Raw genomic sequence first — 72,089 nt, forward strand, 5'->3', positions numbered from 1 at the left:
CTGTTACAACGCATAGCGTTAAAAGGTGCAGGATAGTGAATAGTTTAATTTACTATTCCAACTCCAGTCCCCGTGGATAGTAGGGAAGGTGTTGGATAGTAAATTTAAACTATTCCCTATCCTAGAGCGCCCCCAGCGCAATGCGTTGTAATGGCATGCGTTGTAATAGTTGCATCGTAAAGGCACTGCGTGGTAAAAGTTGCGTTGAAAAGGATGTTTCCCAGAAACACTGATACATTACAAAACATATTAAGAAGAGGGAAAAAAGCAAGGGAAAGAAAAAAACACATTTTATTTGCTATTCCAGTCTGTTTCAAGGATGCCTGTGTTCAACATCTAGAGAGGTGTTATGGACACAAGGCATAGTGATATATATGTTTGTTGTGTCTGTCATCAGGCTTGTCTTAGCTTCTGGCTATGATTCTCCCTAGTAGGTATTAACCAGTCATGAGACAATCAAAATGCAGCATTTTGGTATTGCACAGCTGTTTCAGTTACAACTAAAATTACAGCTTCTTGCCCAATAGTAAAGAATAAACTTTGTCTAGGCCTAGAAAAATTGTTACTTGGCTTCAGAATACTGAAGGATGTGCTGGAGCCCATGGGCGAAGCTATCGAAGCTGCAGCACCTGCAGTGGTACCGGGGTCCTGAGGATACACCGTGATTATTGATGTATTTTAATTCCAAAGGGCCTTTTTTGCTTAGTTGCACTGTAGCACATGGTACCCTTCCTACGCCACTGCTGAAGCTGGCAAAACCTTGTCCTCCTCCCCATAACCGACACAGAACATCAACTACACTAACCAGTTAATATGGCCACCCTGGCCACTTTGAAATTTGAGCTGATCTACTTGGAGGATATTTTTTAATTTTACCAGAAAATGTATGATTACCCAATAGGCATGTCCAATTCAAAGTCCCGACACGTGACCGACTCCGCCCAGTACCACTGGCCCAAAGTCACAAGGTCAAGTGTCTAAGTAGCTGAATATGGGACTAGGGAACCTAGGATATAACTAGCTATTCCCAAAAATGTAAAGCATGGGTGTCTAATTTAGGTGCAGGCAGTGGCGTCAGAGTGTTTCATCCTTTGCAACAGAAGGAGCCCAGCACTGTAGGGGACCACTTCCTCATGATGGAGAGAAGTTGGGGCATGCAGCTTTAACTAAAGTTATAATTACAAAAATGGGGTGGTGATGGACAGAGTATCTGAGTTAATCAGAACACTCCTACCCAGTCAAAAGATCAGGGCTTGATCCATCACCGTTTTTTAGCTCACTGCACCATCCCAGTTCAGAACCTGGCTATATGCAAATTAGTCTGTCCCTGGCCCAGTGCATCATGGGAACAGGGCAGACCAAACTACCAAGCCAATTCTTCACTGGAAAGGAAACAAGCTTACGGGGACCGGTTTCTGGCATTACAGCCGTCTTCGGCCCGGCTGCTTGAATCCTGATGGTGCAATGAGCAAGGGACTCATGTCTGAGCATACCCTTCCACACTCATGGTGGCCAAAATAATTACAAAAATGGGGTGGTGATGGACAGAGTATCTGAGTTAATCAGAACACTCCTACCCAGTCAAAAGATCAGGGCTTGATCCATCACCGTTTTTTAGCTCACTGCACCATCCCAGTTCAGAACCTGGCTATATGCAAATTAGTCTGTCCCTGGCCCAGTGCATCATGGGAACAGGGCAGACCAAACTACCAAGCCAATTCTTCACTGGAAAGGAAACAAGCTTACGGGGACCGGTTTCTGGCATTACAGCCGTCTTCGGCCCGGCTTGCTTGAATCCTGATGGTGCAATGAGCAAGGGACTCATGTCTGAGCATACCCTTCCACACTCATGGTGGCCAAAATAATTACAAAAATGGGGTGGTGATGGACAGAGTATCTGAGTTAATCAGAACACTCCTACCCAGTCAAAAGATCAGGGCTTGATCCATCACCGTTTTTTAGCTCACTGCACCATCCCAGTTCAGAACCTGGCTATATGCAAATTAGTCTGTCCCTGGCCCAGTGCATCATGGGAACAGGGCAGACCAAACTACCAAGCCAATTCTTCACTGGAAAGGAAGCAAGCTTACGGGGACCGGTTTCTGGCATTACAGCCGTCTTCGGCCCGGCTTGCTTGAATCCTGATGGTGCAATGAGCAAGGGACTCATGTCTGAGCATACCCTTCCACATTCATGGTGGCCAAAATAATTACAAAAATGGGGTGGTGATGGACAGAGTATCTGAGTTAATCAGAACACTCCTACCCAGTCAAAAGATCAGGGCTTGATCCATCACCGTTTTTTAGCTCACTGCACCATCCCAGTTCAGAACCTGGCTATATGCAAATTAGTCTGTCCCTGGCCCAGTGCATCATGGGAACAGGGCAGACCAAACTACCAAGCCAATTCTTCACTGGAAAGGAAACAAAACGGTGATGGATCAAGCCCTGATCTTTGGACTGGGTAAGAGTGGTCTGCTTAATTCAGGCACTCTGTTCATCACCACCCCCTTTTCTGAATCATTTTGTCCACCATAAGCGTGGAAGGGTATACTCAGATGTGAGTCCCTTGCTCATTGCACCATCAGGATTCAAGCAAGCCGGGCCGACGACGCCTGAAATGGCAGAAACCGGTCCCCGGAAGCTTGTTTCCTTCCCAGTACAAGAATTGGCTTGGTAGTTTGGTTTGCCCTGTTCCCATCATGCACTGGGACAGGAACAGACTAATTTGCATATAGACAAGTTCTGAGCTGGGATGGTGCAGTGAGCTAAAAAACGGTGATGGATCAAGCCCTGATCTTTGGACTGGGTAAGAGTGGTCTGCTTAATTCAGGCACTCTGTTCATCACCACCCCCTTTTCTGAATCATTTTGTCCACCATAAGTGTGGAAGGGTATACTCAGATGTGAGTCCCTTGCTCATTGCACCATCAGGATTCAAGCAAGCCGGGCCGACGACGCCTGAAATGGCAGAAACCGGTCCCCGGAAGCTTGTTTCCTTCCCAGTACAAGAATTGGCTTGGTAGTTTGGTTTGCCCTGTTCCCATCATGCACTGGGACAGGAACAGACTAATTTGCATATAGCCAAGTTCTGAGCTGGGATGGTGCAGTGAGCTAAAAAACGGTGATGGATCAAGCCCTGATCTTTGGACTGGGTAAGAGTGGTCTGCTTAATTCAGGCACTCTGTTCATCACCACCCCCTTTTCTGAATCATTTTGTCCACCATAAGCGTGGAAGGGTATACTCAGATGTGAGTCCCTTGCTCATTGCACCATCAGGATTCAAGCAAGCCGGGCCGACGACGCCTGAAATGGCAGAAACCGGTCCCCGGAAGCTTGTTTCCTTCCCAGTACAAGAATTGGCTTGGTAGTTTGGTTTGCCCTGTTCCCATCATGCACTGGGACAGGAACAGACTAATTTGCATATAGCCAAGTTCTGAGCTGGGATGGTGCAGTGAGCTAAAAAACGGTGATGGATCAAGCCCTGATCTTTGGACTGGGTAAGAGTGGTCTGCTTAATTCAGGCACTCTGTTCATCACCACCCCCTTTTCTGAATCATTTTGTCCACCATAAGCGTGGAAGGGTATACTCAGATGTGAGTCCCTTGCTCATTGCACCATCAGGATTCAAGCAAGCCGGGCCGACGACGCCTGAAATGGCAGAAACCGGTCCCCGGAAGCTTGTTTCCTTCCCAGTACAAGAATTGGCTTGGTAGTTTGGTTTGCCCTGTTCCCATCATGCACTGGGACAGGAACAGACTAATTTGCATATAGCCAAGTTCTGAGCTGGGATGGTGCAGTGAGCTAAAAAACGGTGATGGATCAAGCCCTGATCTTTGGACTGGGTAAGAGTGGTCTGCTTAATTCAGGCACTCTGTTCATCACCACCCCCTTTTCTTAACTAAAGTTATAGTCATCTGTAGTTATTGTAAGTAACCATACCTCGTGCTCTAAGGTAACTATAACTCTTGTCCCAGCCATGCACGGCTTTGTCATCAATAATTTCATTGTCAATGTTGCAGTGATATTATTAATGATGTTATAGAAGATGGCATGAGAGATGTAATTTGTGGCATATTTTGCAGTGCATGGTGGGCCACGCATTATAGTTGCCTTTGAGTGCGAGTTATAGTTGCTTGAGATAACTATAACTGGTGAATTTCAGTGTTTTCGTTTTGTTTAAAACATTACTTTGTCACTTAAATTTGTATCTAACTGTAATGTCACTATAACTTTTTTTTGTGAATTGCTGGTACTTTTTTAACGTAAAGTAATTTTTTTATTATCGTACGTAAAACCTATTACCCACTGAGCATGGTCTTTGGCTGTGCGAGGTTGGACATCGGGCCATGTGCCCATTCCCTGTGTCCAATCCCCCACAGGCAGCCATTCCTGGCAGACAGCCAACTCTCTGCGCATGGCCTTTGGCTGTGTGTGGCAGGGGTTTGGCTGCAAGTAGCCAACCCGCTGTGCATGCTGTGGGGTTGGCCACAGGACCTGTCCTCTGAGCAGCCAACCCATCGCCTCGCACATCCTTCTGCCACTCTAAAATATAAAAAGTAAGCCTAATTGGGTTTTTCAAGGGGTGCGCATGTCAATATATATAAAGAAGATCTATCATCTTTCTCTAAATACCACCATTATTTTTAATCAAATATACATTTCAGTATTTCACACAATGCAATGTTTATTAATATTGATTACTATGATATGTATTAATAAGGGGAAACAGCCATTACAACGCAACTTTCACAACGCATTACCATTACAACAAAACTTTTACAACGCAGGATCCATTACAACGCATGCCATTACAACGCAGATGCTATTACAACGCAAGCCATTACAACGTAAGTATGGATAAGTATTTAATTTCATTTTAACCCCTACACCATCCAACACTTACCCTACTATTACACCCCCCTGGAGTTAGAATAGTAATTTTAACCCCTACACTATCCAACACTTACCCTACTATTACACCCCCCTGGAGTTAGAATAATAATTTTAACCCCTACACTATCCAACATTTACACTACTATTACATTCCCATTAATAACAAATTTAAAAAACTTACCCATACTTACATTGTAATGGTATGTGTTGTAATAGCATCTGCGTTGTAATGGCATGCGTTGTAATGGCATGCGTTATAATGGATCCTGCATTGTAAAAGTTTCGTTGTAATGGTATGCGTTGTGAATGTATGCGTTGTAACATCATACATTCATTAATAAGCAAACATATCAGTGACTCTTTTTACATTGTTTTTATTATTACAATTTGTGGGTGAAAAATGTGAAAATAAATAGTCAGAGCCATATTGTTTAAAAAAAATTCTCTGGGTCTTTCTTTTAACATTTTTTAGCCTAAAAATGCAATCATAAAAACAACCACAAAAGGGAAAAGAGCCTTGCACTCCAGCTGAGGAACATAGCGCTCCAGCTAGGAGTCCTGTAAAAAACATGGTAAGTTCTTCTGGGGTCATGGATTCAATGATCCAGGAGACATAGTGGCCCTAATGAGGCCCTAGAACTGCTTTTATTAATAATTGTAGGCAATCATTGGAATTGAAGGCTGACTCGTCCGACTGTATGGTCCTTGGGGATTTTAATTTCCATCTAAAAAAAAAACAAGACAGTGGGAGAGGTGTGGCGCCGCGGCCAGGGCGACTGACGCTGGAATCTGGGGATCACGGTTCAATCCCCAGCGCCGGCGGCAGGTTAGCCCAGCACCATGTGACTCTGGGCAATAGCTTGCTTAATCTTCCCGACGGCCCCCAGTGCCTAGAGACCCTAACGGGTGATTGTGCGCTTTACAAATGTGGATTATTATTATTAACTGGTGTGGGATGTATGATTCCACCCTTCAGAAGCGAGCTTCATGGGTGACTGGTCTACCCGGTACCAGCTTTCTCGACCCGGGCAGCACAAAATGGATGGTGCCAGCCACAGACACATTTCTGCCCTCCTGCAGCTGAGCCAAGCTCGAGCAGAGGAAGACATGACAATAGGCATCCTGCCCCTCCCAGACAGGGTTTAGTGTATTGGGGCTGGGTGGGTGCACGCTGAGAGTGCCAGAAGTTCTGCCCTAGGGGCACATTTAGCGTCCCTGTGCATTGTCCAGCTCAAACCAGTTCTGGGAGCCATTGGCTCCTCCTCTGGTGCGAAATTGGACAAAGGACATGGGTGTAGCCACTCCTCTGTCCTGCCTCTCCCCTAGGAGGGTTCACAGAATCCGTCCAACCCTTTCCAGTGGGTATAAAGTGGGTTACCTTGCTACAGGACTTTAGATTTTACCTGGACAAGATTCTGCTAAGAAGAAACCAGGTACTTCAACTGTCTGCACAATGCTGGACGACCGAAGAATGACCCTTGTAGTATAGGAGTTACTCCCCTGCACTAGCAGGCACTTAAGTGCATCTGACCCCTGAACCTTGTTGGTCCACACCGTAACCTATTTGTCCTTCCTGCATGGGTTGCATTTGCCATGGCTTGTTGGTGTTCCAGCTGGACATCGAATCCTCAGCACTCTACATCCTTTGTGGGGCAGCTCACCTTTGGATCTTGGTCATCCTCGACATCTCCTGGTCCCCGTGGCTGCAGAGTCAAGCATCCCTTCTTCACACCTGAAGCACCCGACATCGGTGGGTATTCGACTACCGAGCCCCTGGTCACCTAAAGTGACCCAGACTCTGTCCCCTCTGCTTTCAGATTCCTCTCACCTAGAATCCAGGCTTGGATTCCACTGGATGCTCGTTGCCTTCCTGGCAGCAGTACTTCTTTGCAGCTCTCCATTGAAAATAATGAAGGTTTCTGACACCTCTTGACCCCATGCACCCCGCTCCTCTGGGGTAGGTAACACGGGTACCTCGGTACTCACTAGTGGGTTTGCCTTAGAACCTCCTATTTTCCAATGGGTTTGCTCGAAGTCATCGTAGAAGTGTCCTTAAACTGTAACTTTACAATCGTGACTCTCCCTTAGAGTTGTACGGAGCATGCAGTCTTGTTTCCTCACTGCACACATCCTCCATGAGCTCTCTGTGTCACTGCCTTGGGTGGTTCCTTGGGGTCCTAACGATTCTATGTGCTCTAGGCACTTTGTCTAGTCAAGTCGTGACTGTTATAACATTTTTTTAGTATTAGTTCGGTCTCCCCCTGGAGACTGCTGTGTATTGTGCTACTTACACCTGTTCAATTGATCCAGTATTGTGTGCTTTATGTTCTATCCTAAGTAGAGAGTGTTATATTAATAAATACATCTTTTTATATAACTACTTTGTGGTTCTCCTTTCATTTAGTCATTCAGGAGTTGATATTCTGGTAAAACAAGCTATTTTACATTCCTTCAAAATTAAGCCTGAAGGCTGCTCTCCATAGCTACCACTAGGATAGCTTTAAATAAGGTTATCTTTGACCTCATACATCATAAGGGTCGTGTGGACTGGTACAAGATGCCCAATTTAATTAGTGGATAGCATATACCAGGCCACCTTCTCACAGATGGGCAGTGGAAATTTCAGGAACTTGCTCCGAGTGGAGGGCAGTTGGTATCATGATTCATCGGTCTGCAAAAGGCAAATCACACTCGCTCGACTATTGAATAATAAAATATTACATTCTTGAACGGGCAACCAACCGTCACTGCATCTAAAATATTTTGTAATTAAATTACAGCAATCAAACACTTGTGAGCTGCTCTTTGTAGATCCCTGTGCTGTTAACCCCTCCCATGCTAATGACGAGCTCAGCTCGTCATGAGCCACGGTGCTCGTGTGCTCATGACGAGCTGAGCTCGTCATGGCCGTTAGGACGCTCGCACGCGGGGCTAATTCCCCTGCTGTGCTGAGCGTTCTAAGGAAACAGGTGTGGCTGTGATGAGCTCAGCTCGTCATGAGCACACGAGCACCGTGGTTCATGATGAGCTGAGCTCGTCATGAGCACTGGGGCGCTGTGCGCGCCCTGTGCCTCCCCAGCACAGCGGGGGAATAACCCCCACAGCCAAAGGGTTAAAGTAACAGAGCTCAGGCACAGGGTCTATAGAATATCACATCTTCCTTATAACGAACCTTCTAATAAACACAATTTACGGATGGTTGTGATGATGTATGCTGTCGAGTGAACAGAAGTGGGGCATTTAATGCCACTTATGTGGTATTCCTCTCTGTGGACTATGACATGGAACGGCCAGCTGTACTTATCTGACCACATCACGAGATGACGACACTTAACCTGCCAATACCTAGGTCTTTTTTCGGGCCCCTAGAGGCTGACCCAATCTGCGGTTCTTTGCACGCCATATAGTGCGGAGTTTGCCTGCTTAGGAGATCCGATGTACGCTTGTGCATTTCACATGTGATAATTCTTGGGGAAGTGTCATTTATGTTAAGATTTGGCGGGGAAGTGTCTGGGGACTGCCCTATATATTTGGTGACCTGGGAGTGGTTTAAATGAACAGGGCTGCCTTGCAGATAGTATGTCCACAAAACAGTAATGAGATAGCAGAGTGTGTTGAGCACTCGCTGTAAAGCTTGGCAACCACGAAGCTGACTACACCATTTTAAAAAGATCTTTTTGTCCTGGAAGCATCAAGAGTGATGGCTCTTGCATCAAGAGTGATGACTCTTGTGCTAGTCACATGATCATAACAATTGATTTAGTTTTCTGTAATAACCTTTTAATATTAAAAGCTGCTAGCTTGGGGCCGAGGTGCCACAGGACTATAGAAGGTCGGGCTGCTGATTATATAGACTGCTGGTCTTCATTCCACCCTCGTAATCCATCACCACACACTGCCTGTCCCTTTATCTCACTCACCCTTGTTGGGTTTAGTTTCCTCCACTTGGCACATTTTTGTCATCTTTCTCCTATTCCTTCTTTTCCCGTTTGTGTGTTTTTCGCTCTTGTTCTGTACACCCACTACACACTAAAAAAAACACATACATAAAAAAACATTATCATCAACAACTCCAATAGCTTTAACTCTCACAAATGCGAGACCTATTGCATTGCAAATGCTTGTTGAGAACTAAGACTTGTTTTTTTCATCAGTCAATGACCCACAGGGAGATCTAGAGAGAGAGAGAGAGAGAAAGAGAAAGGGAGAGAAAGAGAGAGAGAAGTGGGAGGCGAGGAGGAAGAGAAAGATGTGAAATCAGCGACGAAGTGAGAAAGCAGGGGTGAAGAAGAACAGGCACGAGTGAGATAAAGAGAGGGAAGTTTAGGGTGTTGGACGAAAGAGGCACGAGGTGGAAGGGGGGACCCGGGGAGAGCCGTGCGCGAGCCGGTCTCTCCCCGGGTATGTTCGCGCGGGTCAGTGGCCAAGGCAGGTGGGGTGCTGATTGGTGAGGGCCAGGTGGGGGAATTAGGACCAGCGAAGGGCAAGGGAGCATTGCGCACTAGGGAGGCAGGCGGCGAGGTTCGTTTTTGTCCCACCCACCCTCCCCCTTTTTTCTTTAGGCCTTTTTGTTTTTCCAGTGCTTACGTGCTGGTTTAGTTGGGTTTTTTATTTTGCCACTTTAAGACAGGTTGTTTTTCTTTTTAGGCGGATTTTAGTGGGGGGTGGGCAGCCTGGAGCGGGTTGGCTCATCCTCAATAGGCAGTTGTAGGAAAGGAAGGGGTATACATAAGAGTTAGGGGCTTCTGGTTTGGTTAGGGTTAACTTGGTGGGGGGTTTATTAGTGGGTAGGAATGATCTGTTAGGCTGAGAGCAGTTTGAATTAGTAATTAAATAAATAAATAAAGAAGTGGTTTGATGTGTTGTTTATAACCTGTCTTAATAAAGTGGCCTTTCTTGCTGACAAAGAAGTTGTGGACAGTGACTTTATTGCACGATCAAAACTGCGTTGTATTTGACAGCCCCAACATTCGACAGCGCAGGCAATGGTCTCCTTAGAAAAACCTGGGCCCTGCACTTCTTGTATTTAAACTAAGCGCTGGGCAGGAGTGCCCTTTACAGGCCGAGAAGCGTCTCCTTCCGCGCCAGGCCTGGCACCGTCCCCTCCGCCGGGACGGAGAGGCACAGATGGAGCCGGACACGCGCCCGTGGAAGTGTGCGCATCATTCCCGCACGGGTGGGGAGGGGGCCCCAGACTTGGGGTCCTCTTTGATGAGCACGAAATTCAATTAAAAGAAATGAAAGAAAGAAATCCGTTTTATGTGGGCATGAAAGAGCTTCCCCCGGACAGATACAAGTGCCACCCTTTTCTCTCAGCAGCGCCGGCTAATTATGGTGGGAGTGAACGGATATATCATTTGACCCCGAGGTAAAGCTGCGTAATTGGGCCACGCATCACTTATTCGGCGCTCTCAAAGGAAACCCAGGAAGGGCAGGAAATAGGACGTCAGGTGGTCTCTTTGTTTCTCCTCTCTTCGGTGTAATTCATTATTCCGCGCCTAATAGCAATTTTTTTTTAATTCACATGTGGGCCTGGAGACGGACGTTTCTCGCCTCTGGAAGTGGCAGTCGGTGCCACGCTTGCTGGCCAAGGCCACCGGGGATGGATGGCGCGCGGCTGCGTCATGCGCAGCCGACGGGTGGGAGCGGCGTGCGCACAGCAGCTGCCTGGCCTAGGGAGGAATGCATTATGGGGACCTTATATTATAACACCTTGGTACCAGGACTGCTTGGTACGAGAGGAAGGCAACGCCACTCGGTCTGCAGTAGCTGAGCCACCGAGGTACAAATGCATCCTTATAGACCAAGCCAGTGCTGAGCTGTGCTATGCTGTGCTGAGCTGTGCTATGCTGTGCTACGTGGTGATATATTTAAACAGAGCCACTGGAATCATGCGGTGGGGGAGGGCCAAATTATGCGGCTGGGGAGCATCAAATTATACGGCAAGAAAAGGTCAATTACAAGGCACAACACGGCACGCTTTTTGATAGCTGTACTACAAAATGTTATCATTTTGACCAATGTTAATACTGTTTTAGCAAACATTTCGCTTCACTAGTACCAGTTAGACAACCAAATATAGAATTAAGCAACTGGTGACCAGTTAATATTTGTGAAGGGCCTTTCACTGCAAGCAAACACATTACACATATTTAATTACCTTTTGATCTAGCTGAGGTAGAATTTTTTTTTGTAAAAATCTTCAGATTATGCAGCAGATGAAGAACTGTCTGGCACAAGCAGTAAATCCATTATTAAGCACACAAAAAAGCTGCAGAATCACATATTTGCAATGACACTGACTATAAGATATGTATTGTGTTGTGTGTGTGGGGGGGTTGTACAGGCTACAATGGTTGCCTTCCATACATTACAATCCAGGGGGCCTATTCACAAAGGCATTTTGATTAGTGATGTGGCACCCTAGGATTGGCCTAGGGTGCCTGGCTTCTAGAACTTTCCACCCTCATTTAAAAACTCTTATTTAAGGGGGAGACAAGGAATTGTTGTGTGGCTTGGACACTGGAACTGGACGGCAGCAGCAGCCATGGACAACTGGAAGAACAAGCCCCCTGAAGGACTAAGGACTTTGCCCACAGTTGACCCCAGGACCAGTGCGTCTCTCCGAGGGCCAGTGGGGCTGACCCCATTGCACCCGCTGAGGACCATTTGAGGTAAGATCTGGACTTCTACAACCCGGAAGGAGTAGAGGAGCCCCGCTGACCAAGAAAATGAGAAAAGCTGGTGTAGGGAGCCAGTGGAACCACCTTTTTGCATATTACGATGCGCTTTGGTCCAGGACGCCTGCTGGTACCGCTCCTGGTGGCTAGAGCTCACCGCCAGAAGTAAAATCAGCCCAGGATCGTTCAGATCGGCTCAATTGGGCCAGAGTTACGGCCTTTTTAGTGTTTGTGACCTTTTTGGGGAACAGAGCGCAAGGAGCTCTGCTGCCAGACCTAAAATTACCTATGGGGTGAGCCAGTGCCGGGGGGGTCGACGTGCGCCCCATTAATTATTTATGAGCTCAGGAGGGGCCTGCGTGGAAACACCTCCCCAGAGTTTTTGAGGTCCAGAGCTCCCAACCCACTAGCCAGTTTATGCCAATGGGGGCCCGAGACCCCATTTCCAGGAACCCGTGAAGAAAATGGATAGGGGAGCTCTGTCGCACCCCGACAAAGAGGAAAGGATACCGGGAGCTGCAGGACTCAAACAAGCAAGAGGGCAGGGAAAGCACCATTGTGCTCCTCCAACTGTGTTGGACTTGCCCTTGCTCCCTGTACCCGTGCTTGGGTGGCGGCTATCACAAATAAAGCACCCTGCCCGCATGGTGCAGGCATGGGAGAACTCAACTGCCGGCTCCCACGCCAGCAATGAAGAGAGAGTTGGTGGGCAGCGGAGGAGTGTGCTACCCATGCTGCCCTAACCAAAGAAAATATTGGGGTGCTGAAGTGGGACCGGACACTGCCAACACAAGGAAAACCGCATTGCGAGGACACTTGCCTGCAGTGCAGCTCTCCCAAAAGCAGCGGAAGAGCCGATAATTAAGTATTAACTGCTCCTTTATTTATTTATTTATTTATTTGTGAGATTTTATATAGCGCAAACTTTACCCGAAGGTGTCAGAGCGCTTTACATAAGAACCAGTTGAAAACATAAGGATTTAGGATTACATGCGTTACATAAAGGATACAAACAGAAAAAATTGCAAATGTACAAGAGGTAAAGTCACACAAGGAGGAGATACAAATGGATATACTCTAAGAGTCACATAGGAATGGTAGATAGTACAAAGGTCTGCTGCATATACTAGTGATTAGAGTTATCTCTATCTACATAGGGAAGGGATACACATGGATATACTCTAAGAGTCACATAGGAATGGTAGAGAGCACAGCGGACTACTGCATATACTAGTGATTAGAGTTATCTCTATATACATAGGGAAGGGATAAGACTGGATATACTCTAAGAGTCACATAGGAATGGAAGAGAGCACAGCGGACTACTGCATATACTAGTGATTAGAGTTATCTCTATATACATAGGGAAGGGATAAGACGGGATATGCTCTAAGAGTCACATAGGAATGGTAGATAGTACAAAGGTCTACTACATATACTAGTTATTAGAGTTATCTCTATATACAGAGGGAAGGGATACACATCGATATACTCTAAGAGTCACATAGGAGACTAGTCGTTAGAGTTATCTCTATATACATAGGGAAGGGATACACATGGATATACTCTAAAAGTCACATAGGAGACTAGTCGTTAGAGTTATCTCTATATACATGGATACACATGGATATACTCTAACAGTCACATAGGAGACTAGTCGATAGAGTAATCTCTATATACATAGGGAAGGGATATGACTGGAAATACTCTGAGGGTCACATAGGAATGGTAGAGAGTACAAAGGTCTACTGCATATACTAGTGATTAGAGTTATCTCTAGAAACATAGGGAAGGGATATGACTGGATATACTCTAAGAGTCACATAGGAATGGTAGATGGTACAAAGGTCTACTGCGTATACTAGTGATTAGAGTTATTTCTATATACAAAAAAGCTGAGTTCCATAAGTGTGGATGCAGTCACAGCACAAAGGGAGGGTGGGAGGGATGCAAGGGTATGGAGAGAAGGCAAAGCAGAAAAGGGAAGAAACAATTGAGGATCATCAACGGGGAAAAGGGTTAAAGGACGAGGGAATGGATGGAGGGTCAGAGTCCAGAGAAAACTGTCCGGAATCAGCAGCAAAATGGCGGCCAGGACAGAACAAAAAGTAAAGAAGTCCAGGAGAGAAGGTGGGAGCCCAGGTGGGAGATGAAGCTGGAGGCCAGCCGCAGGCGCGTCTCGATCTTGGAGAGCTTGCGGTAAGCCGGCTCGGTGGGGGTGAGGGTGCGCAAGGTGGTGAAGGCCGTGTTGACGCTGTTGGTGCGGTCACGCGTTGGCCGTGTGGCGCTGGCACGGCAGCCGGTGGGTTGTGTGTGGATTCAACCACCCTGGAAGATGTGTGGGAATCGGCGGCGGGCCGGCAGGGGGGCAAGCAGTGTGGACTCCGGGAGCAATGCAGCCTTGCACGGCACATTCACAACACTGGTGCCATGCGGGGGGGAGAGGGGAGTGATCCGGAGATCCGGCCTGTGCTGCAGGACCGCAGGGCATTCCGGTAATGGCAGTGGCCCCAAACCGGCAGCAGGTCAGGAGGCAGGGCAGAAAATCCGAGAGAGGGCCGCAGGATTAACAGGCGGCAGGAGAGAGGTTAGGGCGAGCCAGTGGAAGCGGCAATCGCCATCTGAAGGTCGCCGCCGGCCGCCATCTTGGAGTCAGGCAGGCGCTGGGAGGATTCCCTTGGTGGGGGTCGCCGCCAAAGTGAAGCTGGATAATATTATGTCCCGTCAGCTGCTGCGAGAATCAGCGAAAGTCTCGGCAGGCCGGGGGAGCGCAGGTCGCAATCCTACCTCCCAGCGGCGGCCGCAGTCGGTGGAGTCCACGGCGAGGTGCCGCCCTCTCTTCGCCTTAGGGAGATCGAACTTGTCAGCCAACTCAGGAGCGATCACTGTTGCTCCGCAAATGCCCCACTCGCTCCGCTTCAGGTGGGGAAAATGAGCGATCAAAAAGAAGGGCTGTAGCAGACTAGAGCCGGGTTAGAGCAGCTCGTGGACCAGGAGCCGAGACGATCCACGTCCGCTCGGCTCCCGGCTCCTCCTCCTCCTCCTCGAAGAAGCGCCCTATAAAGCCCTGCGGGGCTTCCTACTTTGCATATATTTTCCTGCTTGTGGTGGCTGCAGGATGGTCAGTGTCGTGACCTGACAGTGTGGGCGACGGTCAGTAGGGCGTTAGGACCCTGAGGGCAGAGTGACCAGGTCACCGGACACCGGATCCGGTGACGTCAGAGGAAGGAGTGGGGACAATGACTAGGACATGGACGGGGACGGACGTGTGGACCAGCAGCTGCCCGAGAGGCTAACTAGCAGTAATGTGAGATGCTAATAAAGAAACGTGCAACTAACCTGTGTCCCGTGTATGGTGTACCTCCCGGCGCACATAGAGAACACGGCAACTGGCGACGAAGGAAAGTGACGAACGACGCGTGGGAAGGCTGGAGACACACAAGGAGCCCACCCAGGAAGGGTAGGAGACACCAGAAAGTCTGCCGTTGAGCAGCGAGGCGGGAGCGCACCCCGACTGCTACCGGTGAAGATGATGCGGTAAGCGCTGAGGAGAAAAGGAATAAACTGGAAAGGCTGGCGTGAGCCATCGCGAGAAGATGGAGAGTCTCGGCGGCCATATTGGAAGGAGGCGAGCTGAACCAATGGGCAGTGAGAACATAAACTGGAAAGGCTGGCGCGAGCCATCGCGACAAGATGGAGAGTCTCGGCGGCCATATTGGAAGGAGGCGAGCTGAACCAATGGGCAGTGATAACAGCGGTGGCGGCCATCTACAGGCAATGCGATTAGGACGGCGAAATTGCAAAAAAAAAACGGCGGCCATCTTACAAAAGGAAAGAAAGATAGACAATAATGGAGCGGCCACTTTAAGGCCAAATAACGAGGAAAAGAAGGAAATGAGAAAGGAAAGACGACGAGAAGGAAAAATAAATAAAACAAAGGCAGAAATAAGGAGAATAAAGGGGCATATTAAGGACAAGAAAGGACAAAGACGACCAAAAGTGACATTTTGAAGGGGACATTCAAGGAAAGGTCATAGGAAAAAGGAGAGCAGCCATTTCAAAGCCAGGCAAAGGGCAAAGAAGAAGAAGAACATAAGACAAGGTGAATTAAGGAGAACGCGAGCAAGAAGAAAAGACAGGAAGAAAAAGAAGATAAAGAAGAAAAGGAAGATAAGCACGGAAAAGGTCTGAAAAGGGAGACAAAGGAAATGAATGTCTTGATTGAAGAATAAAGGATAAATAAAAGGCAAAAGAGCAATAAGGCAAAGGAAGATGATGGTGCAATAAGAAAATAGATTACCAGAGAATAACAAAAGGACAAACAGAGAAAGAGAAAGAAGGAAAGAATATATACACATATAAGAAAGAAGAACAAGAGAGTGGAAGAAGACAGAGAAGGCTAAATAAAAGACAGAAAAGAGACACAACAAAGAAAAAAAAAAAAAAGGAAAGAAAGCAGAACAACAAAGAGAAATAAAAGGACAAAGATTGCACAAGGACAAAGAAAGAGCAAAGGAGAAGTTACAAGGCAATAAAGAAAAGAAGAAAGAAGAAAGAGGAGTAAAATAACGAGGAAAGAAGGGACCAAAGAAACAGGAAAGAGAAAAGGAGAACATAAAAGAAAAAGAGAGAAAAAGCAGACACAAAGACAACAGAAAAAAAAGGAGAGCCTAGAAAAGGCTAAAAGGACAAAGGAGAGCCAAGAAAAGGCCAAAAGAAAAGGAGAATAACAGAAGAAGAAGAAGGAAAAAAGGACACAAAAGGGACACAAGAGAAAAGGACAAGGAGAGCCTAGAAAAGGCTAAAAGGACAAGGAGAGCCGAGAAAAGGCTAAAAGGAAAGGAGGATAACAGAAGACAAAGAAGGAAAAAAGATACAAAAGAGACACAAGAGAAAAGGACAAGGAGAGCCTAGAAAAGGCTAAAAGAAAAGGAGAATAACAGAAGAAGAAGAAGAACATAAGGACACAAAAGGGACACAAGAGAAAAGGACAAGGAGAGCCTAGAAAAGGCTAAAAGGACAAAGAAGAGCCTAGAAAAGGCTAAAAGGACAAAGGAGAGCCTAGAAAAGGCTAAAAGAAAAGGAGAATAACAGAAGAAGAAGAAGAAAAAAGGACACAAAAGGGACACAAGAGAAAAGGACAAGGAGAGCCTAGAAAAGGCTAAAAGGACAAAGGAGAGCCTAGAAAAGGCTAAACGAAAAGGAGAATAACAGAAGAAGAAGAAAAAAAGGACACAAAAGGGACACAAGAGAAAAGGACAAGGAGAGCCTAGAAAAGGCTAAAAGGACAAGGAGAGCCGAGAAAAGGCTAAAAGAACAAGGAGAGCCAAAAAAAAAAAAAAAAAGGGGTAAAAAGGAGCAAAACGAAAAGACATACCGCAGGAGAAAGAGCAGCAAAAAAGAAAGGACAAAGACATGCAATGAGCAGAGCGGACAAGCGCCACGAAGGAATTAAAGGCAAGAGGCACCTCAGGGCCAGGACCAAAGGTGTTGAGACAGAAATAATATAGATGATAAGACAACAAGTTCTCCAAAGAGTCACTGGCGGTGACGAAAGTGAAAGGATGGATGATAACGGCTGTCTACGACAAACAACGAATAACAAGAAAGAGATAGCATTTCAAGGACAAAGAAGGCGGAGAAAGAAGAAATGGCAGCGACAACTGCAGCCACATGGAAGGTAGAAGATAGAGGACAAGGAAGCGATGGAGACACTAGATTCACGAAGGGCATGCAGTAAACAACAGAGACTCATGGAAGAAATGTAGAATGACAAGTACTCTCTCTCTCTCTCTCTCTCTCTCTCTCTCTCTATCTCTCTCTCTCTTTCTCTCGTTCATTCACCTCCATCAATATAACTGTGAATGAGGACTATAGTAAATGTGTCACAAAGATTTGTTTGCAACAATGGGGGAGGTGTCGTGACCTGACAGTGTGGGCGACGGACAGTAGGGCGTTAGGACCCTGTGGGCAGAGTGACCAGGTCACCGGACACCGGATCCGGTGACGTCAGAGGAAGGAGTGGGGACAATGACTAGGACATGGACGGGGACGGACGTGCGGACCAGCAGCTGCCCGAGAGGCTAACTAGCAGTAATGTGAGATGCTAATAAAGAAACGTGCAACTAACCTGTGTCCCTTGTATGGTGTACCTCCCGGCGCACATAGAGAACACGACAGTCAGGGCACCACCAATGAATTCTGGAAGTGTTGTGGGCGGTTGTAGGCGTTACCGCAGTCTCCTAGAAGTCACTCTTAACAAGCATTTGCAATGCAATAGGTCTCGCATTTACAAGAGTTTGAGCTATTGGCATTTTAAATGACAATGGCTTTTATTTATGTGTTATTTTTAAAACAGATATTTGAAAGGCATTGTCATTTACAATGCCTTTCATAGTTTAAATTCTTGCAAATGTGAGACCTATTGCATTACAAATGCGTTTCGCGCCCATGCTATAAGTTTTTTTTTAAAAAGCATTAGGAGAGAGCGGGTCCTGCCTGCAACAGCAGACAGGCCAAAGCTATTTGATAAAATAGTGCCCGGAGGCTGTAATTAAAGCCTACCGAGTAACAAAACACGTAACCAGGGGTGTCGCCATGTGAGGTTCCAAAATGAGACACGGTGGCACTAAGGAGGGACTACTAAGCCTATTGACCGATGAAAAGCCACAGTTTACAGTGGACAATGACACAAGCCAATAAAAACTATTAGCGGAGAGTGGGCAGACCTTCAAGTCCCTACCTGAATACAGCATACCACGCAGAGCAGCACATGCAGGCTTGACCTAAAAAGGAGTGCTAGTACCAGACCTGCAACATCCAAACAAAACTCATTGTGTGAGAGGAGTTAATGTGGAGAAGACGGGGCCTTTAGCCCATTACCTCCATAGCAGTGAAAGTGCTTCTGAGTGGCGGGGCCAGTAAGAACGCTTTGTTCGCCATAAGTTGGCAAGGTATGCTCAGACGTGAGTCCCTTGCTCACTTTGCCACTGGATTCAAGCAAGCCTAGCTGAAGACGGCTGGAATGCCAGAAACCGGTCCTAGGATGCTTGAATCCGGTCCAGGGAAGGCATGGATTGGCAGTTCGGGCTGGACTGTTCCCATGAGGCACAGGGTCAGACTGATTTGCATATGGCCATGCCTGAACTGGGGTGGCAGAGTGGGCTAAAGAACGGTGATGGATTAAACCCAGATCTGTTGACTGGGTGTGAGTGTTTGATTGGTTCAGATGCTCCGTCCATGACCACCCCCTTTTGTCCAATAAAAAACAAGCACTGCACAGTAATTAGGCTTGGAGCTAGCAAGGCAGACTTTTGGCTTGGTCAATGCATTTTGTTTTTCATGATTTTTGAAAAACTTTATTGTTGGAAAAGCTGCCAGACCGTTGTCAATCTAAAAAAAAAACAAGTCTATCTAAAGGCAAATATTTTTGGGGTCTCAAACAGTACACATTGCAGATGCAGCATTGGCATTTAAAGAACATTTTGTGTGTGGGTGTCCTTTCTCCCTGTGAATTAGCCAAATGTCATGACTCAAAGTAAAGTTAGCCAAAGGATGAAAGGGGCTGACCTAGTTTCCCATGTTCTGTGCTGTGGGGCTGGAAAAGAAATTGACTGACGCTATCAAAGAAGAAGAACAGCCAAAAAGAGTCAATAAGTATATTATACATATATTTTTATTAAAATCCAAAAGGTCCGGTATTAGCCTGTCTAGTTGACATTGGAAACAAAATTAAAAGTCTACTGTACCAAACTGAAGCCAGCAGAGACTTCTCTACCTGTATCAAAATAAGAAAAACGAACAATATGCACACACAAGTTGAACCCCACAAAACAGATCTTTGCAAGTGGGTCCTCTCTATGCAGCTAATACTGAAACAGCAGCAATACATTGAATAATATCAGACTTTACTGAAAACCCCTCTAACTCCACAGCAGCGACTATTTACTTCAAAGTCTAGACTGCACATACTTGACTTAAATGCATCCTTGGACCCTGAACAATGGACCTTCTGAACCCATAGGTTGGTGAAGAAGCTTTGCTCAGCACAACTGGAGTCTAAGCCCCTTTCAGATACTGGAGCTGTAAGTCTAGGCAAACAGAGCCTCAATTAAAAAAAGCATTAGAAATGCAATAGGTCTCGCATTTGCTTGAGTTAGGGCTATTGGTGTTGTAAATGAGAATCATTTGCCCTGTGTTATGAAGTGTATGTTTGTGGTGTCTAGTGGAATTATGTGGAGCGGAATTGTGTAGTGTCTAGTGTATTTGTGTAGTGGAATTATGTGGTATGGTATGCAGTGCAATTATGTGCATAGTAATTATGTGGTATTGATTGTATTGGAATTATATGGAATGGTATTGTGTGTTATGGAATGGAATTATATGGAATGGTACTTTGTGTTTTGGAGTGGTATGTAGTGACGTTCATGTGGTGTGTTGTTGAATTTTGTGGCATGATGGGGAATTCTGTGTTGAGGATTGAATATATGTGGTGTGTTGTGTAATTATGTTGTTGAGTTGAATTATGTGGTTTGGTGTTGAATTATTTGTGTAGATTGGAAATGTGTGTGGAGTTGAATTGAGTGGAACTGTACGGATAGCTTTGTCTTTTTGGTGATGAAAAAAAACAATTGGTAGGACCTAAGCTCTATATGTGTTTTCTTGTTTTATTGAAATTGTGCAATATTTTTTTATGTTGGGTATAATGAGTGTTTAGGTAATTATACATAATATATATAGTACACAATTACTACAAATATTGTGATGTGAAATCCGCAAAATTAAAATTCGGCTTTGGAAATTCTGCAAATTAATTTTTTGAATGCATCAGAGGAGGAGAGGGTAGAATGGCGCGATGGAGCAACAGAGTATGGAGGAGGAAAGAGAAGCACAGTAGTGGGACAGCTTGAAAATATATGCACTCTAATGGAGTGCTTAAGACCAGAATAAACCTGTGCTGTAAACTAAAGCAATGGAATGACAAGTTAATCAGGAATGCTCCAGGGGAGGAAGAGACAGAAAATGGAGAATGCAAGCTATGTAATAAGAAGTATGAAAATGAGAGTAACTGTAAATCCAACCAATGGTAAGCAGTGGGTGGCTGCAAGCCCCTTTAAGCTCTTGGTAAAGGCATACTATGACAGACAGCTATATGAGTATGTATGTATGAGTAACTATTTTTAAAAGTGGAAATCCACATTCTATGAATAAAAGGTTTTTAGACTGGTAAAACATTGAGTAAGTTGAAGTTAAAAACACAAATGGCTTTGTGATTATGTTTCCGAGTGCATATCTGTTACACCTCATTTCAATTTCTGGCAGTTAAGTAACCTCATATATCCAAGAGGGAGGAAAAATGGCTGGAGCCTGGGCAAAATGCTCTTAACATAGGCACCTAAAACTGCCACGTGTAATTCAAGTCAAATGTATTATGAATAATAAGTATGCCCCTTGGGTGGGATTTATTCTCTGCCAATAAAAATACTGAGTGGTGAACGTGTACGCAAAGTAGAGCGTTTTGTTCTCAGTGGGCAGTAAAGATAACGAATTGCCCATATATATATGCATAGGTGGCTTGCCTTCATAATTAATTATGAATGCAGTAAATGAAAATAAAAATCAATTTACAACAATATGTTTCTTTGTAATTATTCAATACTATCAGCACTTGGTTTGTGAAATCTTGACCAATCGTTCACTGAATGGCACATATTTAAGGCATGCACTGCATTGCATATCCCGGCAAGCGTTATAACTAAGGTTCCTGTAACAATTATACCGGAGGAAGGACCATTTGGGAGAGGGTTATAGTAGGCAGGTAAATTTGAGTGTTGTGCCCTTAAATATTCTATGTCCTGTGTGGTATGTCATTTTGAAGCTTATGCGGCGTGGGTTCCAATTGTGCCACTTGGACTTTTGCTGGCAGGAGGGAAGTCACACTTCAGACAGGCTGTTCAACAAAGCTCAGGTTGCACCGTTTACTGAGAAAGAGTTGGAGCCTTGACTACAGTTTGGTGACACTTTGCCAGCCTGAAGCCTGCCTCGTGGCCAAAGCACCTAACTGTGGTCTGGGGCTCAGTTGTGGCTGTCTGTGTCCAGGAGAGGCTGTATCTACAACATCCAGTATTGTAATTCGCAGCGACAGCATTTTGTTATGCACGTATAATCGGTTATGTAAAGGGGTTTAAAGCAGTGTTCATTTTGGAATATGTGCAACCGGTTACAGTGCGGAGAACACACGGGCCTCTCCACTGCCTGAAATAAAGTAAAAACACAGTCAGGAGAGGGCACACAACATGCGCCGGGCCCCTGCACCACAACAGAGGAATCAATATGTCTATACCAATATTAAAAGAAAACCAAGCGATTCCTACCTTAATTGTCAAAGCAAAAAATAAGTATTGTGAAAAGTATGCCCCTGCACCTGTAGACGAGGGAAGCCTGTCGCAGCCTTACCAGAAAGCTCATAGTCTTATCAACTCTGTGCTGCAGCGCCGGAGATAGCCCCCTCACCCTCAGAGCGCTCAGTGTCCAGGAAGAGACTGCGTTGTCTGCGTATAACACGCGGCGCCCGAGCATTTATAGTTTAAGCATTTAGGAGGGCAGGATAATGATGGACAGTACGGAGAGGTTAATCAGAAGCTGGGCTTGCAGTATGGAGTGCGCGCTGATACAGAGCAGGGCTTGCAGTGCAGGAAAGGATAGAAGACAAGCATTGGCGAGAAAGAGAAAATGCGAGAGACATGGATGGAGAGTGGGAGGGAATGAGAAGACGGAAGAGCAACAAGCTCTCGGCATTGCGTGGCGGGAGGAGGGTGGGGGGCGGGGGGGCAGGGGAGCGGGGCACGTCGAGTCGCAACAAAAAAAAAAGCTTAAACAAGGGTGAAACACAGCCTACCTGACGTCGCTCTGGAGCCTGCAGTGGATCCCGTCGGCCTGGAGCGCATCTCGGAAGAGACGCCGGAGGGCAGGAGCGTGATGCCGTGAGCGTGCACGTTGGCGTTCACAGACCTGAGTCGGCTCGTGCCAAGGTCTGGAGCGGCTCATGCACAGCTCTGACTCCCTTGGGACCTAGCTAGGTGACTATAAGTCTCGTTGGCGGCAGCGCTTCGCGCTGCAACGCCAGCGAGACCTAAAAAGGGATCCTAAGTTTACAGGGTCAAGGAAGTGAGGACCTCCCTGGATTTTCATCTTTATTTTAAAATACTTTTACTTTTCAGCTGGGAGTGCAGTGCTCTTTAGTGGTTGGTTCTAGGGCTGCTTTTTTGTGACCCGAAGGTGTGTAAAAAAAGAAATAGACACATGTTATGTTTATATTCAATACTTTATTAACTCTTTATGCGGACAGTAATTTTTTATTAATATTGAAATGCTTTACTGCCATAATGACTGCATTAATACCTGAATATTGAATACAGTGAAATCATGGTGGTTTTTAACATGTGGATTATTTGTCTTTTTATATGGTGAACCTTTTCCAAAGCCAATAGGGTTGCATTATATGTTGTGATGATCCTTGATAAGGTCAGTAGACTTGTGTTATTTAATGTGATACACCTTATTTTGTGATGTCTATCTGGTATGGGGTGGTATTGTGATTTTGAGGGTCATGACCCAGAAGGGATCAATATGATAAGAGAATGTAATCTAAGGTATTTTTAATCTACCTTATGTATATATTTGTAAATTAATATATAGTATTTAGTAGTGTGTATGTAATAAATGCACTTTTCCTTTTCGAAAGAAAAAGCAGAGACTGGACAATGATTTATTAAGTGTTAATATTGTGTGCCAGCGAATGGTGATTACAAGCCCACACCACATCCTCGAAGTAGGCCTTGGACTACTCTGCTTCACTACGCTGAGAGAAGCAAGCGCTAAAATGGGGTGCTTGTTTCCCAGTAAGGGGGAATAGTGGACCTATTACTTACGCAGGCCTCACATCCTGAACAACTAATAACCCAATTTCTTATAGGATTTGAATTTTCCAGGGCCAATTCACAAAGGCATTGTGAACACTTAAATTCTGCTTGTATCATGTTCTTTTTTTAATCCTATGACATATTGTGTTAATGTTAATGTAAAAATGTGATGCAAGAATGCACCAGTATTTTAAAATAAAATGGATGTCAATATATACGCACACATGCACACAAAATATATGTATATATATTCACTGAAAAAAACAAAGGTTACAGGGATGTTAGAGTTAGGAAATAGAACTAGAAAAGGCTTAGAAATTCAATGAAAAAAACAAAGGTTACAGGGATGTTATAGTTAGGTGGACAATTCACTTGTTCAAAACCAGAGAAATTCAGTAATTTATTAATTTCAGAAATTTACTTAAGTTAAATGTAAGACCATAACTTAAGTTTAACTGAGACAATATCCTAACTTTACTACTCCTAAATGCCCTTTGTGAATACCAAAAGTCGGAAAGTTAGGATTTTGTCTCAGTTAAACTTAAGTTTTGGCCTTAAGTTTAACTTAAGTAAAACTTAAGTTTAACTGAGGCAATATCCTAACTTTACCACTCCTATATGCCCTTTGTTAATACCGAGACAAAATCCTAACTTTACTACTCCTAAATGCCCTTTGTGAATACCGAAAGTTGTAAAGTTAGGATTTTGTCTCTGATTACTTTTGTGAATCTGGCCCACAGTGTCCCTCCAAATTTGTATGCTTTCTAACCTTGCAAGAATCCAATCCTTGTAAAGTACTTATTTTGTGTTTTAAACTTTACCTTAGAAAGATGTGTAGACATTTTCTTAGTATATCAATTACTGTCAAATACTACAAACACTACTACAATACCATTCATATACAGGCCCTGACTATGCTTTCCCTGTACCTCTTCTGCAATAACTTGATCTACATTTCCAGATACCATCACCTCTTTCGCTATAGGAGTGCCATTCTTAATTTGATAAAGCAAAACCAAAGGGGATGATGGACGGAGTGTTGAACATTGCAAGCACTCACCCCCAGTCAACTGATTAGGGTTTAATCCATCATCATTCTTTAGCTCACTCCGCCACCCCAGACCTCAGACATGGCCATATGCAAATCAGTCAATTTGATAACATTGTCCTCTTTCATCAAGAGCATGAACTAATTTGTTATCCTGAAGATAGCTTTCTTCATTAAAGAAAGGCTCTGTAGTAGAAGTCTGTATCCATTTTCCACTAAAAACTGTACAAATGTTACTTCTATTGACTAATCTTTTCTTCTGGTTTTGTCTCCTTATATACAACACTGTTTTGTCTAGACTCTTCATTCTATGTATAATCAAAATGAAAAGCTTCCTGTTCAAAGTAAAGGCCTTATAAATTACTCCCTCAATTTGTTCTTTCCTTTTTCAGAGCCTCTGTCCTTGATCTATACTTCTTCATATTTCTCAATAAATTTACAACCACTGTACTTTGAACCATCCTGGCTCTTATTTCGTTAAACTGCTACTGTCTTCTGGTTAAGGTGTGTCCATCTTTGTTAGATTCTTTCCTGTTCTTGTAATATAGGTTTTGTCCACTCTTATTGTTTCTCATAGTTTCATTTTTATTTACATTATTTTCAAACCTTTACAGGTGTCCAGATATATTTTTAAGAAATGACTCTTACCAGTAGCTGCTTTTTCTTTCACCACTTTTTCTGCATTTTTCCCTTTTATATGTCAGTTCTAAAGAGATACTGTAGTTGCCTCTGTTGCTTTTTCCTCACAGCGTGTGTAGGTATTATAATCTGTAGTTATGTGTACATTGTTCTGTAAAAAAAAATGTATTAACATTTTTATTGTAGCTAACGTACCAACTACTTTACTACAGACTTACACATAATACAAAAATAGTTTTTATGTTATGTTGCAGTTTTAAATCTACAGATGAACTTAGCTATATAACTACATGCACATACTTCAATATACCAAGCCCAAAGAAAAACACAAAACTTTATTAGTTGCCTTTTAACATTACAGGACCCTTTCCTACAACACAGCTGCACCATATATCATTGTTCACTTACACATGGTGAAAGACCAGTTGATCCCTTCTGTAGTAAATTTTAAAATGAGCATCCACCAAAGTGCAGAAGTACATACAGCGTCTCAACACTGTCAATCCCAAAACACAACATAAGACTTATTTATGTGGCTCCTAAGCACTGTGCCACTGGTGTATTTAGTATCTCAGTACATTGCATCTTAAATGTATCACATTTAAACTTTGTGAAACTGTGCATATAAAAATCTGCACATTAATCTCTATCAGAGCATACAGCTCACTAATTCTTCAGAGTACATACAAAGAGTGTTTGACAGGTTCAATATATATTTCACCAGAAGGTCCTAAAAGACTTCATATTCCTCAATAACAATTATAAATATATGTGTTTATGATTGAATGCATCAATAATCCCTGAATGATTGAATGAGTTCTTAGGTAGCGCCTAGGTGATTCCCAGAGGATATAGGTAGTGCCTGGATAATTCCCTGAGTATGTGAAAACTCCATGGGTCCTTCCATATCTGCATAGGTGCAGCCTGTGTGTTTGCATGAGTATATCGCTACTATCTGGGTGTTAGGAAGAGTGCATGAGTAGTGCCTGAATGATTAGAAAATAGGACCACTAATGCCTCAATAATTCAATACATGCATAGATAGTGGTTGGATTATTAAATGAGTGTAACTCTAGTGCCTGGAATATTACGGCACTGCATGCATAGTATATAGATGATTTATAGAGACCATGGATAGTGCATATGTGATTGTTTAAGTGCATACATAACACCTGACAGATTGGATAAGTGCATGAGTAGTGTTTCAGTGATTTCATGAGTACATGGCTGCTGTCGATGTGTTTTGTTTTTGGTTGAGTGAACAGGTAGTGCTTGGGTGTTTAGATAAGTACATCGGTAGTGCCTGGATAATTGAATTAGCGTATCAGTAGTGCTTGGCTGATAAGATGGGTGCATAACTAGTGTCCGAATGATTGCATGACTCCATAGTTAAAGGTTGTGTGATTGCAAGAAAGCAAGTGTACTACTGAGGTGATTGTATTTGTGCAACAGTATTGCCTCAGTAATTGAATAAGCGCATAGGTACTGAATGGGTGATAGGTTCACTGCAATGGTACTGCCTGCGAAATTGGATGAGTGCATGAGTTGTTTCTCAGTATTTTGATAAGTGCATAGGTTGTAAGTGGGTTTTTGGATGAGTGCATGGGTTGTGCTTGGGTGTTTGAATGACTGCACAGGTACAGCCTTGGTGATTGTATAAGTGAATGGTTAGTGCCTGAGTGATTGGATGTATACATGGGTAGTGCCTGCATAGTTCAAGGACTACATAATTAGTATCTGCATGATTGAAGATTGCATATGTATTGCCTGGCTAATTGAATACGTGCGTAGACAGTGCCTAAGTGATTCAATGAATGCCTTAGTAGTGACTGACTGATTGGATAAGTGCCTGGCTTACTATGAAAGTACCACTATTGTTGTTAGATACATAACAGTTGTGACCACATCTATGACTCATTGTTTAACTCTTCCTCTCAGTATGAAACTACCTGTTTTAGTACATATATCCTTTTCTACTGAGCTATGTGTGAGTGAAGTCTAGATCTCACACGTGATATATAATTGGATGCATGGCTCTCTAGGAGCATACATTGCTCTTTTGCTCAGTGTGCACATGCATGGGTATGTTTCTAAAACTGAAAACACAAATTCTCACTTTTTCAAAGCACAAATCCTTTTCTTAATGGCTTACCTACATTATTTCTCAAATATTTCTTGTGTCTTTAAAACTATTTGCACCATTTCTCAAAGAAAGGTTACACACAAATTGAAGCTAGCACAAAAACTCTCATGAGACATTCTGCACTATTAACCTCCACAATTTTAAACATAGCATGTTTAAAGAAATGCACCACCGTCACCGTGTACAGGACATTTTCAACAGCCTTAAAGAACATAGATCACCATGTAAACATATATGTGATTTCATAATAGATATGCACCCTCAGGCCATCTTTCCAAAAATATATAGTTCTCTACATCTTTTTTTTTTTTTGACTACATCTTTAAAAAAACTCAAGAGTCTCATCATACATATAACTATCTGCAACCAGAAAAAACATATCTCACCATCTAAACATATGCAAACCGGTCATATAAGTTAAAAATTACATTGACAAACACTTCCTAATACATACCTAACAAGTATTACTACTTTATAATTCATTTACAGGCACAGCACATTTTCTTATTTTTTATTCATTATTACACTACTCCTATTTAATAATGTGCCTAAAAGTACTGCCGTTCCTAGAATGCAAATAACATAGATCTGTCTGTTCTGCACATGATGCTTAGACATTTAAAGCATTGTTATTTTTAAAGTCATTGCTCATGGTAACTTTTCAACAGTACTAACATCTTAAACACATACCCTCTGCCAGATGCAGTTCATCTGGTATATATTTTTTTCACATCACTGTGATCCTAATCAAATTCCCATATACATCTTCATTTCTAATGTTTTTTTTTTAAGTTATATACATACCAGTGAATTGAGTTCATAGATAATGTTGTTTTAGCTCTTTCTGGATAGGTTTGAGACTGTTACAATTTGTAACAAGCATTTACAATGCAATGGTTTTGCCTTTTGAAACGTTTAAGCTATTGGCATTGTAAATGACAAAATTTGTATTTATGTGTTGGTTTTGAAAACAGATAAATAAATGGCATTGTCATTTACAATGCCAATAGTTTAATCTCTGGCAAATGCCACACAAAAACACACAGACCCCCACATACACACAGACCCACACACACCAACAGAGCCCCACCCACACACACACAGCCACACACCCAGAGCCACACACACCAACAGAGCCCCACCCACACACACACAGCCACACACCCAGAGCCCCCCACACACACACACCCACACACATACACACACACACCCAGAGCCACACACACACACCCAGAGCCACACACACACACCCAGAGCCACACACACACACCCACCCAGAGCCACACACACACACACCCACCCAGAGCCACACACACACACACCCACCCAGAGCCCCACACACACACACACCCACCCAGAGCCCCACACACACACCCACCCAGAGCCCCACACACACACCCACCCAGAGCCACACACACACCCAGAGCCACATACACACACCCACCCAGAGCCACACACACACCCACCAAGAGCCACGCACACACACCCACCCAGAGCCACACACACACACCCACCCAGAGCCACACACACACACACACCCAGAGCCACACACACACACCCACCCAGAGCCACACACACACACCCACCCAGAGCCACACACACACACACACACCCAGAGCCACACACACACACACACCCAGAGCCACATACACCCACCCAGAGCCACATACACCCACCCAGTGCCACACACACCCACCCAGAGCCACACACACCCACCCAAAGCCACACACACCCACCCAAAGCCACACACACCCACCCAAAGCCACACACACACTCAGGAGAGCAAGCACAGCGAGGGGGCAGGGAAGCAAGCACAGCCAGGGGGCAGGGAAGCAAGCACAGCCAGGGGGCAGGGAAGCAAACAGCTCCTTAGTGAGTTTAGTGTGCAGGGAAATAAAAGATGAACCCCTGGGGTCTTGTTTGTGTGACTCTCCAGCTGACAGCGAGCAGCACCCAATGTTCTTATAAGTGCAAATATTTTGCGATGCATTGGACGGTGCCAGATCCTGCGGCCACGGAAAGTTTGTCTCCAGACACAGTGGGAAAAAAGGTGGCCTTTATCAAAAGCCAAGGACGTAGCTTCCAATTGTGTACCAGGTGCAGTGACACCTGGACTGGGGGGTGGGTGGGGGGAAAGGGTGCATTCAACCCTGATTAACCCCATCTTTCACCGTTGAAGCTGCTGCCAGCGGGGTCCATTCCTTCCTTGCACTAGGGCCCACGACACACTGGGTACTATGCCTTTTTCCAAAACTTTTTAAAAACTGTGCCCTAAAATTGTCTGTTGTCTTGCACAAGTCACCCTTTGTGCACCCTTGTCCTTATGCATACTAGCCCAGCTGTCTAGTAACTAAGACCTGTGCTTCTAGTCCTTGTGCGTGAGTAGCGTTTAAGAATTGTCAATACTAACTCTGTAATTGCCTGCTGTCATATAAACAACTGTTGTCAATGCACATAGCCAGTGGAGAACACCTTGATAAAGCCAGTAGGCAGAAGCTTATTGCTTGTGAAATCCTCTATTTCAGAGTCTGAAGGCAGGGACTGTTTTTTGAAAATCCTGTTGAAGCACATTGTGAAAGCCTAAAGTAAGTGGCGTATTGATTATGAAACCTTTAGTCAAACCCAATAGGCCAAGAGAGCTACTGATTTCTATTTATTAATTGCTCTAGTTACCGATTCCTTTCATATAGTCATAGGAGCGGGGGGGGGGGGAGAGGGGACATTAATCAATTATCCGATCAACCCCTCATGCCGAAAAAACACACAACTTCTACTACCCCATTACATGCACTCACTTCTTATACTTTGCAAACATGAATTGACTTCAAAAGGATTTTAACCTGTGACCTTAAAGGTTGCACGCTCAACTTTGAGACAAGCTAATTTCCTGCTGGGCTATGGAACAACGTTCTTGACATCACTGTGTTTAAATTTCTCTATTCGCCTTCTTGTAAGAAAAGGCAACAGTGTGGCCATATATTGCACAAACATTAAGTGTTTACGGCCATTAAGTTCTCCCATGGCTTCAGTGTTGAAGCTGGAGCCTTAAATATAAATCGCCCACATTAATCCAACCACAGTTAGAGCTCTAATAGGGAGAGGGAAATGAAGTGTTCATTTTACAGTCGCTGCATGGATACATCCAACTCACATTATTCATTTATTTTAAATTTAAGTACAGAAGGCTTCATACCCGTCTTATTTCATAATAATTCTTTTCGGCAGCGTCTAACTGATGTGAGCCTTTTTCTTGGGAAATACGTCAGTGTCATTTAGTAAACAAAATAATTACCACCATTTTCCCTGGGGCAGTGGGTGGAGTATGCATGTTTTGAAGGAAGCCTCAAGTGACTCAGTAAAGTGGATAAAGCCCAAGATGTTTGCCGGAAACATTCAAATTATGCCATCCGGAAACATTCCATATACATAAAAAAAAAATCAAGCATTGACAGACAATAGTTTAAGCGTGGTCCCAGTGAAAGACATGTTACCACCGCGATCGAGAATATATGAGGGAAGGGAAGGGAAGAGAGCAGAGAGGGAGGGAAAGAGAGCAGAGAGGGATGCAGTCTTAAATCGGGAGACGGTCCAGAAGAAGAGGGGCGGAATAGGGAAGGAGGAGTTTGAAATGACAGAGGAGAAGCATGTACGGGGAGGGGGCGGGGGGCGGGGGGGGGCACGTGGGACTGGGCCCTGAACAGAGAGATGGGTTGCAGAAAAAAAGGGCACTCCGTCCACACCGGTGACCCGCTGATTCTGCAGGTGAGGGGCACAGCTCCACCGGCCCGGGGGCTACTGTGACCCCGAGATCGACACAAAAGGAGGAATAGACAGGCCCAAAAATTAAAGTAGGCCTAGTAACAACTAGCCACAGCCTGAATGGTAATTAATCCAGAGTGGGCTGCCAATTGGAGCTTTCATGCATGTCATACGACTTTAATGAACAGGAGCTGTCCTGAGACAGCGGGAGGGAAGGCAGGAAAGGCACGGACAGCGGGAGGCGGCGGCTGCCCTGCTGCTATCAGACCGCAGAGGCCCGGCCCAGATCAGGAGCTTGAGACAGTGTTACCAGCGCTTTCCCGGCGGGTATATTTTAGCTTCTCCGCAGATACATTATATGATAAAGTAGATGATGCCAAATGTTCACATCTATCCGATACATATTAGGGAGGGGTCAGAAGTATGCCAGTGGCGTAACGAAACTTGAGGGGGCCCCTCTGCAAACTACATGGAGGGGGCCCCCCTCACCATCCTACGTGCCAGTCACTCAGGCCAGCGACCCGCCATCCTGCAGGGGATGCAGGGCGATTGTTACGCCACTGTCACCAAAGCAGCCGTTATAAGTAACACTGGATGGTGGAGTTAAAGGTTGGGCTTAGTCTGCCAGCAGGCTATCATAGGTGGTGGTCCATTCATTACAGGGTCCCTGCCATCAGTAGGCCGGGGAAGTTTGCCCAATGTTAGGAGGGTTTCCTGATGCAGCCTCGTGTCATGATATACAACATCGGGCTCACTCATCGTTCAGTTTTGACAAAAGTGCATCCACTGCTCCTTCTCATTTCCGTTTTAAAACATTAGACAAAGCGACAATGTACTATTTCAAAAGCAGATGTGACTACAAAGAGCACATTTTTATAATACATTTTTATTATTAGACAATAGCAATCTTAAGAGGCATTGCATAGCTTCATTCACACTTTAACCCCAATTCCATCACAGTCTCTCTCTCTCAGTCAGTCAATCTCTCTCTCTCTCAGTCAGTCAGTCTCTCTCTCTCTGTCTTTGTCAGTCTCTCTCTCTCTCTGTGTCAGTCTGTCAGTCAGTCGGTCGGTCTCTCTCTCTCTCTCTCTATCAGTCTCTCTATCTCTCTCTTTCTGTCAGTCTGTCAGTCAGTCAGTCAGTCCCTCTCAGTCAGTCAGTCTCTCTCTCTCTGTCAGTTTCTCAGCCAGTCAGTATTCAGTCTCTGAGTCAGTCAGCCTCTACTCTCTCACCGCTCTATCTCTCTCTCTCCATTTTCTCTCTCAACTCTGTCCACTCTATCTCCACTGTCTCTCTCTCCACTCTCTTTCCACTGTCTCTCCCTCCACTGTCTCTCCCTCCACTGTCTTTCCCTCCACTGTCTCTCCCTCCACTGTCTCTCATTCCACTGTCTCTCCCTCCACTGTCTCTCCCTCCACTGTCTTTCCCTCCACTGTCTCTCCCTCCACTGTCTCTCTCCACTGTTTCTCTCTCCACTGTCTCTCCACTGTCTCTGTCTCCCTCTCTCTACTCTCTCTCCACTCTCTCTCCACTGTCTCCCTCCCTCCCTTCTCTCTCTACTCTCTCTATTCTCTCTACTCTCTCTACTCTCTCTCTCAACTCTCTCTCTCTCCACTCTCTCTCTCTCCACTCTCTCTCTCCTCTCTCCCTCCACTCTCTCTCTCTCCGCTCTCTCTCTCCGCTCTCTCTATCCACTCTCTCTCTCTCCACTCTCTCTCTCTCCACTCTCTCTCTCCTCTCTATCTCCACTCTCATTCCACTGTCTCTCCCTCCACTGTCTCTCCCTCCACTGTCTCTCTCTCCACTGTCTCTCCACTCTCTCACTCTCTCCACTCTCTCTCCACTCTCTCTCCACTGTCTCTCTCCACTGTCTCTCTCTCCACTGTCTCTCCACTGTCTCTGTCTCCCTCTCTCTACTCTCTCTCCACTCTCTCTCCACTGTCTCCCTCCCTTCTCTCTCTACTCTCTCTATTCTCTCTACTCTCTCTACTCTCTCTCAACTCTCTCTCTCTCCACTCTCTCTCTCTCCACTCTCTCTCTCCTCTCTCCCCCCACTCTCTCTCTCTCCGCTCTCTCTCTCCGCTCTCTCTATCCACTCTCTCTCTCTCCACTCTCTCTCTCTCCACTCTCTCTCTCCTCTCTCCCTCCACTCTCTCACTCTCCGCTCTCTCTCTCTTCGCTTTCTCTCTCCGGTCTCTCTCTCCGCTCTCTCTCTCTCCGCTCTCTCTCTCTCTCCACTTTCTCTCTACACTCTCTCTCTCTCCACTCTCTCTCTCTTTCCACTCTCTCTCTCTCTCTCCACTCTCTCTCTCTCTCTCTCTCCCCACTCTCACTCTCTCTCCACGCTCTCTCTCTCCACGCTCTCTCTCTCCACTCTCTCTTTCTCCACTCTCTCTCTCCACTCTCTCTCTCCACTCCCTCTCCACTGTCTCTCTCTCCACTGTCTCTCTCCGCTGTCTCTCCACTCTCTCCACTCTCTCTCTACTCTCTCCACGCTCTCTCCATTCTCTCTCTACTCTCTCGCCACTCTCTCTCCACTCTCTCTCTCCACTCTCTCTCTTCACTCTCTCTTCACTCTCTCTCTCCACTCTTTCTCTCCACTCTCTCTCTCCACTCTCTCTCTCCACTCTCTCTCTCCACTCTCTCTCTCTCCACTCTCTCTCTCTCCACTCTCTCTCTCTCCACTCTCTCTCCCCACTGTCTATCTCCACTCTCTCACCACTCTCTCTTTCCACTCTTTCTCTCTACTCTCTGTACTCTCTTTACTCTCTCTCCTCTCTCCCTCCACTCTCTCTGCACTCTCTCTCTCTCCACTCTCTCTCTCTCCACTCTCTCTCCACTCTCTGTCCACTCTCTCTCTCTCCACTCTCTCTCTCTCCACTCTCTCTCTCCACTCTCTCTCCACTGTCTCTCTCTCCACTGTCTCTCTCCACCCTCCCTCTCTACCCTCTCTCTACTCTCTCTCTCTACTCTTTCTCTCTACTCTCTATCTACTCTCTCTCTCTCTCTCTCTCTCTCCCTCCACTCTCTCTCTCCCTCCACCCTCTCTCTCTCCACTCTCTCTCTCTCCACTCTCTCTCTCTCCACTCTCTCTCTCCACTCTCTCTCTCCACTCTCTCTCTCCACTCTCTCTCTCCACTCTCTCTCACTCCACTCTCTCTCACTCCACTCTCTCTCACTCCACTATCTCTCTCACTCCACTATCTCTCTCACTCCACTATCTCTCTCACTCCACTCTCTCTCACAAAGTAGTGTGCATTGCCATGGGCGTCCGCAGAAATGTTTCTGGGAAGGGGGGGCACATTCTTAACTTCATCACCATTCCCCTTGCACTCTTCTCCCCTCTGCCTTACACTCTTCTCGCCCTCCCCCTTGCACCCTTCTCTCCCTCCCCCTTGCACCCTTCTCCCCCTCCACCTTGCACCCTTTTCTACCTTGCACCATTCTCCCCTCTGCCTTGCACCCTTCTCCACTCTGCCTTGCACCCTTCTCCCTTCTGCCTTGCCCCCTTCTCCCCTCTGCCTTGCACCCTTCTCCCCCTCCGCCTTGTACCCTTCTCCCCCTCTGCCTTGCACCCTTTTCCTTCTCCGCCTTGCACCCTTCTCTACCTTGCACCCTTCTACCCTCTGCCTTGCACCCTTCTCCCCTCTGCTTCCCACCCTACTCCACCTCCACCTTTCACCCTTTTCTACCTTGCACCATTCTCCCCTCTGCCTTGCCCCATTCTCCACTCCCCCTTGCACCCTTCTCCTCTCCACCTTGCACCCTTCTCCCCTCTGCCTTGCACCCTTCTCCCCTTCTCCGCTCTGCCTTGCACCCTTCTCTCCTCCGCCTTGCACCCTTCTCCCCTCCGCCTTGCACCCTTCTCCCCTCTGCCTTGCACCCTTCTCCCCTCTGCCTTGCACCCTTCTCCCCTCTGCCTTGCACCCTTCTCCCCTCCGCCTTGCACCCTTCTCCTCTCCGCCTTGCACCCTTCTCCTCTTTGCCTTGCACCCTTCTCCCCTCCGCCTTGCACCCTTCACCCCTCTGCCTTGCACCCTTCTCCCCTCTGCCTTGCACCCTTCTCCCCTTCTCCCCTCTGCCTTGCACTCTTCTCCCCTCCGCCTTGCATCCTTCTCCCCTCCGCCTTGCACCCTTCTCCCCTCCGCCTTGCACTCTTCTCCTCTCTGCCTTACATCCTTCTCCACTCCGCCTTGCATCCTTCTCCCCTCCGCCTTGCATCCTTCTCCTCTCCGCCTTGCACCCTTCTCCTCTCCGCCTGGCACCCTTCTCCCCTCCGCCTTGCACCCTTCTCCCCTCTGCCTTGCACCCTTCTCCCCTCCGCCTTGCACCCTGCACCCTTCTCCCCTCTGCCTTGCACCCTTCTCCCCTTCTCCCCTCTGCTTGCACCCTTCTACCCTTCTCCCCTCTGCCTTCCACCCTTCTCCCCTCTGCCTTGCACCCTTCTCCACTCCGCCTTGCACCCTTCTCCTCTCCGCCTTGTACCCTTCTCCCCTCCGCCTTGCACCCTTCTCCACTCCGCCTTGCACCCTTCTCCCCTCCGCCTTGCACCCTTCTCCTCTCCGCCTTGCACCCTTCTCCTCTCCGCCTTGAACCCTTCTCCCCTCCACCTTGCACCCTTCTCCCCTCAGCCTTGCACCCTTCTGCCCTCTGCCTTGGACCCTTCTACCCTCTGCCTTGCACCCTTCTCCCCTCCGCCTTGCACCCTGCACCCTTCTCCCCTCCGCCTTGCACCCTTCTCCCCTTCTCCCCTCCGCCTTGCACCCTTCTCCCCTCCGCCTTGCACCCTTCTGCCCTCTGCCTTGCACCCTTCTACCCTCTGCCTTGCACCCTTCTCCCCTCCGCCTTGCACCCTGCACCCTTCTCCCCTCCGCCTTGCACCCTTCTCCCCTTCTCCCCTCCGCCTTGCACCCTTCTCCCCTCCGCCTTGCACCCTTCTCCTCTCTGCCTTGCACCCTTCTGCCCTCTGCCTTGCACCCTTCTACCCTCTGCCTTGCACCCTTCTCCCCTCCGCCTTGCACCCTGCACCCTTCTCCCCTCCGCCTTGCACCCTTCTCCCCATCTCCCCTCTGCCTTGCACCCTTCTCCCCTCCGCCTTGCACCCTTCTCCTCTCCGCCTTGCACCCTTCTCCCCTCCGCCTTGCACCCTTCTCCCCTCCGCCTTGCACCCTTCTTCCCTCTGCCTTGCACCCTTCTCCCCTCCGCCTTGCACCCTTCTCCCCTTCGCCTTGCACCCTTCTTCCCTCGGCCTTGCACCCTTCTCCCCTCCGCCTTGCACCCTTCTCCCCTTCTCCCCTCTGCCTTGCACCCTTCTCCCCTCCGCCTTGCACCCTTCATTTACCAAGGAGAGTGCCCCCCCCCCCCCCCCCCACCGCGGGGCGTTTGTTACGCCCCTGCCTGTGGCTCGTTACTGACCAGATTTATTTTTTAAGAAGGAAGAGTTGGAAAGCTCTTACCGTTTGGAAGGGTAGAGACGTTCAGAATTATTGTAATTATGGAGGAATTGTATTATCATTAGAAAGGTTGTGGCTATAAACATTTTCAGAGTTGAGTTTTTTTTTGAAAAACATATTAATGGAGAAATAGTAAGCTATGGCCAAGCCTGAACACAAGAGACTTCATTTAAGGCACTGTGTGACACAAAGTATAAAGTGGGAAATAGTTTACATTTAACATGAGTACATTAACTTATAGCAGGCGATATGTGAGATTTGTTTAATGTGTATCCTGTTTATTGAAGGGATGACACTTTAAGCCTTTCAGTCATTCTATCTGTGCAAAAGGATTTTAATTTTGGCACATTCTATACGTTCCACATATGTTGAATATCTGTATCTTTTTATATAAAAGTATTTGCATTTGAGTAGCATATGTTTGGCTGATGAGAGATGTAGTTAATGTATGGTCTTCTGACTCACTAAAAACACTGGCAATAACTCACGTTGAATTCTATTCCGTCGTTTTTAGCTCCATCTGTGCCATAACACACAAGGATTAGTCCTACAGAAGTCAGCCTTGGCCCTACCTGAATGGGGCATTTCAACCCAATCTGCCCGGCCATGTCCCCTCAAACTGGAAGAATAAGAAATCCCAGGTTTTTTTGGCCTGCTTGTCTGAATTGGCTGGAAGAGTTTTTGTAAAATACCTGCAGAGATTTACAATTTTTGGGACTTAAACCCCACAGACATCCTTGGAGTATTCACCTTTAATTCTTGGAGATGGCTTTTATCCACAGTCACTGGCTATGCCTTGCCCCACAGTCGCTGAAATCTGGATCTGTGGGGAATGTTCTCTCTGGGCCCCCACTCCCACCCTTGTCAGGGCCCTGAGCAGTGCCTACTGCTTTCCGGGGCCCCCACCCCCATCCTGAACAGTGCTCGGTGCTGCCTCCTGCTCTCTGGGGCCTCCACCCCCTCTTTCCGGCCTCTGGCTCTGACTGAAGAGAAACAATGTTTGTTGATACTTTGTTTCTCTTCAGTCAGAGGGAGGGGGAGAGGGGCTCCGAGCAGGCTGCAGCCTGCACCTGCTTCAGACACAGAGGAGAGAGGCTTGCTTTAGCGCAAGCCATCCCCTCTCACAGCCCTCAGAAGAGCTGAGGGGGCCAGGGGCCCCCTTTATTTAATGAAGGGAGTGAGGCCCCCCGCACCGCGGGGGCTGCGGGGGCGTTTGTTACGCCCCTGAAGTATGCATCAAACAGCAGCAGAGCCATGTGTGTTAAGCATATTGTAAGTGCGGGCTCAGGCTTCCGTCGTCTCAGATTCTCCAGGAGTGAGGCAAGAGAGCAGAGGTAGGGGGGTCTGTCCGCCTTCACTGCAGCTGCTTCCCACAGCCGGCCAAGAAACACCGACCGCCCCACGGTGCATAAGGCCGCAGGGCAGTCCATGTGCACCAATGCCAACCCTCCCCTGGTGGCGCTGGTCCGGCAGAGCTCTTAAGAGCACGTGAAAGACCTGTCCCAGCCCCTGCCAGGCTGCTGTCTGGACTTCCCTTACCCACTGGTTTTCGCTCACCTTCTTTCTCTCTCTACATATACTCTGGGCGCCCGCAGAGGTCGCCGTGCTCTTTAATTACCAAAGGACAGACTGACGCAGAAGTGAAGTTTTTCTGAGTGTTCGCTTCAGTCTCATGAATCCGGTGGGCTGATGACGATAGCTGTGTTCCCACCATCTATCCACGCTTGTGATTCCTGGAGCTCGAGTCACATCTCTTGCTGCTTCAATCTGAGGAACAAAATCAGCTGATTGGTTTCCTGTACACTTAAAGTGACCTTAGGTGTGCTAGACACTGCAGGAATCGGACCTCTGCTTGGGTGAGGGTGGCAGAGCAGCTAAGCACGACGAAGGGCATTTACTCTGTTGATTAACCAAAACAAGAGTTTACTTTGACTCAACGTGTGATTTGCAAACAATTCAGGAGGTAAGCAGTGAATACCTCAATTCTATCACCTGCCATAAACTGAAGTCTTAAGCCTTCAGCAGAGGATACTGACAGATAAGAGTTTATGTAACAGGCACATGGAAACGGTGCGAGTTTAATGTGCGTGAAAAGAAAATCCCGGAGGCACAGTAAGCTCGTCAAGTTACCGCAAACGGATTGTCTCGTTTTCCTACACAAGTCATCGTGTTTTAGGTGCTGGCGTCACGCAATTGGATCATTGTTGCTAATTCGGCATAACAATCGTGCTAAATGTCAGAGGGAAAACTGTAGTTCAGTTGCCTAATAAAGGATTTCTCTCACACCCCACTAACGTTTCAGACCCCGTTTGTCGACTTGACGCTTGAAAAGCACGGACAGCGGGGGGGGGGGGCGGGAACGGGGACAGCGGGAGGGGGGGCGGGCAGACACACGGACAGCGGGAGGGTGTTACGGGGAGGCACACGGTCAGCGGGAGGGGGGAAAGAACGGCAAGATAGGCACTCACCTCGACTTCCTCCGACGGCGGTCGGCCGCGTAATGGGGAAAACAAACACATTTAAAAAAAACGTAACTCCGCCCACCGCCGCGATGACGACATCGCAGAGGCGGAGAAGGGAAAAAATGTCGGGAACGCCCCCGAATCTGGTCCAGCCTTGACGGACAGATCCGGCTCCCAATGGCTAGCCTCCATTTATGGAGCTAGCCAATGGGAGGAGGGGGCGAGGAGGGGGCGGATACCCGACCCCACAGACCAAAACATAAGGATTTTGCTAGCGCATGCGTACTTCGTACGCATTGCCGAGGCAAAACCTAAAAACTAAGCACAAGAATGGTACACCACTCTCATAGAAAGCAATTATAAAATGGCAACCTTTTCAACTTTCCACTCTATGATCATGAGAAAGACAGCAAATAAAATCATGTCTTTCATTTTAGACTACTGTACTGCCACTTGTGAATGGTTACCATATGTTAACTCTTTCCCTCTGTTTCAAAACGAGGTTCCTGTCTCTGCGTGTTCTCAATGTTTTTGTGATCACTGTGGAGAAATCGTGATAAAAAACAGGAGCCAACCCCAAATTTAGCTTCAGTTTTTTAAATTTAAATACTGCACGACAGTTTATTACATAGTCCTGAGTTGGAAATTAAAGTTTGCCATAACTTATATTGATTCATAACTCCTCAACTTTAAAAAAACTTTTCTGTCTCTTTAACACCCTCCCCCCCAAAAAAAAACACTCTTAGCTCAGTGTACCTAGCAACCCAGTGGAACCAGTAGGTCACACGTTCACAGCACATTATAGAAGGAACATACTTCTTCAAAAAGAGACACAGCAGGTGTGGTTTACTCCACAGATTCAAAAGCATACCCATGTCTGTTTTACATTTCTTTCTTCAAACAACAGCCAATAATTGGACTTCTTGCTAATACATCCACCACACTCCCTAATTGTATTCACTTTCATGCTGACAACATCCAATGAAATGTATATTTTTTTTAAAACAACAACAAAAATCTCCATTTTAACTCCTTTTTCCTTTGGAAAATGACCTCATTCCGCTCCAGCCTTCTGACCGCCGTTGCTCCTTCACTTCAAAATGCTTAGAGTGTGGATTGTGGACCACAGCTATGTCTATTGGGCTAAAAAGGCTGCAATAAAGAGAAGAGAGGTATTGACAGGGACTTGGGTTTGCCAAATGTGGAGATTACTTGGTTTGGCCAGACAGGCTTAAAGTTTCGTCAGTTGCTGCCTTTGGTTAAGACCATTGTGGATTACCGAGCTCCTCACCTCATGATTGTGCACTGTGGTGGAAAAGAACTCAACAAATTGACTGGGGTAGGGCTGGAAATCCTAATGAAGTATACTTTTGCATAATTGATGTTGCTTTTCCCCCACACTGTCTTGGTGTACTCTAATATATGCCAAAGACCGAAATGAAAGTAGTCAAATAAATTCTGTCCACAGATTGACACAGCCAGGAAACATGTTAATAAAACTCTTTCTGCTTTCCTCCGAGATCATAACAGGGACTCTATCTACAAGAAAAACCTGTGTTTTGACATGCATGGAATTTATAGAAATGATAGGCTGCACTTTACATACGAAGGCAACAAGGTGTTTCTAAGTAACCTGAAACTCTGCATCTAGTCTTATGTGTAGCTGTTATATACACACTATCAACAAAAAGGCTCTTGTTAGAGCCACCCAAGAGCCCAAAATGTTGTTCATTTTTTTGTAAAGTTATTTTTTTCTTAGAATGTTTGAAATTCCCAACAACGTCACAATGAACACGATCATTGCGAAATAGCACAACAAATGCAAACATTCAACGAACACCACCACATTAAGAAATGTTAACTTAAAAAAATCATTCTAAGCATTGAATGCACACAGTACTAACTACATCAAAGCTTTAAAAACATATTTGTACACACATTCTTCTAGTAATTTTTGAAGAAATTTTTCGCAATTATGTTAAGAGCCTCAATGACTCCGGTAATCGCTGCGGTTGCGCCTTTTTAACACCTTGACCGCGGCGCCGATTCCGCCCCTGTGCTGGACATTCCAGAACAGGGCGCGGTCGTGACGGAACCGTTCCGTCATCAGCACAGCTCAGCCGTGACTGATGACGGAACGGTTCCGTCACCAGCATCGAAGGGGTTAAAGAGGTGTAAAACACAAATATACACACATTTTACAGTATTTTAGATACTGGGGATTTATTATTGCATTGTTTAAAGTTATATTTTTGTAGGGAGTTTGCATAAAAACAATCTTTCAATCTTATTTTCCATTTTCGTGATGATTCCGGGCGCCGCAATGATATCAGTAGTCGCAGTCACTGCGCATACGTTGCAAAATAACAAAGCAAATGCAGACATTCAATAGTCACCACCACATTCAAAACTTATAACTGCAAAATGGATTTTAACCAACAGACTTAACACAATACTATCTAATGAGTGTATAATAGATTGTACAACTCCCTTAATATCTCTATACAACAGTGAATAACCTTTTCAGTGTAATCTATAACTGCATGTATCACTATCAAAAACACTCATGTACCCAGTCACTCACCCACTCAGACACCTACTTAGACACTCATGTATCCACTCACAGATCCAGTCAGACAGTTGTATGCTTACAAATGCACAAAGTCACTCATGCACCATCTCACAGATTGAGAGAGAGACTTCTGCAACCAAGCACAGATGCATTGTGACACTGATGCACCCATACATAGATGCACTGAGGCAGTCACACAGATCGTTACAGAAGCATTGATAGACTGATGCATCGTCACACACATTCACTCAAATACTTATGGAGTGAAAGAGAGACTTACTGATACAAAAGAAGCTTGGATGATGTCATCAGTGATGTCATAGATGATGTCATAGAACATGTCATAAGTGATGTCATATGCGAGATCATAAGCAGTCGATGACAGGGGAGCAAGTTATCATAAGTTCTGCTAACTATAACTGGTGAAGTTTTGTGGTTATTTTTAGTTCAAAACATTAATGTTGTCACTGACAAATCAACTTAACTGTGACACTACTTTAGTTTTTTCAATGAATTTCTATGTTTTTATCACACCTAACTATGGGGCTCATTATGATGGCGGACGGAAGGACGATCGCCGTCCTTGAATAGGCGGAAAAAGCATTTTTTTCTGTCCGCCTACCGCGGACACTCCGTCCGCCATATTAGGATGGGAAACCCTGTCAAATTACCGTACGCGGCGGAAGAGCACGCACCGCCGCGGTACTACACCCGACCACGCGGCGGACACACCCAATCCAGACACACCGCCGTACGGAATGACGTGTCCGACCGTCCCCCAAATCATGATGGTGGAAAACACACATAAAATTACAGCGGAAAAACAACCTGCCTGAACACGGCGGAATCACCACAGCGGAGATACACACCACAAGCAGATCGCAGTCATGGACCCAGCGCTGCACGCCTTTCCGATACTCATCGTGCTCCACCACCAACAAGTCATGGACCATCATCGACGACGACGCAGGTACGCCAACTCACTTATTGCTGCCGGAAGGGGAGTACTTGCCAGGGCTGTGACGTTGGAAGGGGGAGTGGCTTGTCATAGGAAATACATTGACGATCTCACAAAAATATACACAATTGAGGTACACAACCATGAATGACAACGACATACCACAAAACATGATTTATTAGCTTTATTCAACATATTAGGTGCATAATATCAGAATATCCAAGAGCATGGGCATTGTGTACAACAGATCATGTACATCATTGGCATCACATGAGAGGGGGTAAGTGCATCGACAGTCCATTGCACAAACAGCAACATCACAGGCAGCATATGAGAGGGGATAAGTGCATCGACAGTCCATTGCGCAGAACAGCAACATCACAGGCAGCATATGAGAGGGGATAAGTGCATCGACAGTCCATTGCACAGAACAGCTACATCAGAGGCTGCACATGAGAGGGGGTAAGTGCATCGACAGTCCATTGCACAGAACAGCAACATCACAGGCAGCATATGAGAGGGGATAAGTGCATCGACAGTCCATTGCACAGAACAGCTACATCAGAGGCAGCATATGAGAGGGGGTAAGTGCATCGACAGTCCATTGCACAGAACAGCAACATCACAGGCAGCATATGAGAGGGGATAAGTACATCGACAGTCCATTGCACAGAACAGCTACATCAGAGGCTGCACATGAGAGGGGGTAAGTGCATTATTATTTATTTATTATTTATTTTAAGGTTTTGTAGAGCGCGTAGTAACCCTAGAGCATCCCAGCGCTTGAACCTGAACTCAGGAGGGGTCAGCATCGGAAGGGGTTAAGGGTCAAGGAAAAAGAAGGGTCTTCAGTGCCTTCCTGAACTGAAGGAGATTAGGTTCAGTTCTCAGTCTCCGGGGGAGGTTGTTCCAGTGTTTGGCCGTGTGGACCGAGAAGCGGCGTCCTCCGGACCGGGCTTTTTTAACTCTGGGGACAGTGATGAAGTTCTCTCCGCTTGAACGGAGGGCCCTACTCGCTTTGTAAGGGATGATGAATTCCTTGAGGAGGGGTGGGCCTTTGTTATGGAGAGTCTTATGGGCCAGACAAAGGGCCTTGAAAGCAACCCTTTCTCTGACTGGGAGCCAATGAAGGAGCTTCAAGGCTGGCTTTGCCGAGGATCTGGCGGGGGTGTCGGTAAGTAGGCGGGCCGCGGCGTTTTGAATTTTCTGCAGGGTATTGAGTGTAGCTTCAGGGGCACCCAGGTAGATTGCGTTGCTGTAGTCAAGCCTCGCCAGGATGAGGCCCTGAATCAGGAGTTTCTTGGAGGTGGCGGGAAGCAGGGGGAAGACCTTTCTGCAGGCCCTGAGAAGTCCGAAGCAGATTCCTGCCGTCTTTTTGGCCTGTGTTCTAAAGCTCAGGTCCTTTTCGAGCCATACGCCCAGGCTCTTGACCTCCTCCTTGGGTGCAGGGGGGTCACCTAGGCAGTCGGGCCAGATGTAAGGCGGCAGGGAGGGCCCTTTATGTCCGAGCAGCAGAATCTCGGTCTTGGACCCATTCAATTTCAGTGCTGAGGAGTTCATCCAGCTGTGGATTTCGGTGAGACAGCTGTGAAGGTCAGAGGGAGATTGGTGCGGATGTGAGAGGGTTACCACCAGCTGGGTATCGTCGGCGTAATTGATGATCGAGACGCCGAACGGGTTGACCAGTTTCTCCAGCGGGGACATATACACGTTGAATAACGTAGGGCTAAGAGATGAGCCCTGCGGTACTCCACAACGGAGGGGGATCGCGGGGAGTGGCTGTCATTCTCCCAGACTTGAAAGGAGCGACCATCTAGGAAAGATTTTAGCCACTTCAAGGCCGTGCCCCTTACTCCGATGTCTCCCAGTCGTTGGATTAGGGTGTGGTGGCTCACAGTGTCGAAGGCCGCACTGAGGTACAGGAGGATCACTGCCACTGATCCTCCTGTGTCCAGAATGCTTCTGGCCTTCTCCACTGCTGCCAGGAGGGCGGTGTCGGTGCCCTGGCCTGGACGAAACCCTGTCTGGGAGACCCCGAGTAAGTTGTTGCTCTCAAGGAATAGTGATAGTTTTTTATTCACTAGCTTCTCCGTGATCTTACTGTTTCCTGGGAGGAGGGAGATAGGTCTGTAGTTGGCTAGGTCCTGGGGGTCTAGAGAGGGTTTCTTTAGAAGGCCTTTAACCACTGCCGCTTTCCAACTAGGAGGGACTAGACCCTGCGAAAGGGAGGAGTTAATGAGGGACGTAAGGAGGGGATGATGGTGCTGGACACTTTTTTCAGAAAACGGAGAGGGGCGGGATCGCGAGGGGAGCCACTTTTGATTGTAGCCAACGTCGCGGCTACCTCTTCCGTAGACACTGGGCCAAAGGTGTCAAGAGAGGGTGAGGGGTCATCAGGGGGATGAGAGCGGTGAAGGGGAAAGTTAGGAGGATCCCCGCCCATGTGGCCGGTAGCGATGGGGGGTAGGGCCGCGAGAATTTTTTGAATTTTCTCGTCGAAGAAGGTGGCAAGTTTAATACATTTGCTTGCCGCTGCTTTGGGATCCAAAGGTTTTGCTGGGGGGTCTGGGGTCTGGAGGAGTTCTTTAAGAACGGCAAAGGTTTCATGGGCCGAGCAGGAGGCATTTTTGATTCTATCTTCGTAGAAAGCGCTTTTGGTATTGAGGAGTTCCATTTTATAAGATTTTAAGGAGGCCCGAAATATGTCTTTCTTGTCTGCCGTTTTATCTTTCCTCCATAAGCGTTCGTTTCTCTTGCATTCCTTACGTAATAGATTTAATTCGGGCGTGTACCAAGGGGAAGGGTTGACTCTCTTGGTACGTATAAGGATGCTGGATTTCGGGAGGATGTCATCCAGAGATTGGGTGACCCATGTATTGAATTCGGTGTCAGCAGTGATAGTGTCTTGAGAGGGGGAAGGGGTATCTTCACTTAGTTTGGCTGCCCATTCATCTGGGACCAGTTTGTGCCAGCGTCTGATAAGGGTTCTGAATTTGGGAGGTTGAGGTGGAGGGATGTTGATGTGCCATTCGAAGGGGACCAGGAAGTGGTCGGTCCAAGGGAGGGGGACGTGAGGGCGAGTGTTCAGATCTTGGATGTTTGTAAATATGGGATCTAGTAGCTGTCCTCTGTCGTGAGTAGCCTGTGGGTTTTTTAGGCCGAGGCCAGTGGAGGCGATATCTTGTAGGAGTTCTACAGCCTGCTTGTCGACCGGGTCCAGAAAGTGGATATTGAGGTCCCCCAGTGAGAGATAGTTGGAGGAAGTCGTGCATTCAAAGGTGATATGGTCGATGAGTTTGCCAGAAATTCGGCGAGTTGGCCGGGGGGCGATATACAAGCAGTCCCGACAAAGATGTTACTGGGGAGATTTGGATGGAGAAGTGGCAGCTTTCACAGCCTTTGATGTTGCCATCAGAGATTCTGCAGGTGAAGACGTCCTTGAATATTATGGCTAGGCCGCCTCCTCTACCATCTGGTCTATTCAGTGAGCAGATTTGATAGCCAGGAGGGAGTGCGAGGACTATGTCAGGGCCATTGTTGTGAGTGAGCCATGTTTCAGTAGGAAACAGAATATCCATAGCGTGGTTTAGGATCAGGAGGTTAATTTCATGCGTGTGTTTAACAAGCGACCTGCAGTTAAGGAGGCCTAGTTGAGGTCCACCAGGTACCGAGTCTGTGCCAGGAGGATTGCAGAGACTGCAGCCGGTAAAAGGGTTGTCGCCCGTATGGGCCGTATTGACAGTCCATTGCACAGAACAGCAACATCACAGGCAGCATATGAGAGGGGATAAGTGCATCGACAGTCCATTGCACAGAACAGCTACATCAGAGGCAGCATATGAGAGGGGATAAGTGCATCGACAGTCCATTGCACAGAACAGCTACATCAGAGGCCGCGTATGAGAGGGGGTAAGTGCATCGACAGTCCATTGCACAGAACAGCAACATCACAGGCAGCATATGAGAGGGGATAAGTGCATCGACAGTCCATTGCACAGAACAGCTACATCAGAGGCTGCACATGAGAGGGGGTAAGTGCATCGACAGTCCATTGCACAGAACAGCAACATCACAGGCAGCATATGAGAGGGGATAAGTGCATCGACAGTCCATTGCACAGAACAGCTACATCAGAGGCAGCACATGAGAGGGGATAAGTGCATCGACAGTCCATTGCACAGAACAGCTACATCAGAGGCAGCACATGAGAGGGGGTAAGTGCATCGACAGTCCATTGCACAGAACAGCAACATCACAGGCAGCATATGAGAGGTAATAAGTGCATCGACAGTCCATTGCACAGAACAGCAACATCACAGGCAGCATATGAGAGGGGGTAAGTGCATCGACAGTCCATTGCACAGAAAAGCAACATCACAGGCAGCACATGAGAGGGGGTAAGTGCATCGACAGTCCATTGCACAGAACAGTAACATCACAGGCAGCATATGAGAGGGGATAAGTGCATCGACAGTCCATTGCACAGAACAGCAACATCACAGGCAGCACATGAGAGGGGGTAAGTGCATTGACAGTCCATTGCACAGAACAGCTACATCATTGGCAGCAAATGAGAGGGCAGAATACAGTATCAGAACAGCAACAGGGCATTGTGGACAACACAGCAGGTACATCATTGGCAACAAATGAGAGGGCAGAATGCAGTATCAGAACAGCAATAAGGGCATTGTGGACAACACAGCAGGTACATCATTGGCAGCAAATGAGAGGGCAGAATGCAGTATCAGAACAGCAACAGGGCATTGTGGATAACACAGCAGGTACATCATTGGCAGCAAATGAGAGGGCAGAATGCAGTATCAGAACAGCAACAGGGCATTGTGGACAACACAGCAGGTACATCATTGGCAGCAAATGAGAGGGAAGAATGCAGTATCAGAACAGCAACAGGGCATTGTGGACAACACAGCAGGTACATCATTGGCTACCCAAGTACGTGTGTCAAGCGACCCGTCACAAGGAGATTAATAATACCTAGGTGGTTACATATGTCAATGTACACACAAAGTTAAATGACATGTGACTGATGGCAACTAAACCTCACACCACAGAATCTGGTGGACTGCTTGAACTACTCGCCTCGGACACACCGCCAGCACCAACAACAGGAGTGTGAGACACAGCCACCGATCTACTGACTGACACATGAGCCATAGACCCAGACACACCGCCAGCACCAGCAACAGGAGTGTGAGACACAGCCACCGATCTACTGACTGACACATGAGTCCTAGACCCAGACACACCGCCAGCACCAGCACCAGGAGTGTGAGGCACAGCCACCGATCTACTGACTGACACATGAGCCATAGACCCAGACACCCCGCCAGCACCAGCAACAGGAGTGTGAGACACAGCCTCCGATCTACTGACTGACACATGAGCCCTAGACCCAGACACACCGCCAGCACCAGCAACAGGAGTGTGAGACACAGCCACCGATCTACTGACTGACACATGAGCCCTAGACCCAGACACACCGCCAGCACCAGCACCAGGAGTGTGAGACACAGCCACCGATCTACTGACTGACACATGAGCCATAGACCCAGACACACCGCCAGCACCAGAAACAGGAGTGTGAGACACAGCCACAGCTGTGGTGACTGACACATGTGCCATAGACCCAGACACACTGCCCGGACATGTCCCTGTACACTGACCAACAAATACCATGCCTGCACCTGACACATGTGAGTGAACTGAAGCTGAGCCACTAGGACCACTGAAATGATGAGCCACAGGGCTGTACGGGCCAGGAGGCAGGGTGGCTCTGGGAGCTGGGGACAGCTGTACTGGAGCGACATTGGGGTGTTCAGGTCTCAGTGGTGTGTGTCTCCGTTTCTTTGTGAAACGTAGGGGCACCCCGGATATGCCTGGACTGGTAAGTGGAGTGGCATCACCAGACATCAAAGGTGTATCATGTGCTTGTGGTGGTCTGCTCTCTGGGGACGTGCTGGACCCTGCCTGCCGTTTGCTGTGTGCCTGCCTTCTGCCCTCTGCATCATGTGTAATGGGGGATGCAACAACAGTGTACTCCTTCCTCTGCTTCTGCGGGGCGTGGATGGGAGTAGAGGTATGGGGGGACTCCACCGCTGACACATGTGTTGTACGTTCCTTAAACATCAGCCTCAGTGCAGCCAGGGGTGATATATGCCTGTCCTTGATGGTGCTCGTGTCCATGGGAGAACCCTTGGCCATGGGATGTGCCTTGGACGTCGGAGGTGTCCAGTCCCTGGAATGGCCCTGATCCCTTGCCGGTGCCCTGTCCCTGGGTGCAGACTTGTCCATTGTAGTGTCCCTCTCCTTTGAAGCTACCTTGCTCTTGGGAGGTGCCCTTTCCTTGGTACTGTCCTTGTCCTTGGGAGTGTCCCTGCTCTTGGGAGGTGCCCTTTCCTTGGCACTGTCCTTGTCCTTGGGAGTGTCCCTGCTCTTGGGAGGTGCCCTTTCCTTGGTACTGTCCTTGTCCTTGGGAGTGTCCCTGCTCCTGGGAGGTGGCCTTGGCTTGGAAGTCACTTTGGTGGGGGATGGCTGTGTAGCATGTGAATCAATTTCCACACACACTCCTAGATGATCCTGTGTGTCAACTCCAGTGTTGGACACGTCATCTTCGGATAAAGAGATCACAGGCCTAGGGGATGGTGTCTGTGCCCTCCGTGCCCTGCCTTGCTGCCTAAGGCTGCTCCTAGTGTAATAACCTGAATAAGAGGCCTGGTCTGATGACTCACTCCCCCCTGTAACATCAAATGGTGTGGATGGTTGTACAGAAGTAGCACCCTGTCTATGTGAGGACGCAGTGTTTGCCAATGACTGAACTGTTCTGTGGAGACCAGCAACATCGCCATGCATCCACCCCATGAATGTTACCACCTGCCCCGAATTCCTATCGTGGTCTTGAAATGCATTGATCATGTTGGTCTGCCCTACACACAGCTGTCGCAGCAGATCAACAGCCTCTGCACAAAGTGCACTTTGTGTCACAGGGGCTGGGGCAGCGGTTCCTGCACCAAAGGCAACTCTGCTCCCCCTCCTCTGGCGAGCACGAGCAGTACATGTTGCAGTGGGTGGCAGTGTGGGCCCTGTGTGCTGTGTTCCGCCTGAAGGTGTCGATTGCCCACTCCCTGTCTGTGCCAACAGTGCGGACTCACCAATACTTTCTGAGGATGAGGGCGATGGTGTCTCCACATGTGAGTCCTCTGGGACGGGTCTGTCCCCCTCTCCGTGGCTGCCATCTTCAGTGTCAGTCTGCGTGTGTGTCATCTCGGATCCGGATGCATTGCCACCACTCATCTCCATCGTCTGTGTCTCAGTGCCCTCGGCCAAAGCTGAAAGAGAGAGAGAGGAGATGTTAAACTAAGTGACACACTCACATACTGAAGGTTTCTAAGTCACACCGTTCCTTACAGTCGATTGACATGTAGCACACATCTTGTACACGAACCACCCCTACCACACATCCAAACATCATAGATCCGTTGGTTTCTGTGAAACCTGTACATCATACAAACAGGGCAAGTGCATGCAGAACACCACACATGTCATGCCATGGGACACCAGACCTCAACGGCATGTCCTGGAACCCTCAAATACTAATCAACTGGCATGTCCACCTTGCGGACATGGGTGCTACCGCTCACTCCGCTAATGACACCAACATGCAATATATGCATCAGATACGCACCACGGATGTCACTACTGTGTCTGAGCACGGATACATACATTCACTCACAAGTTACAGACACATACAGTCTGCTTACCGCTAGTTTGCTGTGGATCCCCTCTCAGCCGGGCGGACAGGTCAGGATGCGTCACAGCAATGATACGGTGCATTAGAGGGGTAATGGTGCGTCGTTCAAGGCGGCCTGTTCTCGGAATTATCCCCAGTGTCATCTCTGCAACGTTCTTGCTGAGCCTGGATATGTCGTCCCAGCGCTTGTGGCAGTGTGTGTGTCGTCTATTGCACACCCCCACTGCCCGTACATCACGTGCTATGGTCTTCCACACGGCCTTGCGAAGGTGCACCTTCACCTACCAGGATGGGAGACAGGAGGCTAACGTCAGTGGACTGTTTGACAATCATAGACATTGCAGAAACACGTATCTTCATGCAGCCATACGCAGTACAACACATGTGAAGGTCCCACAGCACACTGCCAAGCTTGCAGTAGCAAGGAGTCAGTGACCACCTCATGCCCACCAACATGTTACCCACTTCACTTACCACCTGTCCGGGGGCACCGTAGAGCCGTTCATAGTGGCTGAGCACACCGTCCACAAGGACATCCAGCTCTGCTGCGGTGAAGGGACGAGACCGGGTTTCTCGCACTCCCTGCATGGCAAGGTTGACGACTGTGGCAGTACAGCAGCAGTAGTTGGATAGCTCAGGAGCAGCAGGTCGAGGTGACGGTCTCAGGCAGCAGTAGTTGGATAGCTCAGGAGCAGACGGTCGAGGTGACGGTCGCAGGCAACAGTAGTTGGATAGCTCAGGAGCAGCAGGTCGAGGTGACGGTCGCAGGCAGCAGTGACTGGAAGCGGTGAATGTGTGCAGGAAATCTTCACACATATATAGGGCCCTGAGTTCATACCAGTGGCATACGTCTGCAGCAATTGGTTTTCCATGGATGCTTCATTCAAAAAGAGCCAATGACTCGCATTGTTGTCGCGGATCACGTCTTCCGCAATATTTGAATGCGCTTACGTGCAATGCGTTACCTGCTCCCATTGGCTACATGTGCACGGACCGTCACGTTCACACAACGGCAACCGCATGTGCGCGCTACCGCGACGGTGCAACATTTGAAAATATTCACTCACTGGCGCCGCTATGGCGGTGCACGCCTTCCGCGGTGGCGGCGCAAGCAAATGCGTACATTTGATGATGCAATCTGAAATGGCAGTTGAAACAACCACTTACAGTGTTATTGCCTCACCCACCGCCAGTCCAGGCCGGTCACCCACCGCAAGTCCAGGCCGGTCACCCACCGCCAGTCCAGGCTGGTCACCCACCGCCAGTCCAGGCCGGTCACCCACTGCCAGTCCAGGCCGGTCACCCACCGCCAGTCCAGGCACCGCACAGTCCTGGCGGTAGGTGACCGTCCTGGACTGGCGGTGGGTGACCCTCCTGGACTGGCGGTGGGTGACCTGCCTGGACTGGCGGTGGGTGACCAGCCTGGACTGGCGTGGGTGACCGGCCTGGACTGGCGGTGGGTGAGGCAATAACACTGTAAGTGGTTGTTTTTGGGTGACTTTATTCTCTTTAGGGCGTGTGGTGCACACTCCCCCTAAAGAGAAAAAGTCCAATCTCAGAGATCCTTGTCTATGGGGTTTTCCACCCATAAAGGAACATTTCCCCTGTGGAAATTGTTCTGTTTGCCCACTGACCAGTCATCAAACACAGGTTGATATAGGTACACCCATTCCCTGGGAGCTCAATAAACACACCAACTGCAATTCTGACCGGGTGATCTACTTGATTACATGCCCTTGCGACAAAAGGTACGTGGGTATGACCTCACGTAAGATCAAGGTCAGGATCTCAGAACACAGGAGCACTATTAGGTGCAAAAGGAGTGCAACCAAACTTACCACTCATTACATAGATGCAGTCCACTCTGACACGGATTTACAGTGGGTTATCCCAGAGAAACCATTTATTCCTTCTCATGTCACAGATATCCAACAATTTCTCCTGCGCAAAGAACAAAAGTGGGTTTATAAATTGAAGAGCGACATATTTGGGCTTAATGATGACGTACCGTGGTTGGCACTCTAATCTCCCTCTCTATTGTCCATTTCAGATTTAATACAATGTCATTCTAAGACTATAAATTGTCTGTATTAAGATACTACTTGGATATGCACTGATATGATTGGTGTGTTTTCAGTTTTTTTCGAAACTGGAGGTAGTTTGTAGTATGTCTTAGGTCGGTAGGCAGGTTGTTCCACCTTTTTGCTGCAAGGTAAGAAAAGGAGTGGCCGCCTGTTCTGACTTTGTGGATACGTTTGGTTTTAGCCAGAGCTGATTGACACGAGCGTAGGTTCCTATTGGGTACATAAAATTCGATCGTCCCTTGAAGAATTGTAGGGCCGGTTTTATATAAAGTCCTGTGGGCATGGCTAAGCAGTTTAAAGGCAGCCCTCTGACGCATCGGGAGCCAATGAAGTTTCTTTAGGCACTCCGATGCCGAGTCTCATTTGCCTTTGTTGCATATGAGTTTGGCCGCCAGGTTTTGCAAGACTTGTAGGCGGGAAAATAGCTGTTCATTCATCCCTACAAATAATGCATTCCCGTAGTCTAGACGACTGACCAGAAGAGCTTGTGTGACTGAGCGTCTGCAGTCCAGGGGTATCCAGGGAAATATCCTGGCGAGAAGTTTTAGTATGGCAAAGCCCCTACCACAAAGGGATCGGACGTGATCCTTCATGGACAGGGCATCGTCCATGATGATTCCCAAGTTCCTGGCGTGTTGTTTAGGGGTGGGGGCCGGTCCCAATGAGGATGGCCACCATGTGGCATCCCACACGCGTTTGGCTCCACCGAATGCATACCATTAGACTTATGCTTCTTAACAGTTCGAGTTTAGCTCAATTAATGGAGCACAGACAATTCACCCATACCTAACACTAGTTGGAGGCATATGCCTACGAATCCCTTGATTACTCGGTTTTTATGTGGCTAAATGTCCTCTGTATTGATCAATATAGTTGATCCTCGTACATCGCGATTCCCATCATAAACTTTTGATCCGGATTGAGCATGTGCCTAGGAGAGAACACTACTCCGAGTGGCAATGCCCATTAGAACTCTTTACGATTCACTAAGAGGTAGCCACCTCGATTATGCGCATGTGCTAATGAGAATACTCCACTCCTTTTCAGCCATGGGCATCGAGACTATGTTGCGATCTTCAAACAGGCAGCTACCTAGACACCTAATGGCCCTACGACCGAGACCGCCTGAGCCAGTGAATAAATCAGTCACTGACAGCCGCCGTCGGTACCTCCGGTCTTTACTCGATGTCCGCCCGGGGTACCGACGGACAGGTAAGCTCAAATTTTGTGCCCTATATTCGGTGTATGTAAGTTCTTGCCCGAAGTCTCGCTTGCAAGTACCGATTTGTGTATTCTAACAACGAGCGTTGCCACACATGGGCTCTTAGCGAGAGTCTTGTCCATGAGTGACTGAGTTGCTTGCCTATGGACGTAATGCACTACGATTGTGGTTTCTCTCTGTTCCAATACAGCCTCATCTTTTGCGTGAGCACTTGATTGTGTATTGGGCTACGTGATTTTAGCAGATACGGTTAATGTAATATAATTAACGTGTCATAAACCAACACATACATATTTTTGGTTTTCAGTGTGAATACATAGGAGTTAGAAACAGGGATGTTTGGTCTGAGAGTCTGCAGTAATAATTTTGTTTTAGCTCGAAACAACAGGCTTAGCGTGATAGAAAACGATGCCATGACGATTTTTATCATGGACTATCTGTTTTCTATTGCAGAGCGGAGCCCCCTTCCCTGAGTAATTACCAGGTTGAGGTGAGGGTAACACCCAATTATTATGGGTAAGTGATGTACTACATACATATTATATAGACTTACGCGAAACCAGTTAAGGTTTCCTGTCGTATACTCACATATGGCTTTTGTTGTTGTGTAATTGTGAGTGTGGTCTAGTACCATTTGTAATATTTATATTGTCTTTACAGGTAACCGATAATTTCCTCTACTACTTCTTAGAGTGGACATTACCGGTGGAGTATAAAAATTGTTACTTTTGGCAATTTTCACTGTATTATATAATTTTTTCACTATCTGTGTGATTTGCAGCAATTTGAAATTCTTTAACTCGTTGGTCCTGAGGAATGCCCCGATACATTTAGATCTTCATGTGGGCAGAGACATGCCGACCTATAATATTGCTTAGCATTTGACCATTTCGAATGTTAGCAGATTGCTTTTTAAGTATGACAAGTGATCTCTAAGAATAAAGTTTGGAAAGAGTTCCCTTAGTCATTTTTAACACACTTTTTTGTATAATTTAAAGCTGAACACATTTTTTGACCCTCTTCACATAGCATGAATTTGTGCCCATGGGATTTTTGGTAAACTCTGTTGAGTTAACAGCTATCCTCTAGTCCTTCGATCTGCTTAAGACATTCCAGTTAATTACTCAAGACTGGTTTTCTGAGCCAGAGGAGGTCAGTTCCAAATGATGAAATCTCGCAAAATGTGAATGATGGGTACTGACAAGGAACATGCTCCTCTCTAACTGAGGTGGCTGGTACCTTTACCTGTTGACATACTTTCATTCTATTCCACTACTCACCTTTACACCATTTGCCTAGACCCAAGGTGTGTTGTGTTATTCATGGGTGCATGAACACAAGTCAGGTGTCTTCAAATTTCATGTTGTTTGTGCACGTACATGTGTGTCTGTGTGGACGCTTGTCCACATATGGGCCCTCAGTCATGTGTTGTTGCAAAAAGTTCTAACATGTGTGCACGTTACATTGTACATGTGAGGCCACAGGATGGTCTTTGTGGCTGTACATTGTGTGTAGTCTGCTCTATTTCATGATATTTTGTCCCGGTCACACATATCATCACTGTCCGCAACATGTCTTATAAGCATTGTGGTGCTCTTGATGTGATAGTGTTGCACGGCTATGCGTTGTTGGTCATTTGACATCTGCTGCCATCTATTCCCACACAGGAGGGCTCCGAATGTGCATCGACCATACACTGTGCTGGAGGACATGGTTGACGAGGAGGTGATCCGCAAATACCGGCTTGACCGACTGAGATTGCAGGAGCTTGTCATACAATTGACACCTCATCTGCAGCCACGCCGGACATATCCTGGGGCTTTCACACCCACAGCAAAGGTGATGGCGGCACTACATTTCTTTGCGACTGGCACTTTCCAGTACACCGTTGGCCATGTGGGAGGGATGTCACAATCCATGTTCAGCATGGTTCTGCTGGATGTCCTGAATGCCATGATGCTGTACAAGGATGATTACATCCATTTTCCACGTCAGGCCGAGTTGGCAGCAGTCAAAGGGGACTTCTATGCCCTGGCCCAGTTACCACACGTGGTGGGTTCAATTGATGGGACACATATTGGTCTCATACCACCCCGGGCACGTGAATCTGTATATAGGAATCGGAAGCACTACCATTCCCTCAATGTGCAAGTGGTGCGCCTGGCTGACAACATCATCTCGCATGTGTGTGCCAGATTTCCCGGTTCCTCCCATGACTCCCACATCATGCGGAGCAGCATTGTCCCCCAACTGATGGATAATCTGCGTCCAGAACGTGCGTGGCTTGTAGGTGAGTGTGCTGAAAGGACAATTGTGTTGTCAGTGTGTTGTGAGGACAATTGTGTTGTATGTGTGGCATAGTGTTTCCACAATTCATGGTAATGACATTTGTGTCTGTCATCATACCATCTAGGCGACTCGGCGTACCCAAACAGGCCGTGGCTGCTGAGCCCCATCAGGAATCCTACTACCCCTGGTGAATTGCGTTATAATGATGCCCATGGGAGGACACATCGAGTGATAGAACGTACTTTTGGACTGCTGAAGTCTAGGTTTCGCTGCCTGGATAAAACCGGAGGGGCCCTGCCATACTCACCAGGCAAAGTATGCAAAATCGTGATTGCCTGCTGCATGCTCCACAAGCTGGCCTTGCGCAATAACATAGAACTGATCATGGACCCTGAAGACCAACAGGTTGCTCGGCCTCCCATCCCACCCATGTCGACTAATGAGGATAGTGGTGAGGAAGAAGGTGCGGACCAGAGGCGTCAGCTCATTGATCGCTATTTCCCTTGAATGTGAGTAACTACCGCTTGTACAGCCCGACAATGCGTGATGTATGTTTGGTGGTGGAGTGTGGATGTGGTGTGTCTATGCTGCCTGTTCTGGTATGTTCAGTTAGCAAATGTGTGTGTTACATGGGGTACATGGTATGCTCTCTGATGTGTGTCCTGTGATCAACTTAATTGGTGATGAGTGTGGTTTGTAGGATGTTGCAGTACAGTGTGTTGTGATGGATGTGAATCTCTTTCATGACCTGTGTTTGTTGTTCGCTCTTTATCCCTAGGTCACTCCCACAGAGCCATGATTCTCAACAACATTGATCCCTGCACCTGGTAACTTAACATTCTGAGACATTCATGTGATTAAAACATGGAGGCAACACATCATTGAGTGTGTCCGTGATGCTTATTTACAGGTTGAGGATTGTTGTTGGTGCATGTTTACAAAGGAGTGTTGGTGGGGGAGTGAGAGTTGAAGGTCATGGCAGATGGAAACACCGTTGGGACACCACATTCTGTGATGTCCACCTAGTCCAACAGACGTGTGGCAATGCTTGGCATTGTGGGGCAGAATAGTTGGCAGGGTGAATGGCAGGCTAGGACAAGGGTGAAGTCATTGGCGACCCCTCTTAGAGCGGGTAGCTGGAGCAACACCTCTGCTCTCACCGGCATTCAGCCTCGGACGGCCCCTCCGTCGTTTAGCAGGAGCGGAGACAGCTGTGGGTGCAGGTTGGTCAGGGGCCACCTCCCTTTCCGTGGGCTCAGGTGTGGGTGGCGGTGGTGTTGGGGAGCCGTCCCGCTGGGCACTAGGGTGAGGGGGATAGCCAGTCCCTCCACAGTGCAGTTGCTTGGGCCATGATGTCCACAATTTGCCCTATGCGCGTATCTATGGACCGCAACAGATTTCTGTTCTCCTGTGAGTCTTGGTGGGCCCATTCAGACTGTTCCTGCGCCCGCTGATAGGATGCATTGACTCTTGCAATGGCTTCCAGGGTTTCTGCGGCTGGATGGGGTGGGTGTCCTTCTCCACCTCGGCGGGCAACTGCACTCCTGCTTGTGTGCTGTGCCCTCACCTATGTCCTCTCATGTCCACTCTCCCTGCTTGCCTGGGATGTAGATGGCCCATCATCGGCTGATGGGTCAGGCAGGGTGGCACTGGCAGGAGTGGTGGTGGTGGTGGAGGTGGTGGTGGCTGCACAGCTCACTATGGCAGGTGATGGTGTGGTGACACAGGCCGTGGTGGTGGAGGCAGTGATGTCCTGTGAGCCTGATGGCCCTGGAAGTCTGCTTGGTCCCGCTTCGTCCTCTGCGTCTGAGCTGGCAATGGGCTCGTCCCCAGATAGTCCGTGCTGTGAGGGGGGCGACTGGTGCTGGCGGTTGGTGTTTGCGGCAGTCAAGTTGCGATCACCTGAGGGACAAAATGATCAAGTTTCCATGCTGTGGACATGACATGGTTTTGGTAACAACATTACTAACCAGTTTACTCTCTCTCGCACTCCCCCCACCACCACCACCCTCCCTGTGGACATGGGGGCCTGTTGGGAGTTGCGGTGCTGGTCTCTCTCACCCCCCCCACCGCCATCCCTCCCTGTGGACATGGGGGCCTGTTGGGAGTTGTAGTGCTGGTCTCTCACACACCGGACATGGGGGCCTCTTGGGAGTTGTAGTGCTGGTCTCTCACACACCCCACCTACCACCACCCTCCCTGTGGACATGGGGGCCTGTTGGGAGTTGTGGTGCTGGTCTCTCTCACCCCCCCCACTGCCATCCCTCCCTGTGGACATGGGGGCCTGTTGGGAGTTGCGGTGCTGGCCTCTCACACACCCCACCCACCTGTCTCACACACACACACCACCGCCACCCTCCCTGTGGACACGGGGGCCTGTTGGGAGTTGTAGTGCTGGTCTCTCACACACCCCACACACCACCACCCTCCCTGTGGACATCGGGGCCTGTTGGGAGTTGTAGTGCTGGTCTCTCTCACCCCCCCCACCACCACCACCCTCCCTGTGGACATGGGGGCCTGTTGGGAGTTGTGGTGCTGGTTGCTCTGACAACATGCAAGCATTGGAACCTAGGAGGCAACATTTGTGGTTGGTCATGGTGGGTAGATTTGAGCGGAGGACTTCACATTTGGGTGACTGTGTGGTCCACATGCATGGATTGGGGCCAGGGAGATTTTTTTTTTTTTTTAAGAACCTTTATTGTAGCAGCATCGATAGACAGTCACGGGCCTACAACCAATCCGGCCGGCCGCTACGCACATCAGGATAAAGGAACAACATAATATACAAGTCGCAGAGGGCCAGGGGGTCGAGGGCAGGTCAATAATCAGGACATGTCATACATACGTTTAAAGTAACACATAAGCAAGGATCAATGACGGTTCATTTTACAATAACAAAAAAGTTAAGTGATATCAATGTCGCACTATCATATACACCCCCATTACAGCTGGTCTAGAAGCGAGAAATTACGCCAACGATAAACATAAATTGCAAATGAGGGGAAGGGGGCATCACGGAAGGAGAGACGCAACACTCACTAAATAATCATGGCGAACAAGTCCCATCCTACATGGCGAAACACACTAAGGGTGACACGAAAGAAGCGACATCAAAAAGAGGAAAGGGCAAAGGGCCATAGAAACAAAAGAAGAACAACACAACAAAACCCATCCCCCAACCCCCCACCTTGCACCCCTGCGGATGGCTATGGCCCACCCCCCCCCCCAGCAGCGTGCCTGTCGCCCTAAATAAGAGACCCGAAATACAGAGAAGAAAAGAGAAAAGAAAAATATACAGGAGGAGGGCCCTCAATCTAACGTTCCGGCTCCTCCCGCCTTCGCATTCTAAAAATATGAACAGCAGCGAACGAAAAGTACAAGTGGCAGCAATCATGTAAAAAAAAAAAAAACGCAATCAATTGTAGCTCTGCAAGCACCCCATAAATCACCATAAACCATCCATGAGTCCCTCCACAGCTCAATCAAAGTCACCCTTGGCCTCTTCTGTCGATAGCACAAACGTCAAACCGGTCTTCAGATAGGATATCAAATAGCACTAGAGGATCGAGCACACCGGGAGGATTTGGCAACGCCGTCATGCCATAGGTCACAAGCCACCGGAGTCTCGGCAATGATGCACGGCGGGAGACGGAACGGGACGATATCAACCTCGAACTTTTCATGAACTGGCTGAATGAGTGTGATCCATGGCTGAAATTTACACATACAGCGAATAACTCGAGTATCGACTTCTTAGATGTAACCATCTTTGCTGAAAACAACAGCCTACAAAGTAAGACCTACACTAAACCCACTGCAAAAAAACTGTCTACTCTCTTATAAAAGTTTCCATCCTAAACCACTAAGAGACAATCTTCCATACAGTCAATTTCTTAGAATCAAACGAAATTGTACCAAAAACGAAGATTACAAAGAGCAAGCTTTGGTACTAAGTGACAAATTGAAGGCACGTGACTACACCAAGACTACAATCCGCAGATGTATGAAACGCGCCAACAACCAACCAAGAGCGTGTCTCTTACAGGTCCATCCTAAAAATCCTCCAGCGGATCTAGTCACATGTGTCACAACTTTCAGTCCTGCCACCTATGAAATGCAGAAATTGGTAAACAAAAATTGGAAAATTCTGTCAACCGGTAAATTTGAATGGCCTAAACCCTGGTTTGCCAACAGGAGAACGAAAAATCTACGTGACACCTTGGTACACACACGACCTAAGAAAAGACAACAAATTGAATTACCAAGAGACATTTCGATGGCTCCAGTAACAGGCCATTACCCGTGTGGAAACTGTATATCCTGCAGGTACACAACTCCCTCCAAACAACTACAGCTTTCAGAAAATCTAACATGGACCCAAAGACAGCATACAAATTGCAATTCCACCTATGTAATTTACATGGTCAAGTGCCCCTGTAATAAAATCTATATCGGGATGACCTGCCGTAAAGTAAAAATTCGCATTGGCGAACACAGGAGCAATATCAGACTAAAAAAAATCACTACCAAACTCTGTGCCCACTATCTGGAGTCAGGACACACATGTGAAGAAATACATTGGACCATCATTGAGATGCTCACAGAAAAAACACGTAATGCCGAAAAAAAGCTGTACGAAAAGGAGCAGAGATGGGTAAATCGTCTGAGAACCCATGTCGGGGGCCTTAACGATAATCCACCCTGGCACCAGTTCGCCACACATTGAGAACCCTAGAAATGTATCCTGTCATGTGAGCCACATTGCCGCCAGTTCATGGAAATATAAACGACCAGAACATTGTTCAGAATAGTGCACCACATTTTGCATTTATAACTTATATCTAATAAAGGAGAATACTACTGGGGACTATCTGTGCATTCACACATGTAATGAAGGCTTACTTTCAATCTCCTTCGATCTTAGCCAGATTCAAATTAGTTTAAGTATTCTCTTTAAACCGGGAATACACCCGTTTCTCTTTAAAAGACGTGCAATGACGTCTACCCAGAGTCCAGGGGCAGAGTCAGCACAAGCGGCGGAAGTCTCCTCCCTCGCGGGTAATGGCGGCAGATGTACGTGTTTGTTCCCCCTCCACTAACTAACGGTAAGGTGATTGATTTAATTGTATTTCTCTCCCTTTTGCAGCTCTGTGGCAATAATTTAGCCGGTATCCCCTGACGGAGCCTCTTGTTACTTTACACTAGGTAAGAGCGCTCGCCGTTAGGAACTGTTACCGCAGCTGCTGTCTTCACGTTCTATTATGTCGTACTGTGGTTTCACTCCAAAGGGAACAGCCATGAAATTGCTCCGTGCGAACCTTTTTCCAGCATAGCAAGGAATTTCATGCCAATTGAACTTCCATGCATTATTAAAAATAGCGTTCGAGCGAGTAATACTCTCCGACACTTACGTTATATAGGAGCTCCCTGTCCCATATAACCAGTTGTACATGTGCATTTCCAAGAAATAGTTCTCTACCACAAAATATCTATGTGGAGATACTAGCATCACTCTATAAACACCCTGATAACGGTGTCCGTTATGTAATACAAACATTTTATAAGCGATGGTACAACCATGTAGACAACATCTTAATGGTCCCACCACTCTAATGCATACTTGGCTTACTATTCGCTCCACCAGGTACTCAGTCCCTTGCCTTCCTGTTCTCAACTCCACCTCAGTAAAAGTTTTACAAAATGTCATAATAGCCCTTAGAGACCAATACGTACTCTGGTGCCTCCGTACACACATTAATACAACATTATATGTATTGTATGCTTCTGTTTTGTGTCCCTCTTTTTGCAGGTTAAAAGAGCACGTTAGGCAACTGATTAATTCGAACCAGTAAGCCATCGCAGTAACTACACAAATGGTGTGAGTAACTATCTATGTTTTGTATGTTTGTTTAGTCCTGACGAAAGCCCTACAGACTCCGTTGAGCCATAGGGGGCTGAAACATGTCGACACCATCTTTTATACCATACTTCTAGATCCAGTTACTTGATCTAGCACAAGTACCAATCTTTTTAATTCATTTTGTAGATCCTCACCACCAATAAAATTTTGGGTGTCGATCTAATTTTTAATTCCAAATTCTCTTGGGGTCACCATTTTTTCATTGTTTTTTACCTCACTTACGGATCTCTGGACACTGCGAATCTAGACCAGAGGAGCCTCTGGATGAGGCAGGCACCTTGCACTTTATGGTATTCAATGATAACTGCCACAACTGCAATGTAGGGGCGGATGAAAAATATACACCGCAATACCATCTTATACATTGTGTTTTTGAGAATACCATAATCAATCTATCCAATGGTTTAGATCTGTTACAAGTGTCCATTTTTCTTTGTGAAAATTTATTTTTGCATTTTGATAACCTCGATATCAACAATGCCAGCAGTTTTAAATCAGGATACAGTTCCGCCATCCCTGAGCATAAAGTCACACGAAGCAGAAAGCGCCGATACCACACCAAAGCCGCCCACTCAATGGACCGAAGGAGTTCCTCCACATGCAGTTGAAAGATATGCCCCAAGGAAACAACCACAGGCATAACCAATGCAACCATAGCCAGCTCATGATCCACAACTGTCTTCGACTCCACGGGAGCAGATTCACTCGAGGTCAATGTATCAAGGGTATATACAGCGGCGCCACCAGGAGAACAGTTCGTGCCATCACAAAATGGCGGAACAAAGACGGCATCCACTTTTACCCCCAAGTCTCGGGCCTCACGGATCAGGGTAGCGTGCAAAGTTGTTAATGCAGCCAGGACAGCCGTGGGGGTGGGTGGTCTCTCACAGTGCCAAACCCCGGGAGTCTCTCGTGCACTGGATTCCCCGCCCGGGTGGAGGGCACACAGGAGGGCATCATCCGCCATCTTAGCCGTTTCGGTTTCCCGTTCCTCCATATCGCCGTGTGTGCGGGTCCTGCACCCGGCCACTGCAGGGTTCTCAACAGGATCTCAGGTCGGGGCAGGCAGCAGAAAAGAGAGGCACCAAAAGGCTATACCAGCCTCCGTGTCTTCTCGGAAGCCACCCAGAGGCTCCCGGGGCGGGCTATGAATATGACCGGGGATCTCACCGAGGGGGAGCCGGGCCTCACAAATTTCTTTCCGGCACAGCAGTATCACGCCTTCCGCCGGGTGGCCCACTATGGGAAGTGGGTGGATCTCTTCTCTTTCGGTCCACGGATCTTGGAATCTCCACGACCGGCGTCTCAGCGGAACCCGAGGCCGGTGACGAATCACTTCCGGTCGGACACTCTCCTCACTTGAGATCCCGGTCTCGACACCCCGGAGGCCACCAAACCACAAGGGACATTTCTCCAGTTCTACTGCAGGGAGGGGTTGCAGAAGCAAACGGTAAGTGAGCGTAACCCTTCACTTATTCGAAATCACAGACGCTGCTCAGGATATGCATCAGGATATGCGGGCAAGGCGGGAGGGCGCACGGAGCGAAGCGTTTACACAACCATCCCGGTCGCCATCTTGGCTCCTCCTCGGGCCAGGGAGATTTGTCTTGTCAGTTGTGCATGGCAGAGCATATCAGTGCTTTCGTGGTCATTTCTTTGTACTTACCAGCCTCTTCTCCCTCCTCGATTCCCTCCAGGCTCTCAGGGTGCAGTATGCCCAGCACCTTCTCCTCCCATTCAGTATATGGTAGGGGCTCCGGGGGAGTGCCGCCACCAGTGTGGTGTGCCCGCAGGTGTTTCTTCGCCCTGATGCCTTTCACCCTTGCCTTGAGGTCGTGCCACCGCCTCTGGATGTCGTGCTTGGTGCGTGGCACGGTCCCTGACGCATTCACTCTGCTGACTATCCTGTCCCACATGTGGTTTTTGGTTGCCAAGGTTGTCTGCTGGACTAGGTTGCCGAAGAGCTGTGGTTCGACACGGATGATTTCATCCACCATGACCTTCAACTCAGTGTCAGTGAATTTAGGATTTTTCTTGGGTGCCACGGTGTGTGATGTGCTTGTGTGGGGGGGGGGGTGTGGTGGGATGTGCAGGTGTGTGGTGTGTATGGATGGTGTGGTGTTGGGTTGTGTGGTGTGTGTGTTTGTGAGCAGGTTGTATGTGTGTTTGTGTGTGTCTGTTGGTCGTGCTAATATGGCTCTTGCAAGCTATGCTGTGATGCAAAGGACTGTGGTAGTGGGAGGGATTCATTTTATACTCTGTGAGGTGGTGGTGTCCCAATGGTAGTTGCCAATCAGGTGTTCTGTGGGTGTGGTGATTTAGGTGCATTTTTCGGTGCTTGGGGGGGTGTAATTGGGGCGTGTAGTTGCTGGGGGTGGGTGTTTCAGGTGGTTGGGTGTTCTGTTTGATGTGATGTCTATTTACTTCCGTTGGCCATTTTCTAATCGGTTTGACGGATGGGATGGTGTTTGTGTGGTCCTTCCGCAGTCATGGTCCATTTTCGGAGGTCTTGTTTCCGCGGCGGTGGAGGGCGGCGGTGAGTTCCGTTGGAATGGCGGCATTATCCTAATCACGCGGACGGACCCTCCGCAGGTATGGCAGCAGTTGGGCCTGTTCCCGCGGTCATGTGCGTCCGCGGCGGTGGGGGTTCTTTTGGTTCCGTCCGCCGCAGACGGTGTTAATGTGTTCCGTCCGCCGCGGACGGTGTTTGATGTGATCCGTCCGCCGCGGTCGGAATTTCTTGACATGAATATCCTAATCGCAACCGCAGATTCTCCGCGGTGCGAGCGGGAGTGAATTTTCCGCGACCATGGCAGACGTTACCCGTTTCCGTACGCCATCCTAATCGACCCCTTAAACGTTACTTTAATCTTTTGGGTTTTATAAGTGAACTTCTAGTTTTTTTAAACGTTTTGTTTTATTTCATTACCATACATAATTTCAACCCCCCAGCAGGACCTGACTTGTGGCCGGACCCTGCAGCTAACCCACCGCATGCAGCCAACCCCATGCAGACAGCAAAAACATGGGAGAAGGATGTTTTGGATATGTTCCCCATGCTGGCTGATAAGGCTAGGAGTCTAGCAGGTGATGCACCCAGAAACGAAGGAGCAAGTGTGAGACCGCCAGTGGCTGAGTCACAAGGAGGTTCTGAGCAAGTGAACGTGCTGATGCAACTGGCTAGCAATACAGCAACCTGGTCGGAGGCTGCATCCACTACTGTGGCTTAGAAATCGATGAGATTTAAGTCCTACAATCACCCTTGAAAGCTTGAGACACACCGCAAGACAGTTGTCTAGAAGGTGTCCCCCCTTTTCCCAATCCAACAGGCACAGATGATGATAGTCGATCCTCTTCTATTCTTTTCCCGTTGAGGGAGTACCCAGCAGCTTGGGGAGGAGTTGTGGTCCATGTCCCTTGGACTCTCTTTGATATGATGAGCATTCGGAACTATTTCCCAAACATTTAAGAAAATGCAACCCAGTTCCAGGAAGAACTACAGAGTGTTTGAGGTATATAGACCTAACTGGGCAGATGCTAATCAGTTACTGCGATTGCTAGTGCCATGTGGTGTCAAGACAAAACTGGTGGAGATAGTGCCGCGGCTGAGAGCGAACCATGCGAACAGTGGGGAATTGATTGCTGTGAAAGATGTATTGTTCAAAGCGATTCCAGAGGTGTATCATGTGAAACCTTTTTAGACTAAGAGATCAAACTGCTAGCAAAATAAGGGTGAGGTATCAATTGATTATTTGGACAGACTTAAAGATGTGTTTGAAAGGTATTCTGTATAGCCTGCCCAACGGAGATGGCCCAGGAAGCGGTTTGTGCTGTTTTTGTGCTTTTACCGAATGTTAAGAACCAGTTGACCACCATGTATTAGATGGCAAATTGAGATACTAACAGAATTAGAGACAGTTACCAATCACTGCTAGCTTCACAGGAGAAAAAGAAAGCGAATGTTGAAACAAAAGGAGTGTCTTTGAAATTTCAAAATTTGGAGCAAGTGATTAAAGGGGTGGGATGAGGATCCCAACAAAGGAGCAGGGCAAAGAAGGAAAGCGAGGTGGAAGAATTAGAAGAGAAAACGGAAGGGGCAGAGAAGAGGCCCAGGGGGAGGATGTTCCTAGTGATCTAGATATATACATACGGGGCAGAGTAGAAGACTTTTGAGAATGGGGCAGTAGAGGCAAAGTAAGATTGTCAGGAGGCCTAACCAGGTTAGATATACTCACGTCTGGGTTGAATTTGCACTTCTGGGTTGACAGATCCTTAAATCTCTAACACTGCAGTTATGGTGTGCAATTACTTGGGTCGTACTGCGCCTGAGTTCAAAATCTATGGCCACTTTCTGGAATAAGCTTGATTGCTCCTACTCTTGGAGAATCCACGATGCAGATACAGTAACTTGGTTATACATTTAGAGTACAGTAGTGTGTGAGGCCCTAGCATATCAGTGGTAAATGGCAGTACACAATGGATAGTGTCCTGTAACCATAAACTAATGTAGACCTATGGTAATAACCTCAGTGGAGGATGACATCCCATGCCACTGCTGCATGTAGGCTGTACCACACACTCAGAGGTCCATACTTCATTTAGCAGATACAAACATCACACCCTGCAGGCTGCAAAGGCACCGTAAGAGATTGTGCCATCTAACTGGAAGTGAAACCTTGTGACAATTAAAGCACTCTTAGTCCTGCACCCACATAATCTAAAACTGAATTACCCAAAGACTGAGCTCCTACTGCACTGGTTGTCCCACTCCTTGAACTGACACCTGGTGCTGTAGTGTAGTTCCTATATTCCCAATAGGCTCTGCGCATTGGAATAATATATACTATAGATTTGACGGAGGACTGAGGTCTACTAGGTCTCTATCGAATATATTAGACTTAATTGTGAGTGCCAGCTAGCTCAGAGATCACTAGAAACTTTCTCGAATACGCAAGAAGGGATTAGTTTCTGATAACCCCATAAACATGACAACTTTATTTCCCAAGAATAAGAAATGTATCTCTAGAGTCGCGGAAACAATAGATAGTTATTTCACTCAGTCAATCGTGCATGCTTCGTTTCACCAGAGGTGCAGAGAAATAGAGAGACGGGCATTTTCAATAAAAAGGTATTTAATGAACAGTCTTCTTTCTCATGCAGAGGAAATGAACTGCTACAATCGTAATACTGGTAGCAAAGTACAATGCGTACAGTGCAAAGAGTATTATAAAATAATACTGTAAAAGCATGATATGGTTTCTAAGCCATAAAATACATAGAATACATACATTAATAAATAAAGACTAAAAGTACTCAACTGGTGCTTCTAAAATACGCCTACCCCGGTGTACCTAACCTAGGTCTAGTACAAGGGAAGAAGTAAGTGAGGTGTAGCTTAGTTTTAGTATTCTTTGCCAAGAATCTATCCAAGAATTCTCTAAGGGTCTAATCAGCTCCGTACCTTGGTTTTAGAATGAAGGAGGTATGGTATCTCTCTCTCAGGACTCGATTTCCCAACAACCCGTAAGGGTAGCTTGGAAACACTGGAGCTGGATTTCCCGGCAGGAGAAAAGACAGCGTCTCTCTCAGTGCATCTGCTGGAGGGTTGGCTTCCTTCGGCACTTGCTGTGGCGAGCTGTGTCGTGTAGGTAGATAGTCGAACTGCTCCAAACCACCGTGTGTTTGCCTGGGCAAGTGTGGGCATATTTATACCTTGAAGGTGCCGAGTTTGACGTAAGGTTGGACATAATAACGTCATCAAAGATTCAGTTCTTTGAAAACTCCATGAGTTCTTGGATAAATCAATATTCAAGCAAGGGGAAGTCCCTGACTGCTGAAGGCGGGTTTTTCCAAGAAATCGTTGTGGATTTTCGGAACTAGTGGAAGTAGCCATGCCGTATTTGAACTGCATAGGCTAAGTCTAAATATGGTTATGATTCCTATGCCTATATAAGGATAGGGTGATTTATACCTATATATGGGCATGAATCGGGAGAAGTACACTAGGGTCCTAAATTCATATACAACAGTGCAGGCTGGAATATGCCGCTGGTTCCATGTTGTTTCCTCTTCAGATAGTATATCCACACCTCTAAGGCTGTCTTTATACTTTTGTTTGGTCCATGGTGGACATCCGGTCATTCAGTGAATGTCCGGCTCCCCAAACCCTGACAGTTTCCTCTGAGGGCACAACTTCACTCTGTAGATCATAACTATAATGAGTAACAAGTGTATATGGAAGTTTTGTGTAAGGAGACTTTATCTCATTGCATGGATTTAAACCCTTAACTTCCGGATCTGCGTCTTAGTGAATGTTCAGCAGCAATGCAGGGTATCTGTGACATCAAAGCAGCAATGCAACAATGTGGAGTTAGGCTTTTTTTTCTTAAATGAAACTTTGAGGTGGACATATTTTATCAAAAGGATATACAGGGAGGTGCACGGATACGGGGGTTTGGTGACATAGCAAAGTTCTGTTCATAATTCGAGGCCCGTGCTCACCTCTTATTTGCGAAAGAGAATTCCATACTAACCTGTTATTGCTGTGGTCGGAGAGCTGGTGGTCGTCCTGTACATGTTGGCACCTACTTGCATCTCTTGGTGACATAGCAAAGTTATGTTCATGATTCTGATTTTAGGTCGTAGTTATGATTTAATAAGAATTTAATACTGGGCACTCGCTTGTGTGGACGGACAGCCAATGGTTCTGCTATTGCTAATAAACTTTTGTTGGCACATAATTGTGGCTCTTATAATGATAGATAGATAGATAGATAGATAGATAGATAGATAGATAGATAGATAGATAGATAGATAGATAGATAGATAGATGGATGAGAGATAAATAGATAGATATGCAGGTAGGTATCTAGACAGATAGATAAAGAAGGAGGCAAGGAGGCAGCTAGTATTATGATATATAAAAAACCAAAGGTTACAAGGATGTTATAGTTAGGTTCCGATTTTACACGCACAAAACCATAGAAATTCAGCTGTGAGAGTTATTTCAAATAATTATAACTCACACCCTCGCCATGCACAGTATTTCATCCATAATATTACTGCAAATGTTACAGTGATATTATCAATGATGTCATAGAAGATGTCATGAGTGTTGCAATATCATGCGGTAATTAGCAGTGCATGGTGAGAGTGCGTGTTATAGTTACCTTAGGACAAGAATTATAGTTCGCTATTTGTCATGGTATTTATGGAGTAAGAACCTCCATGACACCGTCGGCAGAGAGGAAACTCGTAATATGCTTGGTTGGACCGTGGCAGTCCAGCCAAGCATATTGCGGCCTCCTGACCACTGCAACATCATCAGGGAATGGCGGCTCCCTGGCAGCTGTGGCTGGGCTAATGCAGTCCAACTGCCGACTAGTAATCAGGCGGTCAGGAGACCGCTACCGCGGTGCCCCCATAAGTCTGGCGGTCCGTGAACTGGCAGAATCATAATTGGACCCTGACTGTTCTATTCAGCTGCCACTGCCCCTCCCACTTGCCTAGCATGGTCAGATGACTGCCACCTGACCCTTCCACCCCACCATGCCTGTCAGAGTTCTATGCCCCTGCCCCCTCACTCCTGTCCTCCATGGTTCATTTTGCTGCCACTCCCTTCTGCCCTCTGTGATCTGTTGTGCTGCAATTGCTCTGCCTGCCTGCCCAACATGGTCTGTTAGGAAGCCCCTTCCCTTTCTTGCCAGTATCCAGCCCTGCCACTAATCCTCCTGACTGCCATGCTTGGCCTTCTGTGCTATCACAGCCCCTCTGCCCTGTCTAATAAGCTTGCTGTCCCTGACCCTACCCACCCTCCCACCTTTCCTCTGTTGTCTGTGTATATGCCATCATAGTCTCACACTTGCCCTCCATTGTGTGTTGTGTTTCCAGTGTCCATCCTGCCTGCCCTCAATGGGCAGCTTGCTGCTCTAGCCCTGCCCCTTTCCCTCTGGTTTCCATGTGCAGGCTCCCATCCCCTCCCTCTTGCCTTGTCCGGTCCATTGTCGTGCCCTTGCACCCTCCCTCCTGCCCTTCATGGTACATTACGTTGCAACTGCTCCTCCTGTCTGTCAGGTATAGTCAGCTTGCTGCCCTTGCTGCTTTCCCCTCTGCTCTCTATTATCCACAAGTATGACCCTATCCCACCCCTATTGCTTTCCATTGTCCGTTGTGCCGCACTTCCGCCCCGCTTGCCCTATGTGGTGTATTGTGCTACTGCAACTCCTGACGCCTGCCTTGTACGGTCAATTTGATGCCCCTGACATATGTTATCCAAGTTAATTTCCCTACCCCATTCCTCCTGCCTTCAGTCATCCAATTTACCATACTAAACAACATATTGAATTTGGTAAGAGGGAGATTTTGAAACAAAACCTGGGAATTGATTGTCTCCATTGACTTACACTGAAAATGAGGACATTTTAGGCAGGAGACAGAGAAAATAAATCCACTTGGGCTTAAAAATATTGGGAGTCTCCAGCCTGAATTGGTTATGTTGGCATGTGTGGTTGTACTGCCCCTGCCTCTTCCTTCTGCCCTCAATAGTCTGTTATATTGCCACAGCCTCTCTTGCATGTCCTGCATGGTTGGTTTGTTGCCCCAATCCCTCTTTCCCCTGCCCTCCATGGTCTGTTGTGCTGCCACTGCCCATCCCGCATGCCCAGCGGGGTCAACTTGTTGCCTCTGTATCGTTCTCCCTGCTCTCAAGTATCCAAGTCTGTGCTCCTGACTTCTGCCTCCTTCCAGTATTCTAATGAACAACCAGATTGCTAACATTCTATATTTATTACAAAAGTGTGGCTCACCTGACGTCCTCTTGATGTAATCAAAACTATAATACCTAAAGCATTTCCTTTAGATATTATAAAAATGAGAGGATCTTATTCCCATAGAAATTATGATTATTGCTCTAAAAATTAAAATGTTCCCAAATAGCAACAAAGCACTTTTAAATTATTTGCTATCTTGATTTTTTTATCCAGTTGATCATTTGATTATATGATGCACTTAGGGAAGAGAATGTGGTATTACGGCCAGAGCTGCAGACTTTTCAACTGGGTAACCAGGGTCGAGTTTCTGCATCAGCTTGACATCCTGTGATTCTGTGCAAATCACTTAATCTCCCCATGCCTAAAGCATGTCCTTGTGTAATATAACTGATGCTTATGTAAAGCACTCCAATACCTTCGGTTCAAGTCTGCACGTGCACTATATACAATTGTAACAAAAAAACGATACGTGTTTTACAGAGTTCTGTCAGTGGGCTATGCTTGGGCTACATTTGGGTGATATTTGTTGTATATTTGGGACATCTTGGGACACTTATTTTTTATGAAGCTACTGAATCTCCTCATTTACTGCAGTGTCCAAGTAGAAAATGCTTTCAGTTTTCTACTTTGACTCCATCAAGATGGCGGTCAAATGTGCCACACTTTTGGCATAAATTCAGAAGGTTAGCACTCCAGTTGCTCATTAGAACACTGTAGTAAACTGCTGATCACCAGGGAGTTGAAAGGGCCGGGCCCATAAGTTCTGGACCTACTCTAGAATCAGAACTTGATGGTTCTTTTTAGCAGCGTGTAAGGATAGAAAGTCGTTATTAATGCCAATCAATTCAACAGGAAGTTCTATGGACACATAGTAACCACAGACAACTACGTAAGGTTAGGTAATTTATTACAAGGCCAAAAATAACCGGACATAAAGACACCTCAAAACTAGAGTGTAAAAGCACATAGGAATCAGCATGAAGCCAAATCTGTTGAGGCAATGCAACATGCACAAAACAATTAACTCAAGAAATAAGATGCAGAGGATCAGAAAGCATGAGTCAAAATTTCCCTGCATCAAGGGTTGATGAAAATATAGCATCAGGCTAGCCCTACACTACCAGTAAAATGACATCCCTACGTAAGCATCTTCAGGAAAAGGAATAAAAGGTGCCAGCATATGGAGTCTTCCTAAGAAGTCTCTCCACCACCGATGGGACCAATAGCACAAAGCTATCGAGACAGAGCTCGTTTGAAGATGCTCTCTCTCTGAAAACAAAAGGAGAAGTGGTCACTTTCCCTACTTGCAACGTCCCAATATTACAGGTATCCTTCCCAAGGATCCTTGCGGGTCACACCATCCGCTCTGATTATCATCATGAAGGTAGTTTTCCATGGGACCGCGATGTTCTTGTTCTTACCATTTCTGTGCTTGGTTCTCAAGCTCTCTTTCGTGCAAAGGGCAACGGCCTTCTCTTATCGATTCAGAACAATCAATGTAACTTTTTC

The sequence above is a fragment of the Lissotriton helveticus genome, chromosome 10 (genome assembly GCF_964261635.1).
Source record: "Lissotriton helveticus chromosome 10, aLisHel1.1, whole genome shotgun sequence".
NCBI classification, from domain to species: Eukaryota; Metazoa; Chordata; class Amphibia; order Caudata; family Salamandridae; genus Lissotriton; species Lissotriton helveticus.